At 46.5% G+C, this 62860-nt stretch overlaps 2 protein-coding genes and 1 long non-coding RNA gene across 4 annotated transcripts in view; 2 read left to right on the forward strand and 1 right to left on the reverse strand.

Annotated features, from left to right (window-relative positions):
- Positions 1–1694: 1694 nt before the first annotated feature.
- Usp22 (ubiquitin specific peptidase 22) lies at positions 1695–22420 on the reverse strand. Its single transcript, XM_005067656.4, has 13 exons — positions 22089–22420; positions 19804–19936; positions 18491–18604; positions 14851–14952; positions 13480–13649; positions 11693–11840; positions 10985–11090; positions 9518–9676; positions 8385–8511; positions 7194–7285; positions 5750–5812; positions 5197–5346; positions 1695–4436 (listed from the first exon to the last, which is right to left on the reverse strand). The coding sequence occupies exons 1-13, from the start codon at positions 22257–22259 to the stop codon at positions 4394–4396; spliced, it is 1578 nt and encodes a 525-aa protein (XP_005067713.1). The 5' UTR covers positions 22260–22420; the 3' UTR covers positions 1695–4393.
- A 17436-nt stretch (positions 22421–39856) lies between these two features.
- LOC121141149 lies at positions 39857–43099 on the forward strand. Its single transcript, XR_005878047.1, has 3 exons — positions 39857–39905; positions 40540–40607; positions 42790–43099. It is a non-coding gene; the product is annotated as an uncharacterized LOC121141149 (long non-coding RNA).
- Positions 43100–59347: 16248 nt separating this feature from the next.
- Positions 59348–62860, forward strand: part of Aldh3a1 (aldehyde dehydrogenase 3 family member A1) — a 9193-nt gene continuing 5680 nt past the window's right edge. Inside the window, exons 1-3 of one of the 2 annotated variants that reach the window (XM_013111568.3) lie at positions 59348–59466; positions 59611–59894; positions 62737–62860. The exon at positions 62737–62860 is cut by the window's right edge and continues 43 nt beyond it. In XM_013111568.3, the coding sequence (XP_012967022.1) occupies positions 62742–62860 (119 nt within the window). In that variant the 5' untranslated portion in view covers positions 59348–59466; positions 59611–59894; positions 62737–62741. Of the gene's footprint in view, positions 59577–59610; positions 59895–62736 lie in introns of both variants that reach the window. The other variant, XM_040748795.1, reaches the window with a different exon arrangement.

Here is a 62860-nt window from a genome sequence, read left to right on the forward strand (position 1 = left end):
GGGCCAAGCCAGGGTGTGCAGTCCCAGCTCTGTGGCTCATGCAGTCCGATCCTGTTCCAGAGCCCAAGAAGCTGGGTGCAGTCTGTCTCCTACCTGTGACTCAGTGGGACTGGATCATCCCATCATCAAACAAGCAATGTGAGCACTCAGCCCTAAGGTCACCATCTGCAGCGGCTCAGACACAGCCTTAAGACACGAGCTCTGGTCCACCCAGAAGACTGGGAGCTGCTCAAGCAGGTGGCGTCTTTTGCACATTAACACTGCCCTCCTGGAGTGACCAGGTGCCCAAGGAGGGAGAAGCTGTTTCCACGATGAGATGCTCCTGGGAATGGAGGCATGAGCCCCACCTCTCCCATCGTTTTGTCTGGGGGAATCTGTGACCTGAGTTCTCACGATGGGGTGTATTGGGATCCCACAGTAAATGAAACAGCACTATGTACTAGAAGCTGCACCTTCATACACCACCACCCTGCGACTCTGCACCAGGCTGACAGAGGATGGTGGCAATGGCTTCTGCTCTCATCACATCACCTGCTAGCTGGACTCAGAACTTAGGACGTCTACAGCGGGCTTCATACTGTAACTAGAAACCATGATGTAATGCTGGTGTCTCAAAGTCAGTGAGTGCAGCGTTGGGTTGAGAACTCAGGTGATTATGAAACTTGCTCAATATCAGGCTTAGAAACTAACTCAGACTTGTTATTTCTCTTATCCTAGAAAATCCGAAGTGTTTTGTTTAAATGGGCTTTCACATCACACATCTCATTCCCATTTATCTCCAAGTCCTTCGCATGCACCCTTTAAATGGGCTTTAACCATGTGTATTTTATGTTCACTGGTGTTTTGCCTGCCTGTGTGTTTGAGTGAGGGTGTCAGAAGCCCTGGAAGTGGGAGTTACAGACAGTTGTGAGCTACCATATGGGTGCTGAGAATTGAACTCAGGTGCTCTGGAAGAGCAGCTAGTACTCTAACTGCGGAGCCATCTCTCCAGGCCCCCTCCTTTGGGGGAAGAGACTGAACCCACAATGTTATACATGCTAATGTCATGTACTTGCATTGTCTACCTCAAAGCTAAAACCACACCCTTTTGAGTGTTAATCTGAATGTCTTAAACTCTGAGGGTGGAGAAAGTTTCCAGCTGTGGTACCTAGAAGTTGTCCCATTAAATCTGATGGGACTGCCACAAAATGAGGCCAAGGATCAACTCTGGACTCCATGGGACTTATTTCTCAGAACCAATTTGAGAAAAGGACATCCAAAAGAAAAGCGCCAGAATTTCAGATCTCACTGGCTTCTGAGACAAGGTTCTGCTCCAAGCAGGTGAGCTCTGCCCATGAAGCTGGGAGTGAGGTAAAGGCATCAGTCTCTATTACATGCTCTGCTTGGGCACCAGCCATAGGCTTGCCCATCTCGCTGATCCTCCTCCCCATAGGACACCAGTGTTTGTTTTTGTGTATTGAGCCAAGGTCTTGCTGTGTAACCCTGGCTGACCTGGAATGTACAATGCAAACCAGGCAGAGATCTGTCTGCCCTCTCAAGAGCAAGGATTAAACTGTGGTCTCTACAGTGCCTGGCAGGAAGGTGGAGCACAGGACATCTCTACCCAGACAACCCCTGGCTAGCCCTCCCTACCACGTTGGCTTGCTGTTACCTACCTTGTGGCTGCCTGTTTTAGTAATGGGGTCAACAGTCAATTTCTGAATAAAATGCAGCTTTATTAGGATATAGGAAAGACTAAAAGCCACCAGGGAGGAGACAGTCAAATCCCTCAAAATGACAGGGGAGCAGTGACATAAATGTCTTGGTAATAAAACTTCTAACCATAGTACAATCATTGGATTTTTTTCCCCTCACAATTTTTGATTTCAAAGCTATAATAAATGAAACAAGCCACTTGTCAAAAAGAACAATGATTTTACACAAGGAAAGCATACATATCAAGCCAAACACAACAGCACTCAGGTTCACATGGTGTAGGATGCTCAGAGGCCAGTCAGTGCCCAGCGTGGGGGGCTCCTGGGATGAAAAGAGGAATCAGATCCCTTCCTACCTCCTGAATTGAAGACATCTGAGGAGCTCTAGTTTGATCTCCTGTGAGGCTGGTACCAGTGGTGTATGGGAAGAGGTCTGCTCCCTGCTCTAGACTGGGGCTGGGCAATGCAGCCCTGTGGGAGAAGACACTTCATGACCATCTGAGCACTGATACTGGACAGTCCTTGGATGGGAAACCCTTTTTCTGCCTTGCTATCCAAAGAGATAACTGGAAGAACTTCCCAATCCCACTGCTCAAATCTGCTCTTCGGTTGTTTATACATGCCTATCTAGCTGAGACATCATGCTGATGGCCCTAGGACACCGAGGCAGGGCCAGACAGATGTGTGGCAGTCATGGAGTTGGTTGGCCTCCTTGCCGTAGGCAGAGCGAAGTGTTTAGAATGCGAAGCCCACAGTAACGAAGGGAATGCTGCATTTGGATATAAAACGTTAACGTCTCTCTGACAGAAAACAGGTGCTGTCCTCCTCAGTGACCCAAATTCAGGTAGAGATGCGCTGTGTGCTGTGGGGAGAGGAAGCAGGCCTGGCCAGCATACCTGCTCATTCCCCTGCTTCTGGATGCCCTATCTACCAGAGTGACAAGGAGGCAGGCCTTCAGGAGATGTTTTGGGCTCTGGTTCCCCTAGGCCAACTGCAGTGAAGTCTTTCCTCTGGGTGTTCACAAGAAGAATATGACTCCTCAAAGGCAGCTACACAGCTGAGCCCCACAAACACCGGTCCATGCCTGAGAGTCTGGGCTCACCCATGCTTCTCAAAAAAGGCTTCTTCTAAACATGCTTCAAGTTTGTTCTTTACTTTAAATGCAGAAATAGGAACACGAGAGACGAGAACATGGCAAGTGTATATACTACACAGGAAGCTTTAGCTGCCCCTGACGGGATTCCGGTGATCCTTACATGACTCAACAACAGCCACTTAGTGTTGCCACAGCTACCTCTCATCACATCACAACTAGCTGAGGAGCTGGGATGGAACCTGCCTTGCTTTTTTGTAGCCTGTCAGTGAAGAAAAGTCTTTAAAAAAATTCTGTACACATAATCCTGTGTAATTCAAATTTAGGGTGTGTAAATAAGACAATCAGAACACAGCTGTACTTGCTATGCACGAATGATGCACATGATACCTGCTGTAGACCTGCTCAGAGCCTGACTCTTGGGAAACACTTGCTGGTCCTGAAACTCCTGGGGTGATGTGCCAATAGGCTCCTGGGCAAGCACCACTGAAAAGGCAGTGGCACAAAGAGAAAACACGAAGACCCTAGATTTTAATTTCTTAGAAAAAGACAACCTAAGTCTTGTCCAAAGACACATGCAAAATATCTTACAAGAAACTTCATGATTGACCCTGTCAGCAGAACTGGTCACTAAGCTGTAAAATTGAAACTATAGCGAACACAGAGCAGAGGCAAGTGGGCGACACAATACAATGCAGTCTCCATCAGGACCACTCAGCTTCAAATCTCACACAGCCACTGAACCACCTGGACAGGCAAAAGAACCAACGACCAAGAAGAAACACGGGAAGATTGGTTCAATGGAACCGCCAAGGAACATTCCATCTACTGCAAAGATCAAGATAACAGAGACCCCATTCTCCACTGCCTGGCCACCAGCTAGCTGTGTGGAGGAAGGCAGGGCACAGGTCAAGGAAACAACACTGATCAAAAAGCAAGACACTCTGCTCTCAGAAGGAAAGAGGATTACCTACATTTCCATATAAACTTGATAATCATTCACTTTTCTACTATCACATTTATGAAATTCACTGTCATGGAGAAAGAGCAAGGGGTAGAGGTCTCTGGGCTGATGTTTCCTCATGCAGTTGATGCTAAGTTATCTGTAGCACAGATGTTTTTAGCCTGCAGGTGACCTCAACCTAGGCCTAGGGTTATTCTACAACTTTAGAAAGAACAGGCACTCCCTGCCCTTAATGCCACTTACATAGAGGGCTGCTGCAAGCACTCAGTCCTCTGGCATCATCTCTGCCTACGCTACAGCTTTCATGGGCTCATTTTCAACAACACGGGTGCTTTCTAAACCCATGTGGGATGAAGGTGAAGCACCAGGCAGAGGCTGGTCTGCTCTGAGGACATCACCCTCAGCATATTACAAGGTTGACAAGAGGTGGTCCACTAACTCCTGTCCACTAAGGGCACACTCCACTCAGTCTTACAGCTCACGCCCACCCTGACACTTCCTAGTGCAGAGGGGCCATGTGTGAGGCACATCTGCACAGGAGGGAGGGACACCATGGTGTTCTGATGTGGGGAGAACAGGGATCATGTCAGGAAGCTTGCCAACTTGTTCTTTTTTCATTTTCCTGGCCAGCAGGGCAGGAGGCTACTCATATTCCAGGAACTGTTTGTGGTAGAAGAGTAGGTACCTGCGGAGGTAAAGGGAAAAGTGGACTTAGTCCTAACTTCCAAAATAGCTATGCTAGTCAAGAACGGTTCTCAAGCCTGACTTCTTGAGTGGATACTATAGCACCTCAAGTCTTCAAGAAACAGAGACACTTCTGGCCCCCATCACCCAACTTTCTGGCCCCCATCACCCAACTTGACTTGGTGACCCCTGTAGTTATCACCTCTCCTGTCCACAGTGGGGCTACCCTCATGCAGGGTCCACATCTCCCTCAACCCCAACCCCTGCCCAGTTAGTAGCAGACTCTTTCTCCCTGAGTTCTCTCCAGGGGGCTCCCAGGGCCCAGAGCCTCACATACACCATGTGCATCTGTGGCAGGTTCTGTCTTGACCTTGGGGGTTGGGAACCCTAAGGATCTGAGGAGGCTCAGGGTGAATGACGACCCTCAGGGTGAATGTCACCATGAGTAACAAAAGCAGCAGAGAAGCTGATCAGAATGCTGCACAGCACCGTTAGGACAAATGCTGACCACAATGTTCTTTGATCCAGAGGAGCACAGTCAGCAACTCTGTTCAGCAACACTACACTCCCACCCTGTAATCACAACCTACAGGTGACATCTGATCCAAGGAGCTACTGTCCTTTCAGCAACAAAGCCAAACTAAGCTGAGGTGAGTATCCGTTGTGGCAGATGCAGCCTAGCCTGTGGCTTTGGTCAGACAGGAGATGGACAAGCACCAGCACAGCCCCTCCAAACCCCACTCCCCACCCCTGAGACATACCCTTCACTGTCCAGCACATCCTTGATGCTGGCCTTGGTGATGATGGCATCATCACACTTGAACCACTGGTCTTTGTGCTGCCGAATGAAGCTGGTGTAGTGGCCACTCTCCAAGGTCCCTTGATGGTTAACGACAGCAAACAGGGAGTACCTGATGTGGAAGGAGACAGCATTTGAATTATGGTCAGTTGAACTGGTCTAAAGCAGTTTGTTGACTGCAGAGTGGAGAGAGCCAGGTCTACACCACTCAGCTCCGGCCCAGCAAAGAGAATTCTAGAGCCGCACTGAAGAGGTGACAGCAGTGGCAATCCACAGTGGCAGTAAATGCTTTACTTGTGCCTTCTGCCTGTGCTACCAACAGCAAGAGGAAATACCAGAAGGAGCAAGTTCATTAGGCTGAGCTCTTAGGCAGACCCTCACACCAGAGGTCTCTAGAGTGGGGCTGCCACCAGGAAGGAGACTGTTCAGAAGGGAGACTGGAAGGAGGGAAGGACAGGTCAGCTGTCTGAGAAATGCCCACTCCCCCGGCCCCCAGGTCCTGCAACCGCACGTACTTGTTGTCATTGTTGAGACTGTCCAGGGGTTGCTGGTACTGCCCATTCATCCTGCTTTCTTTGCTGTAAGGCAAAAGCTGAATTACTAACTCACTAGAGAGACAGGCTCCAGTGACAGCATTAACTGATGCCAAGAGGTATACTTTATACACACCACTTTTCCTAGGCAGACTGGCCCACACAGTGGTGACAAATCCAGCTTGGACTGGAGATCCCTGACTTCCTACTGCTTCTGTGGCAGCACCCCACCTCACCCCAGACCCTGAAGCTACTTTCTGCCACAGGAGCTTCTGATACTGGCTTTGTGACGTTTTGCTTGTAATACACCAAATAAAGAATTCCTTCCAAAGGCTGTAAGTCAGCCCCATAATACATTCTTAAAGAGCACAAGGGACACCATGAAGTATCTCACTAGAAGCAGGTTGGGTAGAATGGGAGGAGGGGCTGTGCAGGGAATGCCACATTTCAAACTAGTTTATTTATCTACAGCCAAAGTTAAAGGACAGCGAGACCTTGGTATCAGCAACAATGTCACCCCATCCCTAGACATGTTAATATTTACTTCATTTTCCAAAGAGACAATTCTCATAGTCTCTGACATCATTTCAGCCAGTGACCTGTGAGCCCAGAAACACAGCCACAAGGAAGGACATCAATGACTAGTAATAGGAAGCCTGCTCAAGATAGCAGTGGGCTGAGGTGTGGTTCTGAAATGCACTGTCTGCATCTTGACCCTCAAAACTGCAAATGTGACCCATTAGAAAAGCTATGCAGATGTGATGAGTGTGATGAGAGATGTTGAAATGAGGCCTTTTAGAAAAGCTCTACCCCTAACCACAAGTACCTAGAAAGCGGGTGAGACACAGACTCAGGAAGGGCCTTGGGCTCAGGACAGTAACAGCCAGAAAAGGACCCAGAACCTCCAGGAGCTGGATGAGACACGAGGGAACCCTGTCAGGATCCTTCTCTACAAATTTCATATTTGTGTGCTTCTATTACTGTGAGAATAAATTTCTATTGTTTTAAGCTACTACATTTATAGATGGCAGCCACAGACAGCAAATAGATTAGCAATTGCTGTAGATTTTTGAGGGTTAAATTTTATGTGGTCTGTGGTACACAGAATTTTATCTCAAAGAAGAGAATCCATTGTTGCAATTCACCCTGTTTATCTGTATTTCAAAATCACCATCAACCAAAAAATGTCATGTGGTCTGCCTGTGACTTTATCGTGATGAACCGCTAAGTTTGAAAGTTGATAAATGACCAATGAAGGAGTCACAGTACAGATAGGTACCCAAGGTAAGACCAGGGTTAGTAATGAAGCTGGGCAGGTAAGGTCTATACAGCTGTAATATAGTTTGTCCAAAGCCTGGCACTTAGGTATCACCCAGATAACTTGTCACCCCACCTGGATGCACACAGGGGCACCAAACTTTACTACCTGGAGGCCATAAAGGGTGTCATGTCCAGTTCCAGGGGAAAAGACACATATGTGGTGATCTTCCGCCGCAGTTTGGCTGAGTGTTCAAATCTCTGTAGAGATGAAGGGGAGGGAGAACAAATGAGCAGACTGAGCAACAGCTGGGCTACCCAGCCTAGAGACTCCCAGCAAGGGGGCCCTTGAAGAGCTTCTACTTTACTCACTGATTTTCCTGAGAAAGTCCTGCTCAGGCTGACACAGAATCAGGACCCTCCTGACTCAGCCTCCAAATGCTGGGTTACAGTTGTGTACTACCAAACTCTCACTGACCTTTTTCATTTTTAAAGGGGCATTAAAATAAAATAGGAAACAGATCATACATAGCCTTTAAAGACTCAAATACTATCACTGGCTGCTCTACCATGGGGGCTCAGTGTGATTTCCAGCACCCACAGGGCAGCTCATAGAGGTCTATAACTCCAGTCCTAGAGGATCCACACCCTCTTGTGGTTTCTGTGGGCACCAGGTATGCTTGCAGTGCACAGACCTACATGCAGGCAAAACACGCATGCATGTAACAACGAAAGGACTCAAATTTCTACTATTTGACTTTTCCCACAAAGGGCCTGCTGGCCTCTGGGCTAGACCATAAAGCTCAGGTCCTTGTTTTCTGCGTCTTTTCTTCCCTCAGTCCTGGGGTGGAACTCAGAACCTTGTGCATTTTAGGTAAGAGCTCTAACACTGACTCACACCCCTAGCCTGGGTCTTGTTTTCAAGTGAAACAAAGTTACAACAGCTTGAGCACCTGAGTTTGAATCCCTGTACTCGCATAAAATACCAGCATTGGACGTAGGCACCGGTGACCCCAGCACTGTGGGAGGCACAGAAAGGAAGACCACTGGGCTTGCCAACCTCAGGCCTAAGTCCAGGTTCAGTGAGAAACCCTGTCTCCATGCATTAAGGTGGAGTATGAAGAGCAGGAATCTGATGACTCCGTTGGCCCATGTCCCCAAAGACACAAGTAGTAAAATCTAATTGCACCTTCTACAGTAGCTCCTTCCTGTCTTCACAAGGAGGTGCACACTCTTGTCAGTAGCCTTACTTCCTGCTTCTTGGGACTGGTGCATGCTGATAGGCTCTAACCTGAGATGGTGAGCTTGAGGCTTGCTGCAGGCTAACACTGGAAGCCCTATGGCTCTCTGAGAAACTCACTTTGAGATGGAAACAGGCCACAATGGGCAGCTTCTTCATGGTGAGCTGCTTTGTGGACTCTTGGTAGCTATGGCAACCGCTACACTTGATCTTGGCACTGCTTCCTAAGTGCTCTGGTCTGGTAAATCTACAAGACGTTAAAAAACAAAAACATTATTTAAAAAGAAGGTGGAAAGGTAAAAGACAGGGAGAAAAGGGAACAGGTTATTTTACCACCCAAAGTGCACACCAACAGTTAAAGCTGTTGTAAGTCACCACACAGACAGAAGAGCTTTGCCTTTCTCTTTTCCTGCTCTCTTAAGAGCGCAGTGCTCTCTCTCCCTCTACCCCTACCCACACATATAATTTTCTCATTATTATACATTCCAGCAACTCAACTTGCCTTAGAACAATAGAGCACACAGACACACAAAGCTACAAATGGTGACAGCAGCAGTTCAGAAGACCCAAATGGCTCAGTAAGCAAATGGCATCATCACCCACGGGCCACAGTCAGCAGTGGAATGGCATGATCTACCTCATACACAATTCTCTGAGCTGCCAGAGACCAAGACAGGTGGAAGAGTCAGCCCACAGGTGATGTGCTGTCAGACTCCACTCACGAACCTCCCCAAGAAATCTAGACAAAACTGAACTGCTTAGGTGAGACCTCGACAGGGTTGTTGTGTCAGATGAAGGTGTGTCAGGAGGGGCAGTGATGTTCCTGCCTACACCAGCTTCAGCAACCTGCTGTGACACACACACATCCACCCTCTGTTCTGTGGGTGTCATGACGGGGAAAGGGTGAAGGTACTGGGGATCACCATGTCACCTTATAGCAGCAGGATCATCTTCAAAGATCTGCTAATTTTATTTGTCTTTGTTCCCCCCCCCATTAATTTTTTTTTTTTTTTTTTTTTTTTGGTTTTTCGAGACAGGGTTTCTCTGTAGCTTTGAAGGCTATCCTGGAACTCACTTTGTAGACCAGCCTGGCCTCGAACTCAGAGATCCGCCTGCCTCTGCCTCCCGAGTGCAGGGATTAAAGGCGTGCGCCACCAACGCCTGGCCCCCCGTTAATTTTTAATGATTGAATTGTGTAGTAAAATGGAAGGGAAAAGTGGCATTCTGAACCAATACACAAGGATGTATCTCACCTTCGCAGGCAGTCTGTGAGAGTGGTGGTGCCTGATGCATGGCTCTCCCCGTTAACCACACTGCCCTCACTCCCTGGGCTCAAGGGCCAGAATGGGGTGGAAGAACCGGGCAGGTCTAAACTGATGTCCCAGAAGGGGTCTATGGTGGTGGAGACGCCGCTGCAGGGAGACAACACGTGAGAGCACATGAGAACTGGTGTGTCCTGTGGCCTGAGGCAGCCCCTAGATAGGTCAAACACTGCCTGCTCTGCCCACCTGGCCACCAAACGCTGAATTCAGGACAGAACAGGAGTGTCCTCAGTAATGACTATTTGGGGCTGGCAGAGTATAAAGCCTTGAGTTACAGACAGAGCTCACCATGCTGGGATCCAGCGGACAATACTTAGGAACTGCAGCAACAGTACTCAGAAACTAGGTGCCCCGAATAGGTGAAACCACCAAGAAACCCCATCCACAGTGTGCACAGGTCAAACTTGGGTAATCCCACAAACAAGGACTACTGCATTTAACAACGTTATTTGGGAACTGGAGGGTGGGATGAGAAACCTCCAACTACACTGACTCCTGCCAGGAGGTTACATCACAATATTAAATCAGGGAAACTCAGATTAGTAAATTGGGTCCAGATATGGACCGAAAGTCAAGGTTACCTCTTGCAAACAGAACATAGTAGTTATAGGCCAGGGAGAGAGGAATTTTACATTGCTCAAAGACAAGATCTCAAAGGAGATCTACGTCTGGAACACCATAGGAGCACCCTTAGATTCCTGCACCCCGATCTTGAACCCTGCCCAGAGTATAGGTGAGCACTGGGGGATGGTGACCAGGGCTTTCAAACCTAGGGATAGAGTAAGAACAGTATGCCTGGGTGAGCCAGTGGAACAAATACCAGGCACAGCAGGGTGGGTGGGGACTTCTCCAGGCGCTGCCAAAGGACCCTTTCTGCTTCTGGAGGGGAAGCACTCAGCAATGGCTACACCTGCAAAGAGCTGTGGCTTTACGTCAGCAAGAGGAAAAGGAGCATGGGAGACACTGATCTGCCATGTGAAGGGGCTATGTGCTTTGGTGCTTAGTCTTGAAGACTGTAAGGAAAGCAGAGAAACATCTATGAAGCTGCGGAGGACACACTGCTAATTGCCAGAAGAGCAAAACTCTAGAAGTCCCCAAGCGAAAGCTCCCAGCCTTCAGATTCAGGCCATCTGTTGATTCCTTATGTCCTTTCTATCAGAGGCATTGTATGTCAGATGACTAGAGCATAGCTGTTTAAATTGTCCCTCACCTGAAACTAGTATAGGTGCTTCACTATAAACAACATAGAACTCAGGGAGTCTTCTCTAAGGTGGTGCTGAGCCTTAGGCTTGAAGTCCAAACAAGACTTTCTTTGCTGACTGGGAAATGCACCAGGATATGGCAGTCATGGCAGATTAAAACACTGCTAGTGACTGTCCAGCTGATGGGAGCACTTACTGGCAGACTTGGCATGTGACATCAGACTGGAGCCCACCCGTAAAGATTTGGTCAATGATGCAATTGCAGTGGTTAGGGTTGTTGGCTTTCTTCCCATTGTCATCACCTGAGGACAAAGAAGTGTGATTACCATTAGTAATGTCACCAAGACAAGTAGTCAGCAAGTCCCCATCACCCAGCAGAGACAGGAGGACACCAGGAGTACCAACACTCCATGAGATATATTTCAACAAGAGATATATCTGGTAGCAGGGGTGAGGTGGGGTGTTAGGGTGTGTCATTCTTCCTTTTCTTTCTTTCCTGGGCCAGGGTAAGGTAGCTCTAGCTGGCCTTGAACTTGCAGAGATCTGCCTGCCCCTGCCACCTGGGTGTTGGGATTATAGATGTGCCAGCATGCTGGCTCTGGGACCGCTATTCTTGTACAGAGGTTCATACCTATAATCCCAGCACTCAGGAGGCTGAGACAAGGGGACAAGTGCTTTAGGCTAGCAGGAGCTACACAGGGAGACCCTGCTTTCAAAAATATCCAAAATCTTAGAAGAAACCATGTCATTTTCTTTAGTGGAAATAGAACCTGACTACACTGTCTCCCAGACAAATCAAGCATTCTCCTACAGTTGCCTGGGTGAGCACCAGCCTTACTCTGCTCCATTTTTAAGGGAACTCCCCGCCTGCCCCAGCCCAGCAGGGAGATGGTGGCAGGCCCACCTTTGCAGTGCCGGTGGAGGACGTCCAGGGCTGCAATGAGGAATTCATGTGCGTCCTGCTGCTCATAACCTGCCAGGTGCCGGGCGTGTGTCCACACCAGGTGCAGCAGCTTGTACGGAATGTGGGGGGAGCGGTGCCCCGAGTAAAACTGTTTAGAGAGAAGGAAAAGGGACACCTAGGACATCTGCCAGTCTCTATCATACAAAAAACATCCACAGCTGCAGACTGGGTAGGTAGTTTGATCAAACAGACTTGTCCGTCTGTCCGTCCGTCCTTTCAGACAGGGTGTAGAAGAAATATAACAGTACATGGGATTAGGATGTTGTTGGGAAATTACTTACACAAGAAACCAAAAATCTAGGTCTCTGCAGCCTTTCAAGACCCGACCAAACCCCCAAAAGGAGCGAGTGCTCCTCTCATCAACCCCTTATTCCACACACCCTCTATGCACCTGTGGCCAAGCCCAAAGTGGGTGTGGTCAGCACCACAGATACCTAGATCTCTCCCTACAACAGGGTGTCTTGGTATAATAGCCTTGGCTATCCTGGAACTCACTGTGTAGACCAGGCTGGCCTCGAACTCACAGAGATCCACCTGCTTCTGACTCCCAAATGCTGGGGTTAAAGGCATGCAATCACCAGCATTGCTTTTCTGTTCACCAACTGATTTTTAAAAAAATATTTATTTATGGACTTTATATATATATATATATGGATGTTTTGTCTGCATGTACATTTGTGCACCAGAAGAGGGCATCTGATCCCACGGGACTACAGTTACAGATGGTTGTGAGCCACTATATGGGTGCTAGGGATTGAACGCAGGACCTCTGTAAGAGCAGCAAGTGCTCTTAACTGATGAGCCATCCCTCTAGCCCTGCAAATTATATTTTAATTTGGAATTTCTAGATTTTACTCTCACTTTTCTTCTGCTGATAAGCCCAAACAATAAAGAGCAAAATTAAGTGATTCATTCTATACAATGAATATACATAGCACCTGCTATCTCTTATACCTGAACGCATTTCCCAAGTTTATCATTAGACTAGTGTTTCTTCCACTAGTGTTTCATTTGTCACCCCTTTGCCTGAGAAGCCACTTTGTGGAAATTCAAGTACACAATGACAAAAAATACATTTAAGGCCACTTCAGAAACTAGGAAGTCCTGCTTTAATTTCAAGCCTTTTTATAGCAACAGCAAAAACAAAACTCAAGCCAGCAAACAGCAATTTTTAAAATCAAACATTCAACATCAGAATCTAAAGTTATATGAAGATATATTTACATGATGGTAGGAAAATATTCAATGTCTCTGTGTTCTGTAATAACACCATTACATTTCTGTAAGAGCAGAAGACTTTGCATATAGTAAAATCACACAACAGTCTTGTCAATGCGGTGTCTCAGGCAGCACTTACTGGCTCTGGCACACATGGAACAGTGTGTGTTGTGTGTTCAAAACCAAGGCTGTGGTGAAGTTACACAACACCACCCTGGCGGCCTCAGAACTGGCACCTACTTGGACTTGGAAGTTTTGGTTGTTGTGCTTTCAGATTATTACTTTTTTGTGACCTCCAGTTTGTCATGACCCATCAAGCCGGGTTTGAGGGCTCCCCTCCTTGGGGTGAACAATATATCTCCAAAAACCAAACCAACAACCTGTATCTCTAACAATCTCTTCCACAGTACAGTCAGATAGTGAAAAACAATTAGGCAAGGTTATCACCAACTGTTTCACTTCTCTTTAAAAGGGAGAAAAGAGGCTGTTATAGGTGTTACTGCACCCACCTCCTGGAAGAGAGAGGACATCTCACAGACCAGGCAGGAGCTGGGGCTCTGCATCTCACAACGGTGCCTGTCTGACAGGAAGAAATCTCTCAGAAGCGGTGTGTGGGTCAGCGCCTGCACAATGCAATTCATAAAGCACGTGTTTCCCAGGTTGATCAGTCCACGCAGACCTGGATGGGGAGCCAGGGAGAGCAGGGTCACTTGTGCACTGAGCTCAGACCCAGGATGTCAGACCCTAGCCAAAGCTTCCTTTCCCTCTCCATGACCAGTCACTTTCTCCAACTCATTCAAGCAGCGTGAGAAGAGTAGGAGGAAAGTGTAGTGCTTTCTAATTTTAAGGACAACAGAATGCTCATCACCACTGCTCCCTCCATTTTGTCCTTTATGTTTTCACAGTATTACCCAAATGTATTTACTATGAAACCAGGTAGGTCAGAATGGAGCCTCTGTAACAAGGCGAATACTTTTCAAAACAAGCTTTAAAATATACTTCTTCCTTCTTAGAAGTGGTTATCAGCTGGGGTGGTGGTGGCACACACCCTTAATCCTAGCACTAGGGAGGCAGAGGCAGGTGGATCTCTAAATTTGAGGCCAACCTGGTCTATATAGTGGGTTCTACGATAGCCAGGACTACACAGAGAATCTCTGTCTCAAAAAACAAAAAAGATCTGGTGAATACTCTCATCACTCACTGGCATCTCATCTCCATGAAGAGCAGCTCTGAGCAGAACACAACAGATGCCAAGGAACTGGGAGAGATCGTCTCCCTCATCCCTCCGGATCCCACATCTACAGCAGCTCCTGAAGACAGGATAGGTTTCCTATCCGCCTGAGGCTCTGACTGCCCCACTCACCTATGGTGCAGGTGAAGGTTTCCTCTCTGTCTGCTGCCCCCACTCACCTATGGTGCAGGTGAAGGTTTCCTCTCTGTCTGCTGCTCCCACTCACCTATGGTGCAGGTGAAGGTTTCCTCTCTGTCTGCTGCCCCCACTCACCTATGGTGCAGGTGAAGGTTTCCTCTCTGTCTGCTGCTCCCACTCACCTATGGTGCAGGTGAAGGTTTCCTCTCTGTCTGCTGCCCCCACTCACCTATGGTGCAGGTGAAGGTTTCCTCTCTGTCTGCTGCCCCCACTCACCTATGGTGCAGGTGAAGGTTTCCTCTCTGTCTGCTGCCCCCACTCACCTATGGTGCAGGTGAAGGTTTCCTCTCTGTCTGCTGCCCCCACTCACCTATGGTGCAGGTGAAGGTTTCCTCTCTGTCTGCTGCCCCCACTCACCTATGGTGCAGGTGAAGGTTTCCTCTCTGTCTGCTGCCCCCACTCACCTATGGTGCAGGTGAAGGTTTCCTCTCTGTCTGCTGCCCCCACTCACCTATGGTGCAGTTGGAGGTGATCTTCCGCCTCTTTGGGTTATGCTTCAGCAGTTCCAGCTCCCGCTTGGTTGGTTCCCAAGTTGAAAACTTCTCTCCAACACCTAAGCAGATGGAAAACAGTCTTAAGCACTGTTAGCTAAGTTCTCTTGTAAATGAAAGCTGTGATGACTTCACCTACACTGAGCTCCATTTCAGAGAGGCAACCTTCTTCTGACACCCTGCTGTGCTGAGGTGCCAGATCACTACAGGTGTTTCCCTCAGTGAATGTCTACGAACACACCATGTTTACTGATTGAGTCGAGGAAAGTAACATGACCAACCCATCAAACTGCCAGACACTAATGCTTCTCAAATGCCTTGGATCCTGGGGTCCAGAGATGGAAGCATCAGCTCCAGTGGGGACAACCTAATAAGTCATGAAGGATCTTTCTGAAAATGAGACTGACAGAGAAAATATACTTTGAGTCTAGGGTGCAGCTTAGTGGTAGAACACTCACCTACAGTACGTGAGGCCCATGTTTGAACCCCAGGACTGCCAAAGAAAGAGAAAAGGCACTTTTTGTTTTTTCAAGACAGGGTTTCTCTGTGACTTTGGAGGTGTCCCAGAACTAGCTCCTGTAGACCAGGCTGGTCTCTTTGAACTCACAGAGATCTGCCTGCCTCTGCCTCCCCAGTGCTGGGATTAAAGGCATGCACCACCACTGCCCAGCGAAAATGCACTTTCTCTGTTTTGTTTGTTGTCTGAGAGTCTCATTGTGTTGCCATAGCTGACTTGGAACTTGCTATATAGACTGGGCTGGCCTCAAACTCAAAAGATCAGCCTGCCCATCTCCCAAGTGCTAGAACTTTGAAACCATGCACCACAGCCTGCTGAAAATGCACTTCTGATCTGCTTGCCAAACATACTACAAAAGACTGGAACCCATGATAATGATAGCCACTAGGTAATGCAGAGTACACTGCGCTCTCACACACCCCACTCAGAGGGACTTGACTTACGCTACTTAAAATTTCCAATTCAATAAACTTTAAAATCAGAATGAGTTTTGTCTTCTTCCTGACCCAGGCACCGCCCCTCAGGAGTCACAAATCACAGGAGCAGTAGGGTACCTGGCCAGACTAATGTCACTGGGAGTGAAGGAATGAGCTGCGGGAGACGCCCATCCATTAAACCAAATGCCAGTCTGCACAAACGCAACAGCCAAGGCTGACTCTCCTTGGCTCCTTGTGTCTCACTGTCTCATCAAGTTCTACCCTCACCATACCTCAAGGGGGTGCAGGCTCACTGTGACTGACCTCCTGTGTTAAGGACATTTTAGAGAGAAAATGTCAAAGTCCTCTAAATCATATGTAGAGGGCCGGAGTGATAGCTTGGGGGTTAAGGACACTGATTGTTCTTCCAGAAGACCCAGGTTCAATTCCCAGTACCCACATGGAGGCTACCAACCACGTATAACTTCAGGTGCCTTTCTCTGGTCTCCTTGGGTACCAGGAATGCAAGTGGTACCCAGACATACATGCAGGCAAAATGCCAATACACATAAATTACAATAAAATATTTAAGGGGGGTGGCTGGAGAGTTGGCTCAGTGGCTAAGAGCAGTTACTGCTCTTGCAGAAGACCTGGGTTCAATTCATAGCACCCACATGGGGTTTACAACCATCTGGGAGGCAGAGGCAATCCAATCCTAGGGGCTCACTAGTAAGACAGTTTCTTTGAAATGTTGAGTTCCAGGTTTAGTAAGAGATTCTGTCTCTAAATCTAAGATAAAGATCAACTGAATACCTGATGTTGACATGAGGGCTGCACACCACTACACACTGGCATGTACACAAACAAAATTTAAAACTCCTTTCCTTATAGTATTTTCACTATGGGTTTCTTTTCCAGGAATACTTTGTATACAGTTGTTAACTATGAGATTTTATTAAGGCTACAGTGCATATAAAAATCATGGAGGTAGCTGGGCAGTGGTGACACACACCTTTAATCCCAGCACTTGGGAGGCAGAGGCAGTGGATCTCTGTGAGTTCAAGGCCAGCCTGTTTGAAGTTTCAGCCTGGGCTGTTATACAAAGAAATCGTGTTCCCCCAAAACAAAGCAATTCATGGAGATAGTGTTTGTTAAAGATCTTTGTGTAATCCTTATTATAATGTAAGACTTATTTTTATTTTTTTCGAAGACAGGGTTTCTCTGTGGCTTTGGAGGTTGTCCTGGAACTAGTTCTTATAGACCAGGCTGGCCTTGAACTCACAGAGATCTGCCTACCTCTGCCTCCCCAGTGCTGGCAAACAAAAAAATTCAGGAACTGGGTAGCTTCCATATAGATAATAAACTGAAGGATTATCTTACTATATTAAACTTTGCCAAGAAGAGACATAATATTTTGCATCAAAAGAGTAACTGTTACCATATACTTTTGTTAAGTGCTTAAAGTTTCAAAACTGCCTTTTACTAGGTAAAATGTAAATTTAGGAAATAAAAGTTATAGGACTGACACAGTGTGTGTGAGGGGGACTTATGCATGGTTTCTGGGCTTTGCTTACCTGGAATACACATGTTTTGTGAATGCTGAGACAGGCTGTTTTTGCTATATATACAGAAATCTTAAAAACGAGAACAAATTTTCTAATGGTATTGTCTACATGATGCATCTAACTCCACTGCCAAGAGTAGCTCATATCATTTAGGCATAGGCATTGTGGCTTGAAAGAAAATGGCCCCCAAAGGGAGTGGTACCATCAGGAGGTGTGGTCTCGTTAGAGTAGGTATAGTCTTGCTGGAAGAAGTGTGTCTCTGTGGAGGCAGGCTTTGAAGTCTCATGTATGCTCAAGTCAAGCCCAATGAGACAGACCACTTTCTGTTGCCTGCACAAAATGCAGAATTCTCAGTTACCTTTCCTGTACCACATCTGCCTGCATGCTGCCCTGTCCTGCAATGATGATAATGGACTGAACTTCTGAACTGTAAAGAGTCGCTACAATGAAATGTTTTCCTTTATAAGAGTTGTCATGGCCGGGCGTTGGTGGCGCACGCCTTTAATCCCAGCACTCGGGAGGCAGAGGCAGGTGGATCTCTGTGAGTTCGAGGCCAGCCTGGTCTGCAGAGCGAGTTCCAGGACAGCCTCCAAAGCCATAGAGAAACCCTGTCTCGAAAAACCAAAAGAGTTGTCATGGTGTCTCTTCACAACAACAGAAACCCTAACTAAGACAGGCCTATTTCAATATTTTTTGTTTCTTCCTTTTCTGTAGTGCTGGGATTCAAGACCTAGGCCTTGTATATGCTAGGCAATGGTTCCAGATACTTGGTCCAATATTTAAGTCCAGCAAGAGGCAATACATCTTAATTTGCCAGGGTTGAGAACTGAGTAAGAAAATGGAGGAACTGTACTGTCTAACAGACCTTCTGCAGGAAGGATGGACAAGTCTGGAGTATTGCAGTGGAAGAGCCATCATCCTCTCATAAGGATCAAAACCCATTTCACTAAATCTACATGGTCCCTGCATGTTTCATCACTTCTGTGAGATGTGTGACTGACCCAGGAAAAGTAGGCCTTGTTTTTTCTCTCCTACCCAGACTAAGCCAGCTCCCTTGACTATTTTTTGGTCACATAGCCTTCTCTAAACACCGTGAACACACCTTGCAACTTCCACGCCTTGCGCTGTTCCTCTTTGGCAATGATTTCTATGTCCTTGTCATAGATGTAGTCCTGACACAAGAAGCAATATATCCCTCCATACATCAGGTCAATAGCTGCAGACAGAAAGGAGGGAAGAGAACAAAATTAAATCCAGCATGACAAGGTAGTGCTTCAAGCAGCTGAACATGAGCCAAGTGTTCTAGACACCAGCTGTCCAGAGCATCTTCCTCTGTGAGCTGCAGGAATTCCAACTGCAAGGGTTTATCCAGGGTGGGTGAGTACGTCAGTCCCGGAGGGCTGAGCAAGAATGGGAGGCACACATCTGTGACTTGCAAAGCACTGATTCAAGGATCCAGGTGCTCTGCTGCAGCTGTGCAAGCACAAAATGCAAAACTAGGGCAAAACTTCATGGAGTATTTTATTTTAGGTCCACAAGAGTTCTTATCGACCTGATTAGGGAATGAGACTTTGCTACATCCTCAATGGCTGGCAATCTTGTAAGGGAGACTAATAGCAATTTGCTGCTTCCTCTTATCTTGACTATGTGTTGTTCTTTTTCCAAGGACAGGAGAAACAGGTTCCGCTCAGAAAAACCTTACTTCAAAGCATAGAAACTGAACTTATAAAGGTATCTGTCCCAACTGCTACTTCATAATTAGGGACTGAGATTGCTGAGCAACAGGGATTCCAGGTGTCACTTTCTGAGCTGTTGCCATCACACTAAAACTGAGGGACTTGGGGAAGGAGGTGGACACAACGATAAGATGGAAACTGGTGGCTGTACATGCTAACATTAACCAAGATCAAGTGTGATCATGCATGCCTCTAATCCTAGCAAGCTGAAGGCTGATAAAGGAGAATCCCATGTCTGAGGCTATCCTGGGCTACATAACCAGACTGTTTAAAAGAACAAAGCAAGTGCTGGACATGGTAGACATATATAATGCTAACACTGGGGAGGTGGAAGCAGGGAAACTGGAAGTTGGATTCAAGGTTATCTTTGGCTGCATGGCGATTTGACAGCATGAGACTGCCAACAACACCACCCAAACAAGCACACGCATGCACAACTACTTCCCACTCTTGATGTCATATGATGCTTAGCTAGCCTTTCATGAACCTGCACTACTGGAAACCAGGAAAACCCATTGCTAAAGTATAACACCAGTTTAAAAGGCCTCAAGCAAATGGTAAGACCCACTGGAGAGAGTTCAGTTTCACAAGGAGGCTTTCATCACAGTGGGCTTTGGGGAAGGGAGCATGCTAACTGAGCCAATGCCTGCTCCTGCCCCTGCTGCAGGGGGCGCCTTACCCAGGTTGTGCCGCTTTGACTTTGCATGGTCATGAATGTGCTTCTTCGTGAAACAGCCAAAGAAGACACAGTAGAGGCACGAGTGCAGCCTGTTCAGGTGGATGCCGCAGACATGGCAGACGCAGGACTTTGCCTGGAACGTAGACAAGGAGTTATGAGCAGTGTGGATGCAACAGGAATTCCCAAGGGGAACATGGAGTCCGAGTCAGGGGATCACCACTGGGACCCGGCAGGAGGAAGTTCAGGAGCTTTCTTCTGAGGCTTTACACTTTAACACATCACTCCACTCTTTCCATTTTCCCCAAAGCACTTGGTTTAGCTCAACACCAAACCAACAAGAGAAGAGCTATGGCGATGCCATCGTTTTCCCACCCCCAGCAAATGCCACCTGCACTTCAGCCGGCTGCTCAGACCCAACAATCTATAATTCTAAAAGCAATGTACAACGAGTTTAAAAGAAAAACAATACCAATATAAAACAACCCAAGAACTATAGGAAAGAGACAAATGTCAAACCAATACATAAACAAAAGGAAAAATCCACTGCCAATAATCAGGCCACAGAAACCCAGCAATGCAATCATAGCAAATATGAAAGCAGTGGGAGACAATTCTACATACTCACACTACCCAAGAATGTGCCAGTTTGTAGCACTGTGGGTCAGGTATGCAAAGAGGAAGGGTCAGTTATGAATGCTCACTGGGCAACCAGGACACAATTGGACATAGGTATCAACAGTAAAAAAGACGGGTGGTGGTGGTGCACACCTTTAATCCTCTCGGATCTCTATGAGTTTGAGACCAGCCTGGTCTACAAGAGCTAGTTCCAGGACAGCCTCCAAAGCCACAAAGAAACCCTGTCTCGAAAAACCAAAACCAAAAGCAAAAAAAAAAAAAAAAAAAAAAAAAGGAGTAACTGGCTTGTGAAATGAAAACACTCCCAAGCCAGAGGGAACTTCAAGAGAGTGGAGTTCTGTGGACAAGCTCAGGTACCTTCAACGAGACTACCCATCTTCATTTCCTACTCCACTGTAGTCCAACAAAACATGACTTGTGAATGTCACACTGGTGTCTGAATTTTGGATTGTGAAGATCATTTAATAAAGAACTTCTAGCACAGTGGATATTTAAATATCGAGCTAAGCAGTCCTAATTAAAAGGAAAATTTTCATTTCCTTCTGTGATGCTATGCAGAACTAAGGGGGGATGGAGGGGAGTAAATGATAGAGAAAGGGGAGGAGCCCCCATTTACTCTCACATAAAAATTTGTTTTACAACACACGGTAATCCAGGAAGCAATAAAATGTATCAGTGACAAAATTATGATCGTGGAACACTGGTGTCAATCTGACATTCACCTCTGTAATCCCAGTTCTCACAAAGCTGAGACAGGAGGATTGGGTGTTTAAGGCCAGCCTAGACTACGTAGAAACACTCTCATCTCAAACACGAAACCCAAGTCTTAGTATTTCTTGTTAAAGGGCATATGCTTCTATTACCAAAAAATACCTGATCCTAACAGGCTGTTACTGAACATAAGCCTAAAAGATATCATTGTGGTGTCTTCCACCATGGTTGATAAAAAAGCAATTTAAGGCTTAGCATGACATACAACCAGTGTCAGTTTTCCGGTTAAGAAACGCTACTCAAGACGGAAACAATCACCCTCTCTCCAGTTTTCACCTTCAAAATCAAATTATAATAATGCAGTTTTACAATCATAACTGCTGAGATTTACACGACCAGTAAACAACAAAACAGCCACTCCCTCGATGGCTGCGGATGTCAATCACCTCCTGCAACCTACAATCTCGCTTCACAACTCGAGTGCGCAGAGGCCCTGCCAGCTTCATCCGTCAGCAGCAGCGGGTCTCAGTCCCTGCTGCTATCCACAGAACCACCTTGCAGGCCCCGACCCCTCACGGCGACCTTCACAGCAAGGACTACCCGGCAATGAACGTCTAAGCTTATCATCAAGGTGGAGAGCCTTCCTCCTCAGGCTTTTTTGCTCAGGCCCCACCTCCCGGCACCTAGAGGCTTCCTCTAGCCACCATCCCACAGCTCCAGGAAGTCCCTTGCCCCCTCCCCGCACAGCGAGGCTTTGCCTCGCCCCTTCCTCTGCTCCTCCCTGCGCCGCGAGGCTTCTCCCCCCCCCTTCCCTAGTTCCCTCCCTGCAGCTCGAGCCTTCCCCTCACCCCGCACCGACAGGCTCCCTTCCCGCCCCCCCCGCCACACACACCCTCCCCGCGGTCCAGGCAGGAGAGAGGGACAGGCCTAGGGCTCACCTTGCGCTTGCGGGCCTCAGCCGTTCCGCTCCACACGAAGCACTGGTAGATGGCCCGCAGGTTTTGCTTCCAGTTGTCCACCTTGAAGCTACCCAGGTGCGAGCAGCCCGGAGGCGCCACAGACAGCTCAGCATCCATGGCTTCGACCTCAGGCTCGGGCCGGGCGACCATGGCGGGCAAGGCCCGGGCGCGCGGGGCGGGCGGCGACGGGGGTGAGGACGACGCCAGCGCGGCGAGAACAAAGCGGCGGACAAAGACGGCGCCGAGAACCGAAGCAGGCGACCGCAGCACCTACCGCTCACGCACCACTCTCCAGCGTCGAGGAGGGCGGGGCGGGGCGGGGCCGTCCACGGGAGAGGATAACGTCACCCAGGCCGACGGCCGCAGTGCGCAGGCTCCACCGCTCTAGGCCCCACCCCACAGCCCCTCTCGAGCTCACTGGTGGGGGGGTGGGGCCAAAGGAATCCCACCCTCGCGACACGCCATTGGTTGTCTGCCAGTCTGAGGCACGATCGGCGGTTCTCATAGGCTGGAGGGCTGGTCCGGTTTGCTTTGGAGCCGCCTCCCGAGACGCTAGCGACGTGACGTTTCGAGTCTCCACTTGGAAGGCGGGGCGTGCTAAGGATTGGGTAAAACCGAGTGCCCATCAGGCCACTAAACCGGTTTGCACCGGCCTGAGCTCTGCTGCAAAGAGGCGGGGCGCCGGACGGGGTGGGACCGGCCTGCGTCTGCGCTTTCTCTTCTAGGAGGGTTTTCTAGGTCCTGTTTGTTGGTCACTGGAGTGTCTTGTGCGGTCGTCTCTGCATACTGCCATCTTGGCGACTGTGTTGGGTACCGCAGTGCAACAGCAGGGGTTGGGCGCGGCGAGAACACAGACTGAGATCCCTTCTCTAGGGTCTAATCCAGTGATTTCCTGTTGAACTAGAATGCCAGCCAGCATACTAATAAGCATGTAAAATTAATTTTAGCAAGTAATCCAACAAAGACTATCGTGTCAACGGATGATATTGTAAAATTGTTAGTGCAATGTCCTAAAAATTTTGCATTGACCTTGGAATCTCGTATTTTACACATTGGGTACAGCATATTCAATTTGTACTAGCCACATTAGACACACTAGGTCCTATTAAGTGGATACAGTACAGACCTATAATGCATTCAGCCCTCCTATATCTGGGGTTACACAGATGAGTAGTCAGTCAACTCAGTCTTCCCTCCCTACAAATTGTATCTACTGAGGAACTACCACACACAATTATTCCTTAAAAATTATAGCAGCTAGGTGTCACACTCTGGTGACAGGTACTCATGATGTGGAGCAGTGAAATAATTCACCAAGACGGAAGTAGAGAATTCATCAAATGCACTGCAGTAGCAGTAGCTAGCAGGCAAAACAGCAGAGAGAAACTACCAGCAGGGTTCTGAGGACTGCTTTTATGGTGGTGGTGGTGGTGGTGGGTCCTATAGAAACAGACAGCATCTCGATGTCATGGTTCCCAGGAACAACTGCAGTTGAGACTCTGGTTAGCAGCAGTCTGGCCTCGATGGTCTTACCCAAATTTAGATATGGCTTAGCATACTGTCCATACATTTACAACCTATGATGAATTGGGATCGCCCAGAGATGAGTTAAAGCATACAGAAGAGCAGAGAATGTTGGTGTGTCTGTGTCTGGTTGAGGTAGGAGGATCACTTGAGCCCAGGAGTTTGTGGCCAGCCTAAGCAAATAGCGAGACTCATTAAAAACAGAAGTGTGTGAATGGGGGCAACTCAGTAGTGTACATACAGGGCATATAGGTTAGAGGCAAATGTTACACCATTTTATAGTTCTTGAGCATTTGAGGGTTTTGGTGTACTAAGGGAATACTATGTGTAAGCCAGTTGCCCAGGGCAGATGGGGGAGGGGGACTGAAGAAAAGTACAAGCACTGTTTTAGGAAATCAAAGAGATCAGGGAGCTCCTCAGCTTAGATGTGGTACTATTCATGCGTCCATATCCCACTGCTCACTGTTTTACAGCATCCCAATACAGGTGGGACAAAACAGCACCTCCCATCCAGTTTGTCATGATCCCTAAGCTCTTAAAGCTGTGGGGTTTAATGAATGGGACACTAGAATCCAGAATCGGTGTTGATAAATGGAAAACTAGAATCAAGAATCCATGTTGATGAATGGAAAACTAGAGTCAAGAACCTGTGTTGAATTGGAAGGTGATGGCACCCACCTTTGATCCCAGCACTAGGGAGACAAAGGCAGGCAGATCTCTATGAGTTCGAAGCCAGCCTGGTCTACAGAGCAAGTTCTGGGACAGCCAAAGCTACACAGAGAAACCATCTCAAAAAATCAAACAAACAAAAAATTCTTGTTGAGGACAAATTAGCAGACAGCCAGAGCCTCTACCTAAAATGCTTCCCACCACTCCCAGCATCCCACAGTATAAACTCCCTAACCTCCCAGGTTTCATCAGAAGCTTCCTTTACAGTACGTCTTCCACTGCTACACTGTTGCAAATGACAGTCACCCACCCTTCCTGCTTTATTTTACTTGAAAGAATATATCATCTTTTTGTTTTGTTTTGTTAGACAGGGTTTCTCTGTATTGTTTTGGAGCCTGTCCTGGAACTCGATAGGTAGACCAGCCTGGCCTCCAACTCACAGAGATCCACCTGCCTCTGCCTCCCAAGTACTGGGATTAAAGGTTGGTGCCACCAATGCCAGGCCTGAATGTATCACTTTTTATTATTTTATTTTATTTTACTTTTTACGAGACAGGGTTTCTCGAATGTATCACTTTTATCTGACAGTGTACAGTTACTTGTTTAGTTTGCTTTCTTTTTTGTTTGGTGTCAGTGTGTGTGTGTGTGTGTGTGTGTGTGTGTGTGTGTGTGTGTAGGGTGCAGTTTAGGCAGGGTCTTATATTGCCTAGATTGACGTCAAACTCACTATATGTAGTTGAGGATGACCCAACTCCTGTACCCACTTTCCAAGTGCTGAGATCACAGGTAAACAATATCTTTTCCAGTGTTTAAGATTCTACGGATTGAACCCAGGGTTTCCTGCATTGTAGGCAAGTACTCTAACACCTTAGCCACATCCCCAGCCCTTAGGGTTTTTGTTTTTGTTGTTTTTACTCCCAATGAAAAATTAGGCCAGGCAGTGTTGGTGCATGCCTTTAATCCCAGCACTCTGGAGGCAGATGCTAGTGTGTCTTTGTGAGTTCAAGGCCAGGCTGGTTTACAGAGCTAGTTCAAGGACAGCCAGAGCTGTTACACGGAGAAACCCTGTCTCAAAAAACAAAAAAGAAACCAAGAAAAATTGATGAGGATGTAATTTGTATGTTTTATTTCCTACTTTCCAATGCCTACAAGAATATTTGAGTATTCAAAATTACCTGCTGATGTATAATTTGGTGTCTTAGTTAGGGTAACTATTGCTGTGACAAAACACTAAGATCAAAAGTAACTTAGGGAGGAAAGGGTTTGTTTCGCACACAGTTCCACTTTGCAGTTCATCATCAAAAGTAGTAAGTGCAGGAACTCAAGCAAGGCAGGGACCTAGAGGCAAGTGCTGACACAGAGACCATGGAGTGTTGCTGCTTACTAGCTTGCTCTCTTGAAAGGGGTAAACTAAACTCAAAGGCTTCACTTCTAATGATTTCTAAATAAAGGGATCAGACCCTCACTCAGCCCCCTGCTTTAGTAGCCATGACAGGCTACAGAAAAGACATGTAGGCCTCTGACACAAGGAAACTCCAGAGCCTCTGTCTTTTCAGAGTCTAGGGCCAAAACTGAACACAAAGAAACTCCAGACCCCACCTTCCCCCCCCCCCCACACACCCAGCCTCCTAGATACTTGGTTCCTGGGAACTGTTTGGTCACAAAAGAAACTCCAGGAAGGGACTAAAACCTCCCCTGTAGTCTCCAGGATATAGTTCTGAAAACTATTGGTATCTATGTACAACAGGCCACCTGCAAGTAATAAGACAATGCCATAGAAGCCACAGAAGGTTCCCTCTCAGCACTGACCAATGAGAATAATCAGTACTCAGGTATTTCATGCCAAAATACGACTTTGAGAAATTCTACTAATTGTTCCCAAATGTCAACCAATCAGAAACCAATCCGTACCTACTGATGTAATCCTGCAACTTTTGTCTATAAAACCTAGCAGTAGACAGGGAACTTCACTCCCTCTGGAGGCTGCTGCAACAGCTAGCCAGATGGGGTCCTTGTCATGGGTGGGTGAACAATTAAAACCTTGCTTTTGCAGTTTAGTGTGTCTACCTTCCTGGTGGTCTCTGGGGACTTTGCAACTTGGGCACAACACTCTATGGCTTGCTCAGCCTTCTTCCTTATGCTGTCTCAGTGTTTGTCGTGTGCTGTTTAAGCTTGCTGCAAGCGGACTCTGACATAAAAAAGGTCCTCCCTTGCCTCAGACTTTATGGCAAGTGTTCTCTGATCAAGTTGTCCCCCTGACTGTATAGCAGGGAGAGGGAAAACAGCAAAAAACTAAGAGTATTGAAAACATTGTGTCTTCGGGTTAAGGTAATATATACCTTTAATCCCAGCACTCAGGAGGCAGAGGCAGGCAGATCTCTGTGAGTTTGAGGCCAGCCTGGTCTACATAGAGTGTTCCAGGACAGCCAGGGCTACACACTGAGTGAGACCTTGTCTCAAAGCAAAAGCAAATAAACCAAACTAAAGCAAACCAAAACCTACCTTGTGTAGAAAGAGACTTTAAGGACTGCGCTGCCGCTAACCAGGTGCGGTTCACTAGAGGTGCATACGGATGTGGTAATGAAAGGGCGGTGAACTATGTTGCTAGCCATGCCCACTTTGGGCGTGTACAGAGGTGGGAATAAAAGATCGTGCAGGAGAGTACTCCTTTCGGCTTCCGGTTCTGTGGCAGAAAGCTGCGCTGGTTGCCCATTTTCTCTTGTAAGTAATTTCTACAATAAACAGTTACCTATACCCTCAACACGTGTGCTTGTTGTTACAACCTTGTATCCTTGAGGAGAGATAAAAAGTTAATCATCTCAAGCAGTACTATTGTTTTTCCCGTGGCATAAAAATTAATATCAGCAGAGGGGATGGAAAGCCAAGAACTCATTGCTACTCTTAACTAGGAATGACAGCATTACTACTTCTCTCCCAGTGGATTTCTGCGAATGTCTGAAGCTCTGAGTTGATGATGTCATCTTTGCTTTCTCAATCTGGCCACTCTGGTTGTCTCTGCATTTGTTGCAAGCACCTGCTCAGATGGTGTTCAGCTGTCTGCTTCATTATCAATTTGCTTCTTCCTATTTGTGCCAACTTTTGCTACATGCTTAAACTAACTCTTAGGAACTGACAGTGAAGCTGTCATTGTTCATTCTCCAACCTGTACAAATACCTAGGAAGAAGAGCTATTGCATCTGAGGAATGTGCTGACTCTTTTGTTTATAAATACGATTTTGATTCAAGCATCACATTTGATTACATTGCATTCAAACCCTAATTCTGAATACTGAAAAAATGCACAGAAGCAGCTGTTTTTAAATCACTACAGTTATATAGTTACAGAAGCATTTCTGTGCTCTTTTCTTGTATTAACAAGCAATGATTCCCAGTGGGCAGGATGGCTTAGCAGGTGGAGGCACTTGCTCCGTGCTGGCTGGTCTTATGTAAGCTTGACACAAGCTAGAGTTATCTGAAAGGAGGGAACCTCAATTGAGAAGATGCCTCCATAAGATCCAGCTGTAAGGCATTTTTGTTTTGTTTTGTTCGGCTTCGGGGTTTTTCTTTTCCTAACATAGTGTTTTTAATGATTATCTGGAAATTTCACATCATTTGCTCAGATCACACTCAATTCCCAGTCCTTGCAGATCCACTCCCCACCAAAGAAAGAAAAAAAAAAACAAAGAAGAAAAAAGTCCAGCTTGTGTTGCTTATATATCAGTGGAGCATGGTCAAACTTCAGTGACAACTGAGTCTTTCCCAACCTGCACCCCTGCTACACACCATCAATTGTGGAGAGCTACACTTCAGCATCTTTATCACTATTTTTAAGAGTTTTCTTTGATGGCTTTCCGTCTAGGTTGTTACTTTGTGTGTGTGTGTGTGTGTGTGATGGGGAGTAGGGGTTGTCATAGAAGCCTTCCATGTCCTTTCACAACTGTGAGCCTGCAGTCATCACTATCACTGTAGAAATGGCTTCCTTGCCCTTTATAGTCAGTGAGTGCATGGATCATAGACTTTTATGTTTTCTGGCAAGAACACAGGCCATGAACATGACCCCCAACTGCAGCAGGGCCATAGGCCCCAACATGGTCCTCTGCAGCAGCATGGATCACAGACAGCAACATGGCCTCAGGTGGCACCTCAGCTCACTCACACCAGCATGGCTTATGGACATTAATATGACTTCAGGTGGTGGCAGAGACCATGGACATCCAAAAGACCTTTAATAGCAACCCAGGCTGGGACATCAATACCACCCCAGCAGCAGCAGGACCATAGACACCAACATGGCCCCCAAGGGCAGCACGGACATTAATACAGCCCCAGGCTGCAGTAGGGGCCACTCCCATCAACATGGCCTTCTGGCAGCAACATAAACCACAGATACTATATGATCTCCTGCAGTAGCACAGAGTATGGACATCCATCTGGCCTCCAGTAGTGGCAGCTCAGACCAGGGACATTCACTTGAACCTCAGACTTCAACACAGCCTGGGGCAGGTGAGCACAGAAACCAATATGGCTTCCAGAGGTCTTTTGAGGATGTTCAGTCCAGAAAATGAACTATTCTTCATTTTGGAAATCTTGCTGTTGTTCAGAGCCAGGGCGATAGTTCGGCTAGGCAGTGTGTTGGGGGCTCAGTCTGCCGACCCTACTGGGTAGCAACATGATTTCCCATTGACTGCAGCCTTCTCTCACCTGTCACCAAAGTCAAGTCTTTAGTTCTCCCTCTTTCCCCGGAACACATGCCACTCCATCCCTCCATCTTTCCCATCTCTCCATCCCATATCTGTTCATCATAGCGGCAACTGCAGTGTGTCACACAGCATGTTTTTGCCCAAACAGCTTACATGCAAATATTCACTGCAACGAGAAGTTGGTCTGGTTCAAGTTTTCTGGTTTCTGACACATCATACATACTTGGACCATTGCTGAGAATCTTCTCCATCATCCTGCTGCTGCCCAGAGTCAGGGTGATCTTCTGCCTAGGTAGGGTATATGCCAGGGAACATAACCAGTTCAAGCCTGCACTCATTCCTGCCCTCCCTCTCAGATTTTGGAGCTTGACCTTTGTGCTTGTAGCCTACAGGCAGCACCACCAACCTGTGCTCTCAGTCTCTGCAGAGCAAGCAGAGCAGATGCCGTGCTGGGTGCTGGCTGATGGGCCTAGGATGGGGGGGATGACATCTGATTCTGCTGGACTGGTCCCTCCACTAGCTCCAGCAGCTTGTAGATGGAGTAGATGTTGTGGTGGACCTACTGAAAGCGGTCTCCCCGCGCCCTCCACAGGGTTTCTTTGTGTAGCCCAGCTGTCCTGGGTCTTGCTCTGTAGACTAGGTTGACCTCATACTCAGAGATCTGCCTGTCTCTGCCTCCCGATTGCTGAGATTAAAGGTATGAGCCACCACACCCAGCTAAAAGGCATTTCTTTTTCTTTTCTTTCTTTCTTTTTTTTTCTTTTTTTTTTTTTTTTTTGGTTTTTTGAGACAGGGTTTCTCTGTGGCTTTAGAGGCTGGCCTGGAACTCGTTTGGTAGTTCCAGGCTGGTCTCGAACTTACAGAGATCCACCTGCCTCTGCCTCCCAAGTGCTGGAATTGAAGGCGTGCGCCACCAACGCCCAGCTTAAAAGGCATTTCTTAATTGGTGACTGATGTGGGTGCTGACCCAGGCTAGTAGCAGTGAGTTCTCTAAGAAAGCAGGCTGAACAAGCCATGGAGAGCAAGCCAGTAATTGACAGAGATCTGAGTGCCTCTGCCTCCTGAGTGCTGGGATCAAAGGCATGTGCCACCCCTGCTGGGAGAGAAGGAAGTCTTAATAAGGAATTAGCTAGATCAGTTTGGCCTGCAGGAATGTTTGCAGTTGATTGCCTTGTTAGTTAGTGTAGGAAGATCCAGCCCACTGTGGGTGGCACCATTTCCTAGGCAATTAGGAGAGGAGAAAGCTAGCTGAGAGCAAATAAGCAAGGATGTGTTTATCCTTCCTTTGCTCTTGACTGTAGATGGGATGTGACTAGTCACTTGAGTTCCTAACTTGATGTCCCTGAAACAATGAACTATTACTTGGAATTATAAACCAAATAAGCCCCTTTGTCCCCTCAACTACTTTTTCTCCCAGGATATTTTCTCATACCAACAGAAATGAAACTAGAACAGAGTACCAGGACAGATTTTACCTCCTGCTGTAGAAACAACATGAACCTGATAAAATACAAGAAGCAATGTTTTTGTTGTTTCTTTTTGGTCTTGCTTGCTTCTTTTTTGCAGCATCAGAGGTTAAACTGAAGGCCGTATGTCTGCTAAATGGGTGCTTTGTAGGTGAGGTACATCCTAAACCCTCTTCTTACTTTTTACTTTCTAACAGGATCTCACTAGCTGCCCAAGTTGGCTCTAACATTCGATCCTCCTGCTTCATCCTCCCAAGCAGCTGAGATTACAAACAGGCATGGCTCAGAAACAATGACTTTCAGACACTGGGAAAGAGTAGAGGCAGACAGACGGCCCGACAGGTAAGAGCACATGCTGCTCTTGCAGAGGACTTGGGCTCAGTTGCCAGTACCTTCACAGTGGCTAACAACCACCCATAACTTCTGTTCTAGAGGACCCAATGCCTTCTTCTTGCCCCTGCAAGCACTGCACATGTGGTGCACAAACATACGTGTAGGCAAAACACCCATACACATTAAATAAAAATAAAGTAAGATTCATAAAAAATATAAACACTGGGAAACAAGTGCATAACTGTGACCTGGACAGAAAGGATAGAAAGAAACTGAGCTAATGGCCATGTGGGTTACTGCTTAGACAAAAGCTTGCAACCTGCAGGTCAAAGGTAGGAGCCAGAGCTTCTTGGTCCCAACACGGATAGGATATTTCAGGGATGGCTAAGTCTTGGTAAACTGGGGAGGCTGGCATTAAGAATACACAGAGGTGGGGCTGGAAAGATAGCTCAAGTATCTGCCACAAACCTGACACCCCCAAGTTTGATCCTCAGGAAAGCATGGTGGAAGGAGAGAACTAATTCCCCAGAGTTGTCCTCTACCCTACACACACACACACACACACACACACACACACACACTGAAATAAACTATAACTTAAAAATAATAAAGAATACAGAGAGGTAGTGATGGCTAGAATGCACAGGACAGGTGACCAAAAGGCTGCTAATTGCATCTTCCAGAAATCCACTAGCAACTAATAAAACAAACTGAACATGTTAAAAACATACAAGTAAAACTCAGGTACACCAGTCAGATTTCAAGAGGTCTGTAGCTCATGTATGTAGCACAGACACCAACACTGGAGCAATATGGAGGAGACTGCACATCCTTGCACAAGGGTGACACACAGACACAAGGATGACACATGGAGAGAATAAGCACCACGTATGACTGCCGACTGCTGCTGTTGGGTATGGCAGACAGATGCAGGGAGAACAATGAATACATTGGCATATCTTAGGATCTTGTCCTTCTGAGTGGAAACTGCAGAGAACTACTGGTAAGGAGGAAGGATAGGTGATATGCATAATTGATCCAGGGGATTGGGCCGGTGTAACCACTTTCTCCTTGACATTATGAGATCCCTGACATAAAAACCATGGCAGGCAAGTAGTTAAGTCATTATGGGGTCTCAAACCAAGGCTCAGACAGGTGCTTGTTGATAGTTGGGATCCACCAAACAAGACTGCTAAGAACCTCAGGCCTCCAAGTTACCAAATGGGCACACAGTGTATAAAGCCTCTCTTCCAGCTAGAATTTTCTTCTCATATTTCAAGTAGTCTCTAGGCCAACCCTACCAACACATCCTCATCACTGGACATCTGCAGGACATGAGCATGGACATTTGGGCATGGATGCAGAATGGTCAGCTACGGATTCTCTGTGACAACTCTTCATTCAGTACGCAGTGCAAACTCACTGGATCTTGGTATTTCCATTTAGCTCAAGATAAGGAACACACTGAGATTGACACCATGTGGTAAGCCTGGCTTGTTTGTCTGCCAAGGACACTGTAATTGGAGGTTTGTAGCAGAGACTAGGGATGGCTCTGTGTCCCACTAAGACCAACTAAAGAAACAGTGTGGTGTAAAGCAGAGGAAGGAAATGTAATCAATGTGCATTGGAAAGAGAGATGAAAAGGGGGTGCTTTGCTCATCTTTAAGGTTTAAGTACAAGAGCTGGAGCAGAAGGAAAGGATACAGATAATTAAGGAGCCCTGACCAAGTCCCAGTTGGCCAATGTCTCAGCTCTAGTCTGCCAAGATGGTCTAATATATTATCAGTCTGCTCATTATTGTCATTGCCTGACAGGGCCAACCCAGTTCCTACAAGATGCTCATTTCTGCTCCAGGGTACAGCCTTGCTGTCATGGATAACAGTCCTCTTTTGGAGGTTGTTCTGTGCTAAGAGGCTCTCTTCTCCTGAAATCCAAGCTGACTTTAGGTTTAGGATCCTGCCCGCTTTCTGCTTTCAGCCTAGGGGAGCGATGAGATAGATTAAGTAGAGAGACACTCTGTTAGTGTCTAATACCTGTGCATAATAAAGCAAGCGTCTGGTCCAGAGTAAAGATGACAGGCACAAAATGAAGGCAGAGGGACCAGGCTTCTGTCCTGTGTTTAGTTACCTTGCTGGCCCAAGTGGGCAGCAGATGTTCTTTAGCAGGAGCAGCTTCTAAGTGTCTCTTATTTCTTTTTCCTTTTATTGATTTTTTGTGACTTTCACATCTTGCTTTCCAATCCCCCTTATCTCCCTGTCTTCTTGCATCTACCCTATGTCCTTGTAACCTCCCTGAAAATCAAAACCATATTAAAAACAATAAAACAAACCCCAAAACAAACAAAACAAAGGGAAAAAAGAATCTTGTGGAAAGCTGTAATGTGATCCATTGAGTCACAGTTTACCCTTTAGTCCATTCATCTTTGCTTGCAAGTGTCCATTGCTATGAGTCATTGGTCTGACATGAGGCCCCTGGTTTCTGCTATACCTCCAGTAATGGACTCTCACTGGGGCTCCTCTTGGATATCCTGTTATTGTCCTGTGTCATGGAGGTCCTGCTGTTTTGGTCTGCAGTTTCATCCCCTTCACATGCTCCAGTAGTTCACAAATGAGGTGGATGTTGGGTTGAGCCAATTCATAGTCCTGGGTTGATAAGCTCATTAGCTTGTCCTCATCATCAGTACCTAGGCAAGGTCTCCAGCGCTGCCCAGGCTAGTTCACCCGATGCACACACAGCAAGGAGCAGGGCCGGTTCTGCTCTCAGATCCTCAGATTCAGGTCCCCCTCACTCGTATCATCAGGACCAACCCTACCGTTTTGCCCAGGCAAGGTGCAGGGCCCTCTGTCTTAATAGTTGCAGAGTGAGTATGAAGGGGTAGTGGGGTCAGCTGTCCTGCTCTCATGCCTTCATGGCTGGCTCACCTGTGCCCCTGACAACAGGGTCAGCCCTATTGTGCTGCCCAGGCATGGTGCAGGGTCCGGTCTCCTGTGTGCTACAACTGGTATGGAGCAGGGCTAGGTCTCTCACTCTCCTGACCCCGGGGTCAGGTCTCTTGCCTGACACAGGTAGCAAGGGGTGGAGGAGTGGCATCTTTTCCTCACCCATGTCACTGCATAGTCGAAGAGGTGGGTGGTGGGGAGTCAGCTCTCCTGTTTTCACGCCCTCGTGCCCCCAGGGCTGGCTCGCCCTAATCACAGGGTCAGCTCCAGTGTGCAGATTCCTTGCTGGCAACTGGAGCCATGGACACCACCTAAGATCCCTGGAAACCCGAGGGTCATGGCCTAGACATGACCCTAGGCCGTGGCCCATGCCCAGACATCACCATGGCTACAAGGGGCAGAGCTAGCCACCCTGATCAGCTTGGTCCCAAGCACAGCACAGTCCTCAGACATTGACATGGTATGAGGTGGCCAACCAGACCCTGGTCATCTGTATGGTCATTGATGACAACAGGAGCCCGGGACATCAACTCAGACCTTGGCTGCTGTAGGGCCACAGACCCCATATGGCCAGATCTGCCTCTCTCCCCAGCCCATGAACCATTCCATCTCTCCCTCTACCTGCCCATCCTGCACTCTCTCACCACACTGGTGCCCAACCACCCAGCCCTAGGGCTCTTAGTTGGGTCATAGGTGGTGCTTGGTTGAGTACCACTTGCCCCAGCCACAAGGGAGTAGTTACCTTTCCTTTCTCCCTTGCCCAGGCATAGAGACCTTAGACAGCACTTGGTATGACGATGCCTGATGGCCAGGGGTCAGATGCACCAGCCAGCTGCTGGTTAATTGTGACCCCCCAGACCAAAAAGTCTGGGGGAACACCATCTTCTAAGTGTCTCTTATAACTCCACTTACAACCAAGAGCCTAGAAGGGCACCAACCTGAATAACAGCTAGTGACACTCTCCGAAGTTCATCTGTTTGGAAATAGCAGAATTTACCCACAGACCAGGAAACGATGGGTATACTCAAGAAAGTTGAAATAAGGGGAAGAATTTAAAGGCCAGAGAGTGATGGGGGTATATCATAGTGGCCATGCCCCTGCCTCACATGTTATGAGACCCTAGGTTTGAACCCCAGCACTGAAAAGGAAAACGAAAAAAAAATGGACCCACAACTACTTCGATGCAGAGTTCATTGGTCTTGGAGACTGTGGTGGTTTGAAAGAAAAATGCCACACCCCCCTCACACTCATAGGGAATGGCACTATTAGGAGGCGTGGCCTTGTTGGAGGAAGTGCGTCATTGGGGGTGGGTTTTGAGGTCTTGCTATCTGCTAAACTGGATGTAGAACTCTCAGCTACCATGTATGCCTGCATGCCGCCATGCTTCCCATCATGATGACAGATGGACTAAACTTCTGAAACTGTCAACTAGTCCTAATTAAATGTTTTCCTGTATTAGAGCCGCAGCAGCCATGGGGTCTCTTCACACACTAACGGCAGGAACTGGCATCAGGTGGGGGTGCTACTTTGGGTCAAGTAGTCCCTTCAGAGCATCGCTTTCAATTGTAGCAGCTTTAAAGGATATTAGAAGTAAGCATTGCTACAGAAATCTGTGCATATTCTGAAACTAGCAATTCATGAGATACATCTAAAACAAGAAAAAAAAAGCCTCTTCCCAGTTGTTACAAAGTTCTTGACAGATGACCCATCAGTGAACACTTCCAGCTCTAGTTTTGTCTGGGTCTGACAAGAATGACTGCATCTTGGTGTCATCTGTTTTCACAAGGGAAAACAAGGTAACCTGGTGGCACTTGAGATTGAGCTTCTGGACCACCCGGGCATGCGGAGCCACCTGCTGGCTTCAGAACCGCCTTTGCCTTGGAAACCGTTCCTGAAGGCTGTCCTTACTCAGCAGTGCGGTATGACACTGTGACCCTACAGAACTGCTTTGAATCAGGTCTTGGGATAGAGACACACTGATCTTCAAACCTCTATGTTCACAGAAAGCTCGCTGACCATCAGTGAGGATGTGTAAAGGTCCTTGAAGCTGAGAACAGACCACATGTGGAGCTTCAGATAAGGGCTTCTCAAATAGATCATCCCAGGTTTGCTTTTACTTTGTAGTGTCTGAGAAAACCCAACCTGGGTCCACTTCCCAACTCAGGGCCATGTTAACTTCCCATATATAAATCCTGTTTGACTAAGTCTACAAAAGGCTGCTTCGTTTAAGTTTTCTTACACTCTGCATCCCTTGGTTCTGTGGACCCCCTGCCTCTCTGTGTGCTGCTTATTGTTTTGCTTGTTGTAGTGTTAGGCATGCCCCCCTCCCTAGGCCTTTGCCTGTGTTGGGAAGCCCAGGTTCCTCTGATAAGATGCCTCACTTGCTGCTCGGAAGTTGAAACACTGTGTGTGGGTGGACTATAGGGTTGGCCCTGATCGATTTTGTTAGAACTGGGACCAGTGTGTTGATAGTTCGATGGATAAGAAAGAAGTTTTAGAGCCATAGAAAGAGCAAAGTATAGAAGGATAATCACAGAGCCTTGTGTACTTTAAAACAGAAACACTAGGCCAGTGGGATGGCTCAGAGGGTAAAGGTGCTTGCCGTCAAACCTGACTACCTGAGTTTGATTCCTGGGACCCTCTTGGTGGCAGGAGAGAACCAATTGCCAAATCCTCTGACTTCCACATGTTTGTGGTGGCATGCACACCTACGTGTACCTAAATACATAATAATAATTTCAAAAACCTTTTAAAAAAAACAAACAAACCCATGACGCCTTGCTCCCTTGAGCAACCATCACAACAGTTGTCCTTTCAAATGGATGCTGAGGACATCTTATCAAAATATATACTTGAGGCTGGAGAGATGGCTCAGTTGTTGGCTCCACTCCAGAAGTATCTGACACCTCTGTCCTCCAGAGGTACCTTTACAGACAGATACATATATGCAATTATAATTAAAATCAAATAAATCCTAGGAAGTGTACACTGGAATCTCTTTCCAGATGAAATAGCCTTTAAAGCATCTTTTTCTAGGGCACCAGAGGTATGGTTTAGTGATAAAGTATTTCCTTGGCACGAGTGAGGCCCTGGGTTCCATCCTCAGCACTGAAACAGTAGAATATATATATATGTATATGTATATATATGTATATATATGCATGCATGCATGTATATATGTATGTATGTATGCATGTAAGAATCTTTGGTTCATGTTTTGTCTCCCCTCTTTCTCTTCCCCCCTTCTCCCCCCTCCTTACTGTCTTCCATTTCTGTGGATCAAATCTAGTATCTCGCACATACTAGGCAAAGGCTGTATTTCTGAGTTACATTTGACCTGGGTGTGAGGTCCTTGGCTGGAGACTGGCCCTCCCTCACTGGGTGGAGGGGGTGTCTCACTTCCAGTGGTCCCTCATTTCAGATTAGATGCAGTCTTGACATTCCTGGAAGACCATGGAAACTGTCCCATGGCTGATTCTACTCCCCGAGACTGCAGTAGGCAGTCACTAGGTGGAGCTCTAGAGACGCCTGAAATGCACTGGGCGGGGCAGTTGCTGCAGCAGCATCCAGTGCTCCATATTTTTTGTTTAATTGGTTGGTTTTTGTTTTTTTGAGACAGGGTTTCTCTGTGACTTTGGAGGCTGTCCTGGAACTCGCTCTGTAGAGCGGGCTGGCCTCGAACTCACAGAGATCCGCCTGCCTCTGCCTCCTGAGTGCTGGGATTAAAGGCATGAGCCACCAACGCCTGGTCAGTGCTCGAGGTTTATCTCTTTACTCTTCCACTGGGCCCTTCTCACGCATTCCCAACCTCTCTTATAGACACTGGAGGTCATGCTTAACAAAATGGGGAGAGCATCTGGGGGCCCCTGGTGTGCTGTTTGAAGTTTATATTTAAAATTTGAGAGGACTGGCATATGAAATGTGCATCCAGGCTGGCTTGACCAGGCTTCAGCTGACTTCCACAACAAAGGCGTTCCAAGTGTTATCCCTGCAACCTGTTACAGTAGTGGGTTTTATACTGGAGTTGGCGTGTCCTTCCCCCATCACTTCCTATGTCAGAGGAACCCCAGAGGAGCGTGGCTTGGCTGTAACAACTAGATTCCAGGTATGAGCCCATTAACCTGTCTGTGCTAAAGACAGGATTTCTTATGTGTGCAGTGGGTGGTTGGGATAGTAGCGATATCTTGTTGGGTTAGACTAAAAGCCACGGTGGGTCTTTGAATTCCTGAAAGAGAGTGTGGGGATCCTGGCTAAATGACCATACTTCGGATTGTGTTTGGGACTCGTCAGTCACAAAGAAGGGGTAACCAGATGGTACCAAAGTCCCCACTAAGTCTCATGAAGGGGCAGGATATTCTCTGAGGAGAATTGTCCCCTCAGTTCCATATATGAAATTCTAAAGTGAGTATGTGAGGGAGACAGATGAGTTAAATAGGAGGGAACGGGAGCTGAATTACCAGGTGGAAGCAGGAATGGTGTAGAGAAGTTTGGGTTGGGTGGAGGCTTATGTTGCATCCAGAATGCCATCTGCGGCTAAGTTTAAAGAGACAGGCTAGTGTAGGAGTCAAGTGGGACACATATGACATCCCTCTCACAGCTGAGAGATCATGGTGCCTTGGATGCAGGGGATCTCAGAGTTATTTTCTAAATTATGCCAAAAGAGGGCATGGTTACAGCGTAACGGGCCATGAGATGGCATCTTGGAGTGGGTATAAAGGGAAATTTTGTTAGAAAGAAAAATAAGTTCCTTTTGAGAGTCTGAGGGTCAGATTTAAGCAAATATTTTGACATCCCACAGCTGAGTCATAGGGAATGGAGGGAGCAAGACCCATTGTTTGGGTCCTACCAGAGGTGCAATTTTCACCTAGAAAGTTGTCTTTATTCTATTAGCAGATTTTACTTGACATAATGAAAGCCAATGAAGAGGAAAGGCATCAAGATCAAAATAAAAAAAGCACACTTCAGTAGAAACAGTTAAGTGTTCAGAACTACACACACACACACACACACACACACACATACACACACACACACACACACACCACAACATTTTCTGTAGCATTATTCACCAGGACAGGAAGTCAACTGTAACAGCAGCTCCTCACAGAACATGATCAGAAAATTAAGATCTCTAGAGAGGTCAAAACACTAATCCAACCATCACGACATTTTAGGTTTTAAATATAGTATAAGTAACATTTACTGAGCATAGAACCTAGAGGCCACACACCTTTAATCCCAGCACTCGGGAGGCAGAGGCAGGCAGATTTCTGTGAGTTCGAGGCCAGGCTGGACCGACAGCCTCCAAAACAATACAGAGAAACCCTGTCTCGTAAAAACCAAAAACCAAAACAAAACAAAAAACCCCAAAAACAAACAAACAAACAAACAAAAAAAGAATCTAGAGGCCAATTTTCTGATGAAAGTAGTCTTTCTAGATTCTATGCTCGTCACTCTCACATAGACATGCGTACATGGGAAATTGGAAGCTAAGATCTATATCCTTAGCTGGGATCACCTTGTTTACTATAATATTTTCAAGTTCCATTCACTTTCGTGCAAATTGCATAATTTGATTATTTATGGCTGGATAAAAATCTCATTGTGTGTGTGTTCCATAAGACTGATTTCATTTCTTTGCCACTTGGAATAATTAGAAAGCATCCCATGGATACAACAATCGTCCCTATTGTCCCCTCAACCAATCTCACTGGACTGAGTCAGGTGAGGTGTACTCTAGGCAGGGTGTTCCCTGAGAGGTGAGACCCTTTCCACTTGTGCAGGTGACACTAGTGTCACTCTGGATCCAACCTGGCCATTTATTCAGGTCAGACTGACCTCAAAGGGAAGCTCATGTATTGAAACGGGCCACAAATCATTTGGGAGGGAAAGAGAAGTGGGAACCACTGTCCTGGAGAAAGAAAAAGTGTGGTCATCTGTAGGTCTCTTGAGACAGGAGTCACCAGGAGGAAATGACGGTACGAACACAGCCCCACACTTTGATTCCACCCAATGTGTAGAGCAGTGGCTAATGCTAGGGTGAGGAAGGGAAGTGAGAGGGTGTGGTGTGTACACTAAATGTGACAGTAAACCACGAGAGAGGGCTTTGTTAGAAGGGAAAGCCTGAAACCATGGAGACCATGACGAGGCCTTGATGTAGGAGAGGTAACTTAAAGGAAAAAAAGAGGGGAAAGCAGGACAGAGAGCTGTCACATGCAGCAGGGCTATGAGAAGAAGACAAAAGAGAGGAGAGCAGGGGAGAGAAGAGGAAGGGAGAGGAGGGGAGAGAAGAGGAGAGGAGAAGAGGGGAGGAGAGGAGAAGAAAGGGGAGGGAAGAGAGGGGAGGGAGGAGAAGAAAGGGGAGGAGAGGAGAAGAGAGGGGAGGAGAGGAGAGGAGAAGGGAGGAGAGGAGAGAAGAAGAGGGGGAGGAGGGGAGAGGAGAAGAGGGGAGGAGAGGAGAGAAGGAGAGGGGGAGGAGGGGAGAGGAGAAGAGGGGAGGAGAGGAGAGAAGGAGAGGGGGAGGAGGAGAGAGGAGAAGAGGGGAGGAGAGGGGGAGGAGGGGAGAGGAGAAGAGGGGAGGAGAGGAGAGAAGGAGAGGGGGAGGAGGGGAGGAGAGGAGAAGAGAGGGGAGGAAAGGAGAGAAGAAGAGGGGGAGGAGGGGAGAGGAGAAGAGAGGAGAAGAGGGGAGGAGAGGAGAGGAGAAGGGAGGAGAGGGGGAGAAGGAGAAAAGAGAGACAAGAAGAGCTAGAAAGCCAGAACAAACCTGCCCACTTTCAGAGAAATCTGTTACTTTCATAAGTTTTCCCAGGGAAAGCGAACCTGCCCATGACTTAAAGGCATCAGAATTACTTGCTCAGAGGTGCAGAGGTAAGGAAGAGTATTTGTTTATAAGTCCCTGCTACATTTGCAGGAAGTAGAGACCACAGCCACAGGGGAGGTGTAGCTGGAGGGTCTATGGTCTAAATTTCCCAGCCTTTCCCCCTTTGTATTTACAAAATAAACAGGAATAATTTTATAGGACAGATTTGAGCCTCATGGTTCTTTGAGCTTGACTGGGATGTAGTAGATTGGGATGGGCCTGGTCCCAGACTGACATCCAGATCCACAGACCAGGAGAACATCACCCATGTAAGTCCCAGTGGCATGCCGAATGACAGTGTGGGTAAACTGAGTTGTCAGGGGGTTTACAGAGGAGTCTGAAGCAGTAAGAATCAAAGCTTGGTCAAAGAGTAAGCACAGCTCCTTTGGTGAAGTTGTAGTACAGGTACAGCTTCTTTGGGAACCATCACTGCATCTGGGACCGGCATCACACTGGCCACACATCATGTTTCTTGTATGTGACAATGTTGTCCTATGTGGCTGGAAACTTTTCCCAGGTCTGTTAAAGATGGGGCTGAATAGTGAGGAATGTGGATTTTTGGGAGACAGAGAAGTTATTGTCAAAGCCATTACAAAATAAATTCCTGGATCATGTGAGGCTATTACCCTAATCCAGTCTGTTCCTCCCTCCCCTTGTTTCTGAAATAAGAGTTACACGAAAATCTTAGAATTAAAACAATCAAGAGGCCGGGCGTTGGTGGCGCACACCTTTAATCCCAGCACTTGGGAGGCAGAGGCAGGCGGATCTCTGTGAGTTCGAGGCCAGCCTGGTCTACAAGAGCTAGTTCCAGGACAGCCTCCAAAGCCACAGAGAAACCTTGTCTCGAAAAACCAAAAAAAAAAAAAAAAAAAAAAAAAAAAAGAAATCAAGAATGCAGTGTGACTTAAAGAATAATGGTTGCAGATGTGAGGGCCATGTTTTCATTTAGAATTGCCAAGTTAACTTAGAGTGTCCCCAATTATAGTAAATGGTATCAAAGTTAAAATAGTAACAATAAATTAATATGTAGGCATGAGCCCTGTAAACATAAAGACTTGATTTAAGCAATGTAGGAGGTCTGGGAAAGCAAGCAATTGTATCAAAATGTGATTGAAATAAAGCCACAAGGGTTGGAGAGGTGGTTCAGTGGTTACAGCACTGGCTGCTCTTGCACCCAGGTTTATTTCTCAGCACCCACACAACGGCTCACAGCTACTCTAGTTCCAGGGGATCCGATGTCCTCTTCTGGCTTCCATGGGCACCAGGCACATATGTAGTACACAGACAAACTTCCAGGCAAATGCTCAATTACTTTTGTTTGTTTGTTTTTCGAGACAGGATTTCTCTGTGTAACAGCCTTAATTGCCCTGGAACTAGCTCTGTAGACCAGGCTGGCCTCAAACTCACAGAGTTCCAACTGCCTCTGCTTCCTGAGTGCTGGCATCAAAGGGGTGTACCACCTCTGCCCAGTATACTCTTCTTTTTAAGACACAGAATCATTGTATTTAAAATATGCGTAAAAACAAAGCATAATTTTTACCAACTGAGGCAATTTTTATGAAGCAAATGTTTAAATGTCTCCTCAGTATAGAAGAATCTTTAGTCTAGAGAACTAAAAACAACAAGTACAATAGCTTTTAGGATTTGTCCATTAAAATAACTTGGTGATTAAAAAGGTAACTTTTATAATTATCATGTAATTTAGACAAGATTGCACCAGCTATAAACAATTTTTTAAATAGAATTCTTCTCACTGTTATGGTAGTGGCTGCCCAATGAGAAAAAATATAAGAATGTTTATTATAAATGTTAAGAACAGATACTTACAAAAATTAACAACTTTTGTGTGACACTCAGATAAATATCAGAAAAAAGACCCAAACCATTAAAAAAAAATCCCAGTGTGTCAGTATCCTCCAAGTAGTCATTTGATAAAATACAGTCATTCAGTGCTTGTAAATGTTACCATGATGATGTTAAAGAAAACTGTATTGTTTCAAATAGATGTTTGATATTAATGAGAACAGGATATAGAAACTGGCCTTGTGCTCTTCTACAGGGTAGAGGGTCCTGAAAGCTGTTCTCTGACTAAAGGCCAAGATGTCCTTGTTCCTGTTATCAGTTCTGTTCTTGCTGAAGGCCAGAGATGCCATGTTAGATGCCTAACATGTTTTGGTCCTGCATCCCCAGGGGCCAGGAGTATTAGGAGGGAGTTCTGGCTTCTCATCATCTCTCTTCCCCGGAATAATCGTCCTTCCTGGAAACTGTACCTGAGGGTGTGATGAAAACTGAGAGGCACCTGGTCACCTTGAGAGTGGGCCAACTGGACTGACCAGTTTCTCCTTCTCCATGCTTCCAGACAGCAAAGCCTTATAAACACCAGTATGAGAACCCTGAATGGAACCCTACTTCAGGTGACCCACCCCTTCTGTACAAGACCTGTGTTTTCTCTTTTCCTTAAGCTTTCACTTACGAATCTGTGATAAAGCTTTCCAAAAACTCAACCGTTCTGGTCCATGAATTCGATTCCTCACATTTTCAAGGGAAGAACCCAGAGACCATGGGCTGGGTGGAAGTTTAGTGTGACCATGAGCATCCAGAACCCTACCTACCAAGTTAAAGGCAAGAGAGAAAGCCTCTGCCAAGCTGACAGGTACCCTGATTTCCCCATATCATCAATGCTATGTGTTGAACTTTTACCTCAGACTCTGACTGGATAAACAGAAGCCTAAATTCAGCCTTCCTCAGGAATCATGTAAAACCAATTTCTGTTTACCAGGAAAACCACCTTCTCCCTCATCTTCCCAAATAGCTAACTACCTCAAGGGCACCTGGTTCCTTATTAATCCTAACAGCCTGCATCAGCTCAACACTCCTGCCACCTTTAATCTGGGTCACGCCTGCTGGCAGCATGGATAAAGGACTTGGGAGAAGGAAACTTGGATTTTCTACATAGAGAGATTAATTTTATAAGTTTTGTTTCTCTAGAAAATCCAGACTAAAACAGATTTTGGTACCAGAAGTGGCTCTAGAGCAACAGAAGTGTAAAGTATTTTAAGTATCTTGCCTTGAATAGGCTTTCTAATTTGCCAACACCTACAATATATAATAGAAACACATTTGCTGAGAAAGAAATTAGGGAAAATACCTAGGACTTATCCTAACTAAAAAAGTGAAAGACCTCTAGAGACAGTGAAACTTTTAAGACACTGAAAAAATTTAAATAGCTGGTGAAATGGCCTTAGTGGGTAAAGGTGCTAATTGTAGAAGTCTTGTGACCTGAGTTTGATCCTTGTGGATAACAGGGGAAGGAAAGAACCAATTCTACAAAGTTATCCTCTGACTTCTACATGTAGACCATGGCATGCATACACACACACACACACACACACACACACACACAATCCATTTTAATTAAAAAAGAAAGAAAATAAAGAAGATACAATGAGCCGGGCGTTGGTGGCGCACACCTTTAATCCCAGCACTCGGGAGGTAGAGGCAGGCAGATCTTTGTGAGTTCAAGGCCAGCCTGGTATACAGAGCGAGTTCCAGGACAGCCTCCAAAGCCACAGAGAAACCTTGTCTCGAAAAACAAAACAAAACAAAACAAAAAAAGAAGATACAATGATAGAAAGACTTTCTATCTATGCTTCTGGATTGGCGGAATTACTATTGTAGCATGGATATGTTACCAAAGGTAATGTGCAGGTTCAATTCAATCCCCATTAAAATTACAATGATATTCCTCAAAGAGCTATAAAAAGCATACATTTGCAAGGTACTGGGTGTGGTGTTGCATACCTTTAATACTAGCACTCAGGATGCAGAAGCAGGCCTATCGCTGTGAGTTTAAGAACATTGTGGCCTACTTAGAGACTGCCACAAAAAAACCCCAAAAAATCCTAAGAAAACAACAACAACAAAAAAGGACCATGCATTTCTAAGCAGAAAGGATACTCAGATGCATCACAGTACCTAACTTCAAATTATACCACAGAGCTAAAGTGACAAAGATGGTGTATACTGGCACAGAAGCAGACATATTATAGTCATCTAATTTTTGAAAATACTTCAGAAAAAAGACACCCTATTAAATAAAACTGGATATTGAAATACAGAACTCCCAAAAGTTGTCCTCTGACATCTACACAGACATCATAGTTGCTAGAGGAAAACATAGATATAGGAATCGCAAAAAACTTCCCAAAGAGGAGTCCTACTCACTGTTTGCAGGAATGTAACCTCCTACAGATAGAATGGAATCCAGCATGAAGGTTTCTCAAACAGATAAAAATAGAATTATCAGGTGACCCACTATACTACTCCTGGCCATATGCCAAAGGATTTCATATCCTACCACAGAATCATCTCCAGATGGGTCAAAGTCCTTAATCTCATTCCTTGTAATAGATCTAAACAATTATCCCATCTTGTTTCAACTTTGGAAAGTAATGTTCATCTATAGATATTCATTCATTTATTTTAGAATTTCCAATTTAGTGGAATATAGGTTTTAAAACTATGTCATAATGATTTTCCAACTTTCACTGGTATCTATTGTATTGTTTCTCTTTACCTTTCTAATTTTATTAATTCAGGTGTTTTCTTTCTTTTGTTTTATTTAGATAAGTTTGCTGATCATGTTTATCTTTTCAAAGAAGCAACTCTATCACATTCACTCTATTGTTTTCATTCTTGTTTTAAATTTATTTTATGTATATGGGTGCTTTGTTTACATGTATGTCTGTACAACACAAGTGCCTGGTTCCTGTGGAGGCCAGGAGAAGTTCTTAGACTCCCTGGAGCAGGAGTCACAGACAGTTGTGAGCTGTCGTTAGGGTGCTGAGAATTGAACCTGGGTCCTCTGGAAGAGCAGCCAGTGCTCTTAACCACTGAGCCATCTCTCCAGCCCTAGGTTTATTTGTTTATTTGTTTGTTTTTCTGTGCTGGGTAAGAGATAGGGAACTAGTTTCATTCTTCTACATGTGGACATCCAGTTTACCCAGCATCATTGGTTGAAGAGGTGTCTTTTGGGAATCTTTAATAAAAGGCAGGTGACTGTAACTGTATGCATTTATGTCTGTGTCTTCTCGTCTAGTCCATTGATCCATGTGTCAGTTTTGTGTCACTACTATGCTTTTGTATTTCTAAAGTTCTGTAGTCTAACTTGAAATCAGGCAGGTGATGAATGACTCCAGCATCCTTTGTGCTCAGATGGCTTAGCTTAGGCTATCCCAGGTATTTTGTGGCTTACAAATGAATTTAATTTTTTTTACTTCTGTGAAGAATGCCTTTGAAATCTTGAAGGAGATTGCATCAACTGTATATTACAAATAAGAATACTTGGATATCTTACTTTCATGTTTGTATCCCTGTTATTTCTTTCTCTTATCTTATTGCTTTAGCTAAGACTGTTCAAATATTGTCTTGAATAAGGGTGAGTAAAGTGGGCACCCTTACTCCAGATTGTCAACTAAATGTTTGTATCCCCCTTTCCTACAATGCTGACTGTTGGCTTATTGCGCAAAGCCTTCATTGTGCTGATGTGTGTTCCTTATGAAGAAATATCAGATTTTTTGTTAAAAGTCTTTTCTTCATCTATTGAGATGTTCATGCAGTTTCTTCCTTAAAGCCTATTTATGTGATTTATATGCACCATTAAGTGTTTATTTTAGATACCTCAATTTTTAATGTAGGCACTCACAGATATGAACTTCCTTTTAAGATTGCTTTCCTTGTATCCTGCAAGTATGAATATGCTGTGTTTTCATTTATGTTCAATTTTAGAAATATTTGTAACTTTTTTATTTCTATGATAAGCCATTCAGCATTCCATAGTGCATTGTTTAATTTCCATAGATGAGTGTGCTTTGTGTAGTTTCTCTTGTTATTGATTTCTAGCTTTAATCCACTGTGTTCCATGGGCTATTGAAGATAATGTGTATTCTGTATTTTGGGTTGGAATACTCTATAGATGACAGGTTCATTTGATCTAAGATGTCATTTAACTCTGGTGTTTCTGTTTCTTTTTGGTATGATGACCTATTTATTGCTAAGAGTGTGATACTGAAGTCACCAACTCTTTAACTGTCTTGGGTTAATCTGTAACTCATATCTAGTATTTGTTTTATGAAAGTGGGTACAGCTATGTCTAGTGCATGTGTGTTTACAGCAGTAATGCACTCTTGAGGGGTTGTTTCCTTAATCAGTGTGAAGTGATCTATGTGCTTGGCATTCTGTGTGCCTCTTGTACTCAGAAGTGTATTTCTTTACCTAGATCTGGCAAATTCTGTAGCTCTGTGAAGTCAGGCTATGGGTTAAGAAGCAAGCAGTCTGGAAAGCCTGGAAATACTTGTGAGGATTTCCCAGAGGGAGGCTGACCCATTTTATGGTCTCTTATTAATGATCTCCCTTCCACACCAAGAAGAGTCCAAAGGACTCTCATAAATCAAACATGGAGATAAAGATTGCATCAAAAATCTAAAACCATGAATGCAAACCAGGTCACTCAGAAATGGAAACAAAGGAATTCCTCTGCCAAGCAAAACAAACTTTCTTGTCACATAACCAAACAATTACTCAGCAAATGACAAGCAAGCTGAATGTACCTGACTTCTCTTAAGACTTAAAAAACAAAACTGTTTATTTTTCACCACTTGTGTGTGTGTGTGTGTGTGTGTGTGTGTGTGTGTGTAGTACTTTGATCACATTACCCCCATTTTCTCTTATCTCTTGTCTTTTGAACCAGTATCTGTGACTCCCAAGCCTTACTGGTAAATAGAACACATAGTTAAAAACAACAGACCAAGACTGAAAGCAGCACCTCTCAGCTTGATTGTTGGGTTCCTTCTGGACTCGGTCAGATTCCTTCTCTACCCTGGGAGGTCCTCTTAGATGAGCTGTCCATTCCCCCTCCCAGTCTGCCTTCGATTACAGCTGAAATGCTACGCAGTGGAGTCTCTAATCTGGCCACACCTCTTCAAATTCCATTTGGCCTCTTTTCAAGATTTCTTCACAAATTGGCACCAAGAGCACAAAAACAAACAAACAAAAACCCCTAAAACAAAAAACCTAAAGTCTTGACTGTGAGGAACAGTTTGCCAGCAAACTTACTGAATCATAAAACCAAACAGCCAGAATGTTGTTTACAAGTGAGACGGGACCAAACCCACAGCCTTTCCCCTTTCTCAGCTCATCAGTATGTGCTATAGCTAGGCAGTGCCACAGGTGGTTGTTGGAACACCATTCATAAGTGACTTTGTGTGAGCAGACGTCTGAGAACTTGTAAGAAGAGTCTTGTGACCTCTGTCCCTCCATAATGTGGGTTGCTCTTGGAGTTTTCGTGCCCCTCCCAGGTGTAGTAAATAGGAGTGGGTTTGCTTCAGATCACATGCCATCTCACTTCTGATATTCAAAGATGTTTCCAAGCACAGGTTGTCCCTGTGACTGTATACAGCCTAAACTCATGGCGACCTTTGCTCATGACCATGCTTAGTTCCAGGAAAACCCTCAGGATATTAACTGTCTGACTCTGAATAAAATTGGCTATTGCAGGAGACTTCAGTCTGCCTCACTTTTAGGCTCGGCTAACTAGAGTGGTAACAGGTGGTGTGTTATGATAACTCTTCCCACCAACTTGATCCCAGAGCTGCGTCAGTCCCAAACAAACACTCAGGATGCTATTTTAATTATGAAGTTGTTGGCCATTTGCTATGGTTTCTTGTTGTCTAGCTCTGACTTAGTTATAAACCCACAACTGCTAATCTGAGTATTTCCATGTGGTCTTCTCTTACCAGAGAAAAGGTTCCGACCTCTTACTCCTTTGGTGTCCTACATGGTGACTGACTGTGTCTCCATTTCCCAGAATCCTCCACCTCTCCTAGTTCTGCCTATCTCGCTTCCCTATTTGCCAACAGTGCTTTATTCATCAATCAATAAGACAAACATATACACAGAAGACCGTTCCCCATCAGTGGTGTACATGGGAAGGCCCTGCCAGTGGCTGGGATTTCTCCAAGTGTTTCACCTGTAGGACTAATCCACAGTGTGTAGTCTATTGAATCCCTTTCTCCAAGAGATGATGGTTCCCTGCTAGTATCCAAGAGGGACCATGTCATCTGAAGTTCAGGAGTCCTGGCCCCTGGCTACCTCACCAAAGTCATTCGAGATCATTCAGGTTATAGGGCAATTGCCATGATTTCCCTCTAGGTCAAGAGAAACTAGGAAACAGACTGGTAAAGAAAAATAGAATTATTTACAGTTTGGTCAAACTGAGATGAAAAAGAACCCAAGTTTCCCTCACCATGCCTGTAGCAGTCTTAAATCTGTAGGAAAGTGTGAGAGGGGCCAGCAGATAAAAAGATTTGTCTGGTGCTGGATTTACAGACGTTGGCAGTCAGTGCTCACACACTCCTGGAGGAAAAATGCCACAAAACAGGCCTTTGCCTGAGGGACTTCAAGGTCTCAGCTTACCAAGTACTTAAGGGACAAAGAATCAGAACGGGGACATTAGAGGAACCTCAAGATTGCCTCTTTCCTCAGCCCCAGGTCCAGCTCACTCTCAAAGCCTTTTTACTGCAGCTGAGGCAATGACCTGGCCTCAGTTCCTCATGAGACCCGAGGCTTCATTAGGGGTCGTTATCCTATCTGAGCATGCTCAGGGCTTCACCATCCCCTGTCCCCTCCCACTTCTAAGTCTACCATGTCTCCCAGAGCATTTTTAAGTCTCTCAGTACAGTGAGTCACCAAGGGCAACAGTAACTTAGTAAGCTTGCAGTACCTGTGAGTGACCCCGCAGTATGTGGGGAAGACACTGAGACCTTCCCTGTATCCACTCCAGGAGGCTTGTCTTAGCTGAAGGTGGCCAGACTGATGAACACAGGATGCTAGGATCTGCCCCTTCCTGGATAGCATGGGTATGGCTTACATGAGGAGGAATGCTGAGTGCCCTCAGGACTCCTCAGACCTGAAATCCTAGTACATCAGTTTCATTCATTCTTGGCCCTTGATCATGGTCCCTGGAAACTGGGAGCTGCTTCCAGGCACTTCTCCTTTTCCTTATCTTCCAGAGTTCATTGTTCCTCTGAGTCAACCTCAGCCTACAGCTGGGGGTGTCAGTGTGCAGTGTACATGTGTATGTGTGTCTGTATGTATGTGTGTGTGTGTGTATTCATCTGTAGTGTTATTGAGAGGAAAATATCTCATGTATGAAAGATTGCCAAGGGTCCCCAAGATCTATTTTTAAAACAATGTATATTTTAGATAACTGATTCCTGGCCCACTTAGTCAGTCTCTAATTTCTTCTTTGGACTCCACCTGTGCCCGGTGCCCTGAGATAGTCCTTACACCTCTCTGGGCCTTTGTTTCCCTGAAGGATTGCAGTGAAGCTACATATGCATCCTCCAATGTGAACACAACAGTGTTCCCTCCATGCAGGGTAGAATTTCTTGGGAAGACACTTCAGAGTGACATGACATGATCCTTCCTTCACAGGACAAATGCAGATGGATCCTGCATGGCATGGATGGGTCTCATGTTCTCAACCAGTCACATAGGGTGCATGTGCTGTGTATGGGACCAGTGCCACAAAGCACTGGCCATCCTTGAAGTGGCACCTGCCATCTTTCGGTGCCAGGTCCTATTGTCCCCACTCTCCTGAAGGGAAGAAGTGTTTCCAGCCTCCATGAACTTGAACTTGGAGGTAAGGTGTGGTGGTCCCATGAGAAACTGGCTGGTAGATGTGAGAGCCTGGATCTTGATCATCACACGTGTCATCCTTGGCCCCGCCTCTTAGGCACATGGGAGCACTTATGTCCCGGAGGAGGGAAGAACTTGCTGAGTTCACACTGTGATTCGAGGACAAGCAAGAACCTCTCTTGGGGTTAGATTTTTCCCCACACAGAAAACACCCAGAAAAATAGGAGCATGGGAAACAAAGAAAATTGTTCTTGCTTGTGGAATAGAACTCCAGAGGGGCCAGAAATGGTGATATACATCATAATGCTATCACCCAGAAGGCTGAGGTAGGAGAATTGCAATTCAAGACCAGCCTGGTATATTTCACAAGACAACACATATTAAACAAACAGGATTGGACATAAGGTTCAGAAGTTAAGAGCACTTACTGTTCTTGCACCCACAGAGTGGCTCACAACTGTCTGTAAGCAGTCAAAACACTATGAATATATGCTGAGAGTCAGACCAATCCAAGGCTTTCTCAGAGGCCCTGATCAAAGGACAAAGGGAACCTAGTTCTGTGCCTTTGCCTAGGGGCAGGCTTGGCAATGCCAATCTAGAGCTGGGGGCCAGGTCTCTAAGGAGTCAAGGATTCAGTTCCTGGGAATTTGGCTTCCACCTGAAGAGACTGCACTTATCAGTCCCAAGGCTGCTGTGTGCTTGTTCTGTGTGCTCAGATATGCTGAGATACCTTGACTTCCCTGTAAGCACTGCAGTTCAGATAGAAAAGGCTCCTGGCAGTTGGGAGCCAAGGAATACCACAAGGCCACCATAAACTAGAAGCTTACAGCCCTGCTCTAGGGAAAGATAACAACTCTGTTCCACTAGGGAGCAATTCTGCTCTGCTCGGCTCTGGCTCCAGCAAAAGTTGTTACTCCTCTCCTCTGCTCCATTCCAGTGAAGGAAGATCTCACCTAAACCCCATTCAAGAGATTTATTGGGAGGGAAGAATCCAGGACAGTGGCTGCCTTTGCCAGGGTGGAAAAAGGCAGCTGCAAACTGAACAGGCACAGAGCTTATTTAGGGCTTCTTAGAGTTTCCAGTGTGAAGATGTTCAGGGTGGGGATTGGTTGGATTTCAATCCCTGAGCTTGGAGAAGCTCAGAGATTGGCTGGATTTCATGCCCAGGGATTGGCTGGTTTTCTTGCCGAGTTGGTCAGAGGCAGAATATATTTTTTTGGCTCTGGTTTCAGGGCCAGCGTGTGTTTCTTTCACTGGCTATGATTTCAGGGCCAGGGTGCATTTCTTTGACTGGCCCTTTTACCCTACATTCCATTTGTTCATCACTGCCTGATTAACCTCATGCTGACTTGGTCCCATTGTGTGACAGTTTCTGCTGACTGTCCCGTTTCTCCCCTGGAAATAGTTTCTAAGATGCTGTACTTTTAAGCTTGCTTGGTGTAGACATAGCTTGTGCAAGACCTCCTGATCCCAATCTTATCTGTCTCCTTATCTTCTGATCCCCTGGTCCTCTCTCTCTCATGACCTTGTCACTGTAGAATGATCTGCTGGTCTAGATTAAACACAAAATAAAATAATCAAATTTAAAACAACAGCAAAAACTAAACAAGCATACACAGAGGCAGCCTCCCACACTGACCCTGGTCAACACCTGAGACATCCTAGCTCACCCCCAACCCCTTGGGTTTTGCACACATACTAAAGTTCACGGCCGTGAAATGAAGACAACTCACATGTAGACAGAAGGACAGCAAGCCAACTCAGCCTTCAAACACTCTGTGGGCAGTGATGTTGCCAAGAAGCCACTGCCAAGAGAAATGCATCACTAAAACCTAACCCAGGAGGCAAGAGAGTGATCTGCCTGTTTCCTGACCCAGTTAGGGGCTGCCTCTGATGATGGTGAGTATATTCCAAGTGGTAAGGGATGAACATGAACATAATACAGTCACTAACACAGTGTGCAGTTAACCTTGCCTTGATAACATGTTAAAAGCCACAGTCTGAGGAGGAGATTTAAGATGGCATCATGAGAACAGACCCAGAACATTGATTGTGTTTGTAGGGGTAATCGTGACTGGAAAGTGGAGTTTTGGGCCCCTGATATTAAAAGATCACCAACTAAACACTTGTACAGGCCCAGTGAAGGAGTCCACCTGGTTTAAGCTGGAGAATATCAATCTTTATATATATATTTTTTGGTTTTTCGAGACAGGGTTTCTCTGTGGCTTTGGAGGCTGTCCTGGAACTCACTTGATAGTCCAGGCTGGTCTCGAAGTCACAGAGATCCCCCTGCCTCTGCCTCCCGAGTGCTGGGATTAAAGGCGTGCGCCACCAACGCCTGGCACAATCTTTATATTATTTTAAAATTATATTTTATTAATTCATAAACTACCTCAACTTCCAGCTCTCACAAGTTGTCTTTTGACATCCACACACATACCATGGCACATGTACAGCCCCACCTCACCTCAAGTCTCCCTCCTACACGCACACACACATGTTAAAAATTAGAAAAATACTGGGAAAACAAAATAAGAACTCTTCATTCTGGGACATAGCAGAGCTATCTTCAGTGAAAACATTAGAGTCAGATTCCTTATATGTTAGAATAAGACGGAAAAAACAGAAGGACAGATGTAGTTTAAGTGCCAACATAATAGAGAAAGGAACCCACAAGGATTAAAACAAAAACTAACAAGCCAGAAAGTCAGTCTACTTTTACACTCACGTTGATATGGAGAGCAGTAGCCACTCTGTGCATGAAGCCTGAGCCTTTGAGGCCAAACACTTTCTATGGTAAAGGCCAAGGGGCGAAGCTAACATACACTCCAAGGCATGAGAAATGAGGCATAAGTACAGATCCAGGAGCTAGCAAAAGAACCTTAGGGGAAATACACCAAACATTCTGGCAACCGACTTGAAGACTCGGAGGAAACGAGTTCAGCGGATCCTCTTAAAGGGGGACATTGAGGTGGAATCCCCTGGGTGTGTGACTGTGGGCCAGTTATAGCTTCCCTGTGCCAGGCCGCCACATATGTAATGTTCATATCTCATTGGTGGCTGTGAAGACTGAGTACAGTAAAACCTGCAATGTGCTCAGAACGGCCCACACCACACAGCAAAACAGCAGTCAGGGGAGGTGGTGTTATTAGATGCCATGAGTACAGCAAACTGTCTGTTTACAAGAAAGGAACCTGGATTTCCAGTCACTTCATATGTGAGGTAAACTCTTGATGAATTCAAAACAGACAGTGGAGCAGCCAAAGTCTTTCAGGAAAACTAGAGAATTGGAAGAACAATTTAGGGGCAGGGAGGACCCTCCTAACCTAAACTGAAACAAAAAAAAATGTGCTTGGCTATATAAATATTTGCCATAGAAGACACCACACAGTCTCCACACACGAGAGAGCGAGGCCAGTAAAGGACACGAAGGTGGGGATGCTACTGACAGATGCAAACTGACAGCATGTGTGAGAAAGCCCCACCCAGACTGTCACACAGGACACACCCCATCAGCCTGCTGTCAAAGCCACAGACTCTCAGGGTCAGCCTAGGTGGGACTGCATCCGGCAACACCCTGGAGAACTAAACATGAAAACACTCCCAGGAAACTCTTATATAAGAACAGAGTCGTCAGGAAGTTCAAGACCTTTGGTAGGACCTTTGCCTTTGCGAACTGGTCTTCCATGAACTGCAGACACAGCATGCATTACATGCCGTTAATACTAACAGAAGCAGTGCGCTCACACCGTCGGGCTTTCTTGGAACGGTCGTCCCCACACTCCAGAGTGGGAAGTATAGGGAAGTGTGTACGAGAGCACCTCACTGTTTTCTCCTTGTATCAGCTGAGCCAGGTGTTAGCAGCGGTGCCCGTTAGGTTACCTCAGTGTTAGCAGCTGCGCCCATCGGGTCACCACAGTGTACCCACAGTGCCCATCAGGATTTTGTTACTCTGACCCGAGGCAAACACACTCGTAAAGGGACTTGGCTTTGGCTCATGGCCTCCCTCTGAGGTTTCAGTCCTTGGTTAGTTGGCCCTGTTGCTTTGGGCCGGTGGCTACACAGCATGCAGGGAGCATGTGACAGAAGCAGCTGCTCAGATCATGGTGGCCAGAAAACAGAAGAGAAAGGAAAAAGGTGGGCTTGTCACATTTCCTTGACGCCGGGGAAATGCTTTCTTATGCCACACATCTTACACTGTCACAGAGGTATCCCAGATCACCATGAAAACAAGACATGCCCTGCCAGACTCCTTATTTTAGGTACTTATTTTTTGTGTATGAATGTTTTGCCTCTGTGTATGTCTGTTTGCCACATGTGTGCCTGGTGTCTGTGGGGGTCAGAAGAGGGCATAGATCCCCTAGAACTGGAATTAGATACATTTGTCAGCCATCATATGGGTGCTGGGAATTGAATCTTAGTCCTCTGCAAGAGCAGTCAGTGCTCTTAACCCCTGAGCCCTCTCTCCAGCCCTGGGGCCTCACCAGACTCATTACAACTCTCCATGTGTCACGTGCTATCTAAGCTCTGGGAGTGGTGGGTGGGATGGGCAGGAGAGTATTTATGAGATGTTGAGCCAAGTAAGTGTGAAAGCAAGGCTGAGCCAAAACATCTTATCTCTATGAAATCTCACCTGTGTAGTTCTCAGGGAGAAGTAAAGACTGAGGCTTCTTCCTACTGGAGCAGGTTTCTCTACAGGCGATGAGAGGATGCTCGTTGTGTTGGTTATGATCTGAAGGAAGCCTTCCTAAACCCAGAGAGATCACTAGTGCCAACTCAAGGGTGCCCTGGCATGGCTTTCAGGCATGCCAGCTGTGACCTGTATGGAAGCAGGAGGCTCTGCAGCTGGGTCTGTGTCAGGCTGTGACTCAGGCAGACTCTGCCTGGGCTGGGCGGACATTCCTGCTGCTAGGTGGCATGTGCCTAACTCACAGTGACTTGGGTTTGCTGCACCCTGCCCAGAAGGCTAGCTTAACCCAGGAAGACCTGCCATTGCCCTTCCCAGCCCTCTACTGTGTTTTCTGCCCATCGGGCTGGACTTTGACCTGACCTTTATAAGCCATGGCCTCCTGCTAGTGGCAGCTCCACGGTATGGTGCGGGTGGGAAAGCTCTGTAGCACACTCAGAGCGGCACTGCCCCATCCGTCTCTCCCCTCTGCAAACCCACAGCATCTCCAGCCCAAGGCAGCCTGGCAGCAGGTAGTGGAAAGGGGAGAGGCCTCCAGTTCTTCTCTTGTTCCCACAGGTGGTGCAGATCCAGGTGGGAACGTTCTGCCAGTGTGGAGGGCACAGGGAGGGTAATGGTGTAGATGTGCTGTGTGCAGCCCCCACTTAAGGACAGCCTTGAGGCCGGGGTGCAGAGCATCTCCACAAATCATACACGAGTTTGGAACAGGGAGACAACTGGGCAAGGTCTTAGTTTCCATCTCTAGTACGGCAAAAGAAATTTAAAAGAAAAATAAAGGTATGAGGATATAATTCACACTCTGTGGTGGTTGGAATAGGATGTCCTCCCCCTCATAGGCCAGTATGTTTAAATCCTTAGTCATCAAGGAGTGGCACTGCTTGAGAAGAATTAGGAGGTGTGGCCTTATCGGAGTAGGCGTGGCCTTGTTGGAGGAAGTGTGACACTGGGGGCGGGCTTTGAGGTTCCAAAAAGCCCCAGCCAGGCCCAGTGGCTCTGTCTCTTCCTGGTCTCTGTGGATCTGGATAGAGAACTCTCAGCTCCTTCTCCATACCATGTCTGCCTGCATGCCACCGTGCTTCCCACCATGGCGATAATAGACTGAACCTCTGGAACTGTAAGCCAGCCCTAATTAAATGATTTCTTTTGTAAGAGTTGCCTCGGTCATGGTGTCTTTTCACAGTAATAGAACATTGACTAAGACACTCCCCATACAATTCATTTGTTTATTATACGTAACTCTTTTTTTTTTTCATTTTTTTATATACCACAATCCATCCATCTCCCACCCCACCCCCGCCCGTCTCTCTCTTTGTAGGATAGTTTTATGTTAATTTGACACAAGTCATTTGAGAGGAGGGAGCTTCAGTTAAGAGAATGCCTCCAGAAGACCAGGCTGTAGGCCAGCCTGTAGGGCAGTTTCTTAATTAGTGATTGGCTGGGGAGGGCACAGCCCTTGTAGGTAGTGCCATCCCTGGGCTAGTAGTCCTGGGTTCCATAAGAAGACAGGCTGGGCAAGCCATGAGGACCTGCATCAGCTCCTGCCTCCAGGTTCCTGTCCTGATCTCCCCAGAGTGTGTTGAAGACCAGCTATTCAAACATGAGTCTATGGGGGACATTTCACACTGAGACCATAACTGCAGGCCCAGAATGGGAGCCACTGCATCCCACGAGTCTTAAAAACCATGGTCCCTTACCCATGAAGCTAGGGGAGGAGCCATGCCAAGGTGGCTGCCTGCTCAGCCATGGCTTGGTGTGGGGCCTTGCCAGCATGGCCTCTGCAGGGCTTGTCTGTGCTGGCAGCTCCTAGTGTACTTGTTGTCTTCTCTCAAACAAGCAGTAGCTGAGTTTCCACTTACCTGGGGACCTGCCAAGCCACTGTGCTTGTCCTACTGTATATGGGCAGCTGGAGTTAAGGGCAGCTCCAGTGTTCGTACATACTCTCTGCCTCTCTTGGCCCAGCAGAGATGCTTTCCTGCCTGCCTTGAAGCATCAAGTACCTGCAGGGTGCCTTAGGATTTCATCACAGGTCTTGCTTACTTATTCTGATTCCAGGACTTTTCTAACTCATGACTGATGTCCGTGTATGTAATGGGAGACTTTCTCCATCTATCTGGGTTCCCTGCCTTTTATAATAAAAGATAAATTAGATATAAAACTTTGGACTCACAAAGACAGGATAGATGGTAGAATATTTTCTTTAAAATTTTCCAAATGTAAATGTAACCATAATTCTTGCTTGATAACTGTTTTGTTATATGTAATTTTACTATGTTAAAGTTAAAACCTTCCTTTTTATTTAGACAGAAGAAGGGTAATGATGGGGGATGTCCTCTGTATGCTGTGACTATGTGTTTCTCTTATTGGTAAATGAATAAAGCTGTTTTGGCCAATGGACAGGCAGAATTTAGCTAGGTGGGAATTCCAAACAAAGAGGTAGGAAAAAAGAAGACAAAAAATTGACCCCCATGTAGCCTCCCAAGAGTGAAGAGGCCGGGACATCACCAGTAAGCCAAGGCCATGTGGTGATACATAGATTAATAGTAATGGGTTAATAATAAAGAGAGAGCTAGCCAGTAAAAGCCTAAGCCATTGGCTAAACAATTGTAACTGATATTAAGTCTCAGAGTGGTTATTTTATTAAGTAGCTTCAGGACCAGATGGGTAGATAGAAAATCGGACCAGTAGGACCCAGACTTGATGGAGAAAAGCCTCCCATTACACATATTTACAGATGTTCCTCCCCGTACATCAGGCTAACAACCAGCATAATCTGAAAATATCATAAATCAGGTCTGGGGGTGTAACCCAGGGATTGATACTTGCTATGAGAGGTGGCCAGGGGTCAAGCCTTCAGGAACTCCATGATTGGATTTTATCCCAGAGAGCAACGAAAGGGCACCAATTAATGCCAAGTGGGAGGAGAGACATACTCAAGCCTTCACCGACAGAAGTCCATCTAGCATGGTTGGAGGACGTGTCACAGGAAGTGAGAGTGATCAGGAAGAGCCAGCTGGTGGTGGCCCAGGAACCAGAGCAGGACAGCCCAGACTGGAACCCAGTGCTGAGAATGGATTATCAGGGCTTGCAAACATTAACATTGAGCAGCAGGAGTCACACTTCAAGTTACCCCAGAAGCAAAACATTGCTCTCTGTAACACTAGGTACCAGGTAAGTGTCACACTCCAGCCCCAAGACAAAAGTTTTAACCAAAAAGAAGATGAAACAACCCTGGAGACTTTGTTCTTCATCAATTTAAGTGGCTCTGAGACTCCCTGGCCTACGCCAGACAGTAGCAAGGTACCACGGCCATTGCTTACAACAAAAGCAAAAAAAAAAAAAAATGACAACCAGCTGTGTCTGTCTGACAAGCCATTTGCTGTCCCCATCCCATGCCCCAGCCCAGTCCATGGGGATCTGGGCCTTGGAGTGTGGTCCCTCTTCTCACCTCCTCAAGGTCACACACTACACTATATCAGTGACAATCTTCAGAAGACACACTACTCTGTCTCCTGCATGCCTTGGCTGCTGTTCCTGTCTGAAAACCTCTCTCCACCTAGGAGTGTCCCTCACCTGGGAATTATATTCTTATTACCTGTACCTGTAGACACAGCATGCCTGGAGGAAAAGACTGAAGAGGACAAAGTGGTGCTATTTGATCTGACACTGGAGCAGAGCCATGGAGTGTGCAGATTCAGAGGAGAGCAAGAGCAGTCTCAGTGGCTCACAGCCATGGTGAGGACCTGTTTTCCTCTGAGAGAACAGCAGGTGGGGAAGGGGGCAAGGCAGCCTGGTAGCAAGGGGCACCAAGAAGCCCTGGTGACAGTGCAGATGTGGGACGTGGCTGGCTGTGGTGGTCCATGTGAACCTATACCCCACAGTGTGGCACAGACCAGGGGCTCAGAGAACACTGCTTAAAACACAGAGGAAGGGACTTCCAGCTTTTGTCCTCCCTGGGTGATCACAGAGAGGAAATTCCTGACAATCCTGGTGGGCCTTCGCCACATTCCCCATTAATCTTTGTGAGAACAGCTCCACATACTACTAGGGACCCCTGTAGAAATCTCCAAACAGCATGTTATGAGTTTGTGCCTCAGTGGAACCCTAGTTCCTTGCTTATAGCAGTGACAGAATGGGATGGGAATTTTTGGCATGCATTTTCTGGGTGCTGTGCATACTTCATAACTGTAATGCACCCACTGTAGACCTTACATAACAGGGGACTCATGGAACAGCATCTGGCAGAAGCAATTTGGAGATGCATGAGGTTCGTGCCAGGTTGAATCACTCAGTGGCCCCCACGCCCAGGGCAAACACTGGCTTCTTTTGAGGGCTGGCTAAGAGCCCACACAAACTTTCACAGGCTCATCTTGCAGTTCAGAACAGAACAAAACAGACAGCCTGAGACCTAATCTTCAAAACCTCTGTGGAGGAGAGGTCCGGATTATGCTTGAATATTGTTTTAGCTCCTCACGCGAACTTCCTGGGTGAGGACTGGGACCAAGTGGGTGGGAAAGAGGGTCCTTATATATATGAGCCCTCTCTTGGTTCTTGCTCATTCCAGAAGTCCCAACTGCTGGAGGAGGCTGTGTAAAAGGTAATCTCCCTCACCCTCCTTACTTCCTTTCTAGGTGGGAACATGTAAGTACAGCCTGCTTGGAGCAAGGGCCTTGAGAGTACAAGTCTCTCACTCATTCTGAGGACAACTGGTCGACACCCTGCCAGGCCAGCATTTCCTGACTGGGTGCATTGAATGTCCAGCACCAGATTCCTGGAGCTCTGTCGTCTACAACACTGGGCTAAGAAAATCCCAGAGACACACAAAACACAAGAACAGAGGTGACCTTTGGGTGAGACATCTTGGTGTGCACAGTCAAGCTTCTCTACTCCCTAGAAAGGTGGCAGGGATGAATAGGTGAGTGAACACACCTTGGAGAAAGACGCTTGTGCGTTCAAAGCCTGACTTCAGTGCCTGTCACCTGTGAGGGCACAGGTGGCACGTTGAGTGGTTTTCAGTCTTACTGTCCTTATTTGTGGAACAGATGCATAGCTGACCTTTCTTTCTGAGTGCTATTTTGGTCCACTAGAAAAATCAATCTCTCTGTCCCTCTGTCTCTTTTTATCCCTTTCCCGTGTGTGTGTGTGTGTGTGTGTGTGTGTGTGTGTGTGTGTGTGTGTGTGTGTGTGTGTGATGTGTGTGGGTCAGTAGACAGCTCTGGTTGTCAGTCCCCACTTCTACCTTGTTTAAGGCAGGGTCTGTTCTTTGTTGTTGACTGCTATCTAGGCATACCAGATAGCTGACCTGTGAGGTTCCAGGGATTCTCCTGTCTCTGTCTCCCATCTTTCAGCAGGAGTTGTGAGATTTCAGAAATGTGCTACCACATCTGCTTTACATGATTTCTTGGCATCCAAACTCAGTTCCTCACGCTTTCAAATCAAGTACTTTACCCTCTGAGCCATCTCACCAGCTCTAGTACGGAGGTTCTATGAGACTGAGGGGAGTGTGAAGAAGGGCCGAGAATGGGGCACGTTTAGGGGGAAGGCACAACCCCCAGGCGGGCTGCTGCTGGGAGAAGAAACCCAGTTCATGTCCCATTCAGGTGCAACACTGAATATGTTCCCACCCATCTTCAGTGACTCTGAACAGCACTGTAGTTAACTGGCTCTCAGAGGGGCCCAGGGCCTAGCCTCTTAAAGACCATTTTGTTTTGGGAGATGACACTGAGTGGTGAGCTCAGACCAGCTCAGCCTCATTCACATGAAGCCCTTCCCTTCCTGGGTCACCTACCTTGGTGATTTGTGGCTGATGCCATGTAGTCTTGCAAGGGTGGGAAGGGAAGTACAGTCTTGCTGCAGGGTGGCATGACTGAAGCTGTGACTAGCAGGAAGGACCTGGGCCACAGGTTGGCTGAACCAAGGGCTCCCAATAAAGGAATTGCCCAGCCTCCTGGTGGATCATAAGAAATAGGGTGTGGCATGTCCAGATTTGAAGCCTGGATGCCAACAGGGTTCCTCTCCCCAGGGTAGGACACCCATGGGTGAAGGAGGTGGTGGAAGGAATCTGAATGCAAAATCAGGCAGGTTCATGCACCCATATCTAATATTATTGAATACTATATGTAATATTACATGGGGATGGACTTGGGAGGGGGAACTTGCTGTATTTCTGTAGAGTAGGAATAACTTCCTCCACACTCCAATGTTAAATGTTATACAGGGTTGGGCCAAATATCTCTGGAAGGAGTGTGAGGGATTGGCACCAACGGCCCTCTCTCTGTGCAGCAGGAATGACAGCTTCTTGGAGGAGAAGGCGAGGTGCTTTTAGCTGCACCCTCTTTTGCTCAGTTCTTCACCACGACCGTGGATTCTCCACTCAAAGATGCAACAAACGTTCAGGAAAATGAGCTCATTGCAAAATGTCAAGTGCCATAAAAAATGAGAAGCAACATCGGGGCAGCTGGGGTGTGGTTCAGTGGTAGGAGCACAGGCCTGGGAGAGGGAGGAAGAGGGAAAAATGATCACTAATTATTCTACTCCCTCGGTTGCTCCTCACACTGGGGCAACGCTCAAATTTCTTTCACTCGTGCATGAGTTCTACACCTGCTGTTTGGGTAACATGCTCCTTTCTTTCCCAACGACACGTATGTGGCAGGCAGAGCCTTTGTGAATGTGCTTGATAGTTTCCTATCTTATTTCTAAATAATCCACCACAAGACACCACCGGTGCTAGGCTGTTCCCAGCATGTCTGCCACATGCAAACAGTAAGTGCTTTCTTGTTGCTTAGGGAGCTGCAGTTAAGAGAAACTCCTGAGCAGACCCCCAGTGTTACAAATACTTACTTTAAAAAATTTTTAGTTGTACATTTTTCAACATAGAGATTTATTCTTATTATTTTTATTGTGTGTATTGGTGTGTGTGTGTGTGTGTGTGTGTGTGTGTGTGTGTGTTTTGAGTACAAGCGCCTACAAAGGCATCCGATCCCCTTGGAGCTGGGTTACAGGTGAGGGGCTTGGAATAGGATGTGAGTCTTTGGATGAGAAGTGCACATTCTTAATTGCTGAACCATTTCCCTAACCCCACAAATACTTTCAAGAGGCCTTTGCTGGATATGGTCAAAGCTCCACCCCTACCCCAAGAGCCATGCCAATATGCCAGCTTCTTTATTGTACTGGAATCAGGAATCACCTCTGCAGTTTTGCACCAGAACCAGAGAGTCTGAAAGACCTTTGTTAGCATTGGCCTGCGTCACACTGGTGTGGACACATTGATCTAAAAGCTAAGCCTGGCTCTGCTTAGCCAGGCAACCAGCACATTTGAGCACCACGGTGTAGCTAGGAAGGGTGTGTGGGAATTTCGGTGCTAGTTTTTCTTTACTTGGGTTGGGAGTGTATGCATCCAACCTAATGCAAAAAGCTGTCCCAATATGCTAGTAAATCAGATTCGGAGACTTGCCAGGAAGGGTGCCCCTTCCACCCTATGGCAGATCCTGCTTAGGATGGATGTGGCTCACTGTGGATTAGTGTCATCTGACCTGGGATGTCTAAAGACATCAAAAAGGCCCAGTCATCTTAGCCAGAAAAGGAGACCTTCCAGGAGAAACACATTTTCCAGTCTCTAGGAGAGGTCTTTATCCAAATAAAATTAACAGAGTGGTGTAGGGGTGAGCCAATGCCAGGGTGCTGGTTCCAAAGCACAGCCCGGAGCCGAGGATGTGGCCATCCGGCTTCCTCTGCTGCAAAATGCTCTCTATCTCCAGGTGCAATGAGCAAGATCAGTGACATCGTGAGCCAGGCGCGTGAGGCCTTTAACTCAGGCAAGACTCGCCCGCTGCAGTTCCGAATCCAGCAACTGGAGGCGCTGCGACGCATGATCACCGAGCG

This window comes from Mesocricetus auratus, unplaced genomic scaffold, assembly GCF_017639785.1.
Source record: "Mesocricetus auratus isolate SY011 unplaced genomic scaffold, BCM_Maur_2.0 Super-Scaffold_100007, whole genome shotgun sequence".
Lineage (NCBI taxonomy): Eukaryota > Metazoa > Chordata > Mammalia > Rodentia > Cricetidae > Mesocricetus > Mesocricetus auratus.

Bases quoted from the DNA above. Each gene is read 5' to 3' on its own strand.
- Usp22 (XM_005067656.4), bottom strand. From the start codon at position 22,259: ATGGTCGCCCGGCCCGAGCCTGAGGTCGAAGCCATGGATGCTGAGCTG. The intron at 18,605-19,803 runs GTAAGGCGCCCC...TTCTGTCTGCAG, and splicing joins GTCAAAGCGGCACAACCTGG to CTATTGACCTGATGTATGGA. The intron at 11,841-13,479 runs GTGGGTGCAGTA...CTCTCTAAACAG, and splicing joins TGTCCTCTCTCTTCCAGGAG to TTTTACTCGGGGCACCGCTC.